Genomic DNA, 72,089 nt, shown 5'->3' with positions numbered 1-72,089 from the left:
GGCTATGGACCCAGCATGCTTCCATTACAGTACTCTGCTGCACATGTAATTTCAAGAGATCCTGAAGTACTCACTCATCATGGGAAAGTACCAATGTGTTTCTTCATTGGTTGATGGAAGAAACATCTTACAAAAACTCTCCAGATTATTGACTACTTAAAGTTTTTCTAGGAAACGTTCTAGATGAATGCTTATTAGCCTTTGTCAGTATGTACTTTTGCAAAGTGTCGCTGTGGCGCAATCAGTTAGTGTGTACGGCTATTAACCAAAAGGTTGGTGGTTCAATCCCACCCAGGGATGTAATTGACCTTGTTATCAGATTTTGGTGATCTTTAAGTAGACAAGTCAAAATTTCAAAAACCCCTGTTATGGTGTAGGGTACCTGGCCTTCTCTGATGTAATCAGAGTTAGATTATATTCAGTGATTTTATAAAAACAGCTAGGAAGCACAATTTAGCAGTGGTTTGCAGAGAAAAAGAAATATGCTGGCAAAAAAATCCAATTGAGTGATTAAACAGCTCTTCATTTTCTGGCTTTATTTTTATGCTAACAAATTTGTTCTCTGAAAAGTGTCCACAAAGCCAAGTATCTGATTAACATCTTTGTAGGGATGGTTTTTCACCTATTACTAAATTAAACTTGCTTCATTGGAAAGGCAGCAAGATGCATCCTCATTTCAATATCTACTGAAATAATACAGGTTGACACCAGGAAACATTAACGCCACTGCATCCTTGCTGCTTTCTCATGTGGAAGTCTGTTTAATGTGAAAACAAGGTGATATCTAATTAGCACACAGGTAAGGAATTAAGAAAATCTTTATTTAAGGGTGAAGATGTTTCTCACAAAATCGTTGCCCCAATGCATCATTGAAATTCAAGCTGGAAAGATGATTTTAATATATCACTTGTACATTTTGTATTGCTCTTCTGGTGACAATGTAGTTTGTTTTTGTCAATTACCATTTTAATAATAGGGTAAAGAAAATTAAGTGGATTTTTGAAAGAAAACAATACTGTCAATATACTATTAAAACAAATTAAAATGGTAAAAGTTATTGTACTTTAAGTAAAAATAAAAGAGCAAAAATATCAATACCAGTTTTGGATTACTTTAATTAACAAAAAAAAAATGCATATAGCAGAGGATAGTTTCAATCTGCCTACCTCTGGGTTATGGACCCAGCATGCTTCCATTACAGTCCTCTGCTGCACATGTAAGTGCAAGAGATCCTGAAGCACTCACTCATCATGGGAAAGTACCAATGTGTTTCTTCATTGGTTGATGGAAGAAACATCTTACAAAAACTCTCCACATTATTGACTTTTTAAAATGTTTCTAGGAATCGTTCTAGATGAATGCTTATTAGCCTTTGTCAGTATGGACTTTTGCAAAGTGTTGCTGTGGCGCAATCAGTTACTGTGTAAGGCTATTAACCAAAAGGTTGGTGGTTCAATCCCACCCAGGGATGTAATTGACCTTGTTATCAGATTTTGGTGATCTTTATGTAGACAAGTCAAAATTTCGAAAACCCCTGTTATGGTGTAGGGTACCTGGCCTTCTCTGATGTAATCAGAGTTAGATTTGATTCAGTGATTTTATAAAAACAGCTAGGAAGCACAATTTAGCAGTGGGTTGCAGAGAAAAAGAAATATGCTGGCAAAAAAATCCAATTGAGTGATTAAATAGCTCTTCATTTTCTGGCTTTATTTTTATGCTAACAAATTTGTTCTCTGAAAAGTGTCCACAAAGCCAAGTATCTGATTAACATCTTTGTAGGGATGGTTTTTCACCTATTACTAAATTAAACTTGCTTCATTGGAAAGGCAGCAAGATGCATCCTCATTTCAATATCTACTGAAATAATACAGGTTGACACCAGGAAACATTAACGCCACTGCATCCTTGCTGCTTTCTCATGTGGAAGTCTGTTTAATGTGAAAACAAGGTGATATCTAATTAGCACACAGGTAAGGAATTAAGAAAATCTTTATTTAAGGGTGAAGATGTTTCTCACAAAATCGTTGCCCCAATGCATCATTGAAATTCAAGCTGGAAAGATGATTTTAATATATCATTTGTACATTTTGTATTGCTCTTCTGGTGACAATGTAGTTTGTTTTTGTCAATTACCATTTTAATAATCGGGTAAAGAAAATTAATTGGATTTTTGAAAGAAAACAATACTGTCAATATACTATTAAAACAAATTAAAATGGTAAAAGTTATTGTACTTTAAGTAAAAATAAAAGAGAAAAAATATCAATCCCAGTTTTGGATTACTTTAATTAACAAAAAAAATGCATATAGCAGAGGATAGTTTCAATCTGCCTACCTCTGGGTTATGGACCCAGCATGCTTCCATTACAGTACTCTGCTGCACATGTAAGTGCAAGAGATCCTGAAGCACTCACTCATCATGGGAAAGTACCAATGTGTTTCTTCATTGGTTGATGGAAGAAACATCTTACAAAAACTCTCCACATTATTGACTTTTTAAAATGTTTCTAGGAATCGTTCTAGATGAATGCTTATTAGCCTTTGTCAGTATGGACTTTCGCAAAGTGTTGCTGTGGCGCAATCAGTTACTGTGTAAGACTATTAACCAAAAGGTTGGTGGTTCAATCCCACCCAGGGACGTAATTGACCTTGTTATCAGATTTTGGTGATCTTTATGTAGACAAGTCAAAATTTCAAACCCCCTCTTATGGTGTAGGGTACCTGGCCTTCTCTGATGTAATCAGAGTTAGATTTGATTCAGTGATTTTATAAAAACAGCTAGGAAGCACAATTTAGCAGTGGGTTGCAGAGAAAAAGAAATATGCTGGCAAAAAAATCCAATTGAGTGATTAAACAGCTCTTCATTTTCTGGCTTTATTTTTATGCTAACAAATTTGTTCTCTGAAAAGTGTCCACAAAGCCAAGTTTCTGAGTAACACCTTTGTAGGGATGGTTTTTCACCTATTACTAAATTAAACTTGCTTCATTGGAAAGGCAGCAAGATGCATCCTCATTTGAATATCTACTGAAATAATACAGGTTGACACCAGGAAACATTAACGCCACTGCATCCTTGCTGCTTTCTCATGTGGAAGTCTGTTTAATGTGAAAACAAGGTGATATCTAATTAGCACACAGGTAAGGAATTAAGAAAATCTTTATTTAAGGGTGAAGATGTTTCTCACAAAATCGTTGCCCCAATGCATCATTGAAATTCAAGCTGGAAAGATGATTTTAATATAACACTTGTACATTTTGTATTGCTCTTCTGGTGACAATGTAGTTTGTTTTTGTCAATTACCATTTTAATAATCGGGTAAAGAAAATTAAGTGGATTTTTGAAAGAAAACAATACTGTCAATATACTATTAAAACAAATGAAAATGGTAAAAGTTATTGTACTTTAAGTAAAAATAAAAGAGCAAAAATATCAATCCCAGTTTTGGATTACTTTAATTAACAAAAAAAAACGCATATAGCAGAGGATAGTTTCAATCTGCCTACCTCTGGGCTATGGACCCAGCATGCTTCCATTACAGTACTCTGCTGCACATGTAATTGCAAGAGATCCTGAAGTACTTACTCATCATGGGAAAGTACCAATGTGTTTCTTCATTGGTTGATGGAAGAAACATCTTACAAAAACTCTCCAGATTATTGACTATTTAAAGTTTTTCTAGGAAACGTTCTAGATGAATGCTTATTAGCCTTTGTCAGTATGTACTTTTGCAAAGTGTCGCTGTGGCGCAATCAGTTAGTGTGTACGGCTATTAACCAAAAGGTTGGTGGTTCAATCCCACCCAGGGATGTAATTGACCTTGTTATCAGATTTTGGTGATCTTTAAGTAGACAAGTCAAAATTTCAAAAACCCCTGTTATGGTGTAGGGTACCTGGCCTTCTCTGATGTAATCAGAGTTAGATTTGATTCAGTGATTTTATAAAAACAGCTAGGAAGCACAATTTAGCAGTGGTTTGCAGAGAAAAAGAAATATGCTGGCAAAAAAATCCAATTGAGTGATTAAACAGCTCTTCATTTTCTGGCTTTATTTTTATGCTAACAAATTTGTTCTCTGAAAAGTGTCCACAAAGCCAAGTATCTGATTAACATCTTTGTAGGGATGGTTTTTCACCTATTACTAAATTAAACTTGCTTCATTGGAAAGGCAGCAAGATGCATCCTCATTTCAATATCTACTGAAATAATACAGGTTGACACCAGGAAACATTAACGCCACTGCATCCTTGCTGCTTTCTCATGTGGAAGTCTGTTTAATGTGAAAACAAGGTGATATCTAATTAGCACACAGGTAAGGAATTAAGAAAATCTTTATTTAAGGGTGAAGATGTTTCTCACAAAATCGTTGCCCCAATGCATCATTGAAATTCAAGCTGGAAAGATGATTTTAATATATCATTTGTACATTTTGTATTGCTCTTCTGGTGACAATGTAGTTTGTTTTTGTCAATTACCATTTTAATAATCGGGTAAAGAAAATTAATTGGATTTTTGAAAGAAAACAATACTGTCAATATACTATTAAAACAAATTAAAATGGTAAAAGTTATTGTACTTTAAGTAAAAATAAAAGAGCAAAAATATCAATCCCAGTTTTGGATTACTTTAATTAACAAAAAAAATGCATATAGCAGAGGATAGTTTCAATCTGCCTACCTCTGGGTTATGGACCCAGCATGCTTCCATTACAGTACTCTGCTGCACATGTAAGTGCAAGAGATCCTGAAGCACTCACTCATCATGGGAAAGTACCAATGTGTTTCTTCATTGGTTGATGGAAGAAACATCTTACAAAAACTCTCCACATTATTGACTTTTTAAAATGTTTCTAGGAATCGTTCTAGATGAATGCTTATTAGCCTTTGTTAGTATGGACTTTCGCAAAGTGTTGCTGTGGCGCAATCAGTTACTGTGTAAGACTATTAACCAAAATGTTGGTGGTTCAATCCCACCCAGGGACGTAATTGACCTTGTTATCAGATTTTGGTGATCTTTATGTAGACAAGTCAAAATTTCAAACCCCCTCTTATGGTGTAGGGTACCTGGCCTTCTCTGATGTAATCAGAGTTAGATTTGATTCAGTGATTTTATAAAAACAGCTAGGAAGCACAATTTAGCAGTGGGTTGCAGAGAAAAAGAAATATGCTGGCAAAAAAATCCAATTGAGTGATTAAATAGCTCTTCATTTTCTGGCTTTATTTTTATGCTAACAAATTTGTTCTCTGAAAAGTGTCCACAAAGCCAAGTATCTGATTAACATCTTTGTAGGGATGGTTTTTCACCTATTACTAAATTAAACTTGCTTCATTGGAAAGGCAGCAAGATGCATCCTCATTTCAATATCTACTGAAATAATACAGGTTGACACCAGGAAACATTAACGCCACTGCATCCTTGCTGCTTTCTCATGTGGAAGTCTGTTTAATGTGAAAACAAGGTGATATCTAATTAGCACACAGGTAAGGAATTAAGAAAATCTTTATTTAAGGGTGAAGATGTTTCTCACAAAATCGTTGCCCCAATGCATCATTGAAATTCAAGCTGGAAAGATGATTTTAATATATCATTTGTACATTTTGTATTGCTCTTCTGGTGACAATGTAGTTTGTTTTTGTCAATTACCATTTTAATAATCGGGTAAAGAAAATTAATTGGATTTTTGAAAGAAAACAATACTGTCAATATACTATTAAAACAAATTAAAATGGTAAAAGTTATTGTACTTTAAGTAAAAATAAAAGAGCAAAAATATCAATCCCAGTTTTGGATTACTTTAATTAACAAAAAAAAATGCATATAGCAGAGGATAGTTTCAATCTGCCTACCTCTGGGTTATGGACCCAGCATGCTTCCATTACAGTACTCTGCTGCACATGTAAGTGCAAGAGATCCTGAAGCACTCACTCATCATGGGAAAGTACCAATGTGTTTCTTCATTGGTTGATGGAAGAAACATCTTACAAAAACTCTCCACATTATTGACTTTTTAAAATGTTTCTAGGAATCGTTCTAGATGAATGCTTATTAGCCTTTGTCAGTAAGGACTTTTGCAAAGTGTTGCTGTGGCGCAATCAGTTACTGTGTAAGGCTATTAACCAAAAGGTTGGTGGTTCAATCCCACCCAGGGACGTAATTGACCTTGTTATCAGATTTTGGTGATCTTTATGTAGACAAGTCAAAATTTCAAACCCCCTCTTATGGTGTAGGGTACCTGACCTTCTCTGATGTAATCAGAGTTAGATTTGATTCAGTGATTTTATAAAAACAGCTAGGAAGCACAATTTAGCAGTGGGTTGCAGAGAAAAAGAAATATGCTGGCAAAAAAATCCAATTGAGTGATTAAACAGCTCTTCATTTTCTGGCTTTATTTTTATGCTAACAAATTTGTTCTCTGAAAAGTGTCCACAAAGCCAAGTTTCTGATTAACACCTTTGTAGGGATGGTTTTTCACCTATTACTAAATTAAACTTGCTTCATTGGAAAGGCAGCAAGATGCATCCTCATTTGAATATCTACTGAAATAATACAGGTTGACACCAGGAAACATTAACGCCACTGCATCCTTGCTGCTTTCTCATGTGGAAGTCTGTTTAATGTGAAAACAAGGTGATATCTAATTAGCACACAGGTAAGGAATTAAGAAAATCTTTATTTAAGGGTGAAGATGTTTCTCACAAAATCGTTGCCCCAATGCATCATTGAAATTCAAGCTGGAAAGATGATTTTAATATATCACTTGTACATTTTGTATTGCTCTTCTGGTGACAATGTAGTTTGTTTTTGTCAATTACCATTTTAATAATCGGGTAAAGAAAATTAATTGGATTTTTGAAAGAAAACAATACTGTCAATATACTATTAAAACAAATGAAAATGGTAAAAGTTATTGTACTTTAAGTAAAAATAAAAGAGCAAAAATATCAATCCCAGTTTTGGATTACTTTAATTAACAAAAAAAAACGCATATAGCAGAGGATAGTTTCAATCTGCCTACCTCTGGGCTATGGACCCAGCATGCTTCCATTACAGTACTCTGCTGCACATGTAATTGCAAGAGATCCTGAAGTACTCACTCATCATGGGAAAGTACCAATGTGTTTCTTCATTGGTTGATGGAAGAAACATCTTACAAAAACTCTCCAGATTATTGACTATTTAAAGTTTTTCTAGGAAACGTTCTAGATGAATGCTTATTAGCCTTTGTCAGTATGTACTTTTGCAAAGTGTCGCTGTGGCGCAATCAGTTAGTGTGTACGGCTATTAACCAAAAGGTTGGTGGTTCAATCCCACCCAGGGATGTAATTGACCTTGTTATCAGATTTTGGTGATCTTTAAGTAGACAAGTCAAAATTTCAAAAACCCCTGTTATGGTGTAGGGTACCTGGCCTTCTCTGATGTAATCAGAGTTAGATTTGATTCAGTGATTTTATAAAAACAGCTAGGAAGCACAATTTAGCAGTGGTTTGCAGAGAAAAAGAAATATGCTGGCAAAAAAATCCAATTGAGTGATTAAACAGCTCTTCATTTTCTGGCTTTATTTTTATGCTAACAAATTTGTTCTCTGAAAAGTGTCCACAAAGCCAAGTATCTGATTAACATCTTTGTAGGGATGGTTTTTCACCTATTACTAAATTAAACTTGCTTCATTGGAAAGGCAGCAAGATGCATCCTCATTTCAATATCTACTGAAATAATACAGGTTGACACCAGGAAACATTAACGCCACTGCATCCTTGCTGCTTTCTCATGTGGAAGTCTGTTTAATGTGAAAACAAGGTGATATCTAATTAGCACACAGGTAAGGAATTAAGAAAATCTTTATTTAAGGGTGAAGATGTTTCTCACAAAATCGTTGCCCCAATGCATCATTGAAATTCAAGCTGGAAAGATGATTTTAATATATCACTTGTACATTTTGTATTGCTCTTCTGGTGACAATGTAGTTTGTTTTTGTCAATTACCATTTTAATAATAGGGTAAAGAAAATTAAGTGGATTTTTGAAAGAAAACAATACTGTCAATATACTATTAAAACAAATTAAAATGGTAAAAGTTATTGTACTTTAAGTAAAAATAAAAGAGCAAAAATATCAATCCCAGTTTTGGATTACTTTAATTAACAAAAAAAAATGCATATAGCAGAGGATAGTTTCAATCTGCCTACCTCTGGGTTAAGGGGCCCAGCATGCTTCCATTGCAGTACTCTGCTGCACATGTAAGTGCAAGAGATCCTGAAGCACTCACTCATCATGGGAAAGTACCAATGCGTTTCTTCATTGGTTGATGGAAGAAACATCTTACAAAAACTCTCCAGATTATTGACTTTTTAAAGTTTTCTAGGAAACGTTCTAGATGAATGCTTATTAGCCTTTGTCAGTATGTACTTTTGCAAAGTGTCTCTGTGGTGTAATCGGTTAGTGTGTTTGGTTATTAACCAAAGGGTTGGTGGTTCAATCCCACCCAGGGATGTTATTGACCTTGTCATCAGATTTTGGTGATCTTTAAGTAGACAAGTCAAAATTTCAAACCCCCTCTTATGGTGTAGGGTACCTGGCCTACTCTGATGTAATCAGAGTTAGATTTGATTAAGTGATTTTATCAAAAAACAGCTAGGAAGCACAATTTAGCAGTGGTTTGCAGAGAAAATGAAATATGCTGGCAGAAAAATCCAATTGAGTGATTAAACAGCTCTTCATTTTCTGGCTTTATTTTTATGCTAACTAATTTGTTCTCTGAAAAGTGTCCACAAAGCCAAGTATCGGATTAACATCTTTGTAGGGATGGTTTTTCACCTATTACTAAATTAAACTTGCTTCATTGGAAAGGCAGCAAGATGCATCCTCATTTCAATATCTACTGAAATAATACAGGTTGACACCAGGAAACATTAACGCCACTGCATCCTTGCTGCTTTCTCATGTGGAAGTCTGTTTAATGTGAAAACAAGGTGATATCTAATTAGCACACAGGTAAGGAATTAAGAAAATCTTTATTTAAGGGTAAGATGTTTCTCACAAAATCGTTGCCCCAATGCATCATTGAAATTCAAGCTGGAAAGATGATTTTAATATATCACTTGTACATTTTGTATTGCTCTTCTGGTGACAATGTAGTTTGTTTTTGTCAATTACCATTTTAATAATCGGGTAAAGAAAATTAAGTGGATTTTTGAAAGAAAACAATACTGTCTATATACTATTAAAACAAATTAAAAAGGTAAAAGTTATTGTACTTTAAGTAAAATAAAAAGAGCAAAAATATCAATCCCAGTTTTGGATTACTTTAATTAACAAAAAAAATGCATATAGCAGAGGATAATTTCAATCTGCCTACCTCTGGGTTATGGACCCAGCATGCTTCCATTACAGTACTCTGCTGCACATGTAAGTGCAAGAGATCCTGAAGCACTCACTCATCATGGGAAAGTACCAATGTGTTTCTTCATTGGTTGATGGAAGAAACATCTTACAAAAACTCTCCAGATTATTGACTATTTAAAGTTTTTCTAGGAAACGTTCTAGATGAATGCTTATTAGCCTTTGTCAGTATGTACTTTCACAAAGTGTCGCTGTAGCGCAATCAGTTAGTGTGTACGGCTATTAACCAAAAAGTTGGTGGTTCAATCCCACCCAGGGACGTAATTGACCTTGTGATCAGATTTTGGTGATATTTAAGTAGACAAGTCAAAATTTCAAACCCTCTCTTATGGTGTAGGGTACCTGGCCTACTCTGATGTAATCAGTTAGATTTGATTAAGTGATTTTATGAAAAAAAACAGCTAGGAAACACAATTTAGCAGTGGGTTGCAGAGAAAAAGAAATATGCTGGCAGAAAAATCCAATTGAGTGATTAAACAGCTCTTCATTTTCTGGCTTTATTTTTATGCTAACAAATTTGTTCTCTGAAAAGAGTCCACAAAGCCAAGTATCTGATTAACACCTTTGTAGGGATGGTTTTTCACCTATTACTAAATTAAACATGCTTCATTGGAAAGGCAGCAATATGCATCCTCATTTCAATATCTACTGAAATAATACAGGTTGACACCAGGAAACATTAACGCCACTGCATCCTTGCTGCTTTCTCATGTGGAAGTCTGTTTAATGTGAAAACAAGGTGATATCTAATTAGCACACAGGTAAGGAATTAAGAAAATCTTTATTTAAGGGTGAAGAGGTTTCTCACAAAATCGTTGCCCCAATGCATCATTGAAATTCAAGCTGGAAAGATGATTTTAATATATCACTTGTACATTTTGTATTGCTCTTCTGGTGACAATGTAGTTTGTTTTTGTCAATTACCATTTGAATAATAGGGTAAAGAAAATTAAGTGGATTTTTGAAAGAAAACAATACTGTCAATATACTATTAAAACAAATTAAAATGGTAAAAGTTATTGTACTTTAAGTAAAAATAAAAGAGCAAAAATATCAATCCCAGTTTTGGATTACTTTAATTAACAAAAAAAAAATGCATATAGCAGAGGATAGTTTCAATCTGCCTACCTCTGGGTTAAGGGGCCCAGCATGCTTCCATTGCAGTACTCTGCTGCACATGTAAGTGCAAGAGATCCTGAAGCACTCACTCATCATGGGAAAGTACCAATGCGTTTCTTCATTGGTTGATGGAAGAAACATCTTACAAAAACTCTCCAGATTATTGACTTTTTAAAGTTTTCTAGGAAACGTTCTATCGGATTAACAAAGATGTTAATCCGATACTTGGCTTTGTGGACACTTTTCAGAGAACAAATTAGTTAGCATAAAAATAAAGCCAGAAAATGAAGAGCTGTTTAATCACTCAATTGGATTTTTCTGCCAGCATATTTCATTTTCTCTGCAAACCACTGCTAAATTGTGCTTCCTAGCTGTTTTTTGATAAAATCACTTAATCAAATCTAACTCTGATTACATCAGAGTAGGCCAGGTACCCTACACCATAAGAGGGGGTTTGAAATTTTGACTTTTTTTTGTTAATTAAAGTAATCCAAAACTGGGATTGATATTTTTGCTCTTTTATTTTTACTTAAAGTACAATAACTTTTACCATTTTCATTTGTTTTAATAGTATATTGACAGTATTGTTTTCTTTCAAAAATCCACTTAATTTTCTTTACCCGATTATTAAAATGGTAATTGACAAAAACAAACTACATTGTCACCAGAAGAGCAATACAAAATGTACAAGTGATATATTAAAATCATCTTTCCAGCTTGAATTTCAATGATGCATTGGGGCAACGATTTTGTGAGAAACATCTTCACCCTTAAATAAAGATTTTCTTAATTCCTTACCTGTGTGCTAATTAGATATCACCTTGTTTTCACATTAAACAGACTTCCACATGAGAAAGCAGCAAGGATGCAGTGGCGTTAATGTTTCCTGGTGTCAACCTGTATTATTTCAGTAGATATTCAAATGAGGATGCATCTTGCTGCCTTTCCAATGAAGCAAGTTTAATTTAGTAATAGGTGAAAAACCATCCCTACAAAGGTGTTAATCAGAAACTTGGCTTTGTGGACACTTTTCAGAGAACAAATTTGTTAGCATAAAAATAAAGCCAGAAAATGAAGAGCTGTTTAATCACTCAATTGGATTTTTTTGCCAGCATATTTCTTTTTCTCTGCAACCCACTGCTAAATTGTGCTTCCTAGCTGTTTTTATAAAATCACTGAATCAAATCTAACTCTGATTACATCAGAGAAGGTCAGGTACCCTACACCATAAGAGGGGGTTTGAAATTTTGACTTGTCTACATAAAGATCACCAAAATCTGATAACAAGGTCAATTACGTCCCTGGGTGGGATTGAACCACCAACCTTTTGGTTAATAGCCTTACACAGTAACTGATTGCGCCACAGCAACACTTTGCAAAAGTCCTTACTGACAAAGGCTAATAAGCATTCATCTAGAACGATTCCTAGAAACATTTTAAAAAGTCAATAATGTGGAGAGTTTTTGTAAGATGTTTCTTCCATCAACCAATGAAGAAACACATTGGTACTTTCCCATGATGAGTGAGTGCTTCAGGATCTCTTGCACTTACATGTGCAGCAGAGTACTGTAATGGAAGCATGCTGGGTCCATAACCCAGAGGTAGGCAGATTGAAACTATCCTCTGCTATATGCATTTTTTTTTGTTAATTAAAGTAATCCAAAACTGGGATTGATATTTTTGCTCTTTTATTTTTACTTAAAGTACAATAACTTTTACCATTTTAATTTGTTTTAATAGTATATTGACAGTATTGTTTTCTTTCAAAAATCCAATTAATTTTCTTTACCCGATTATTAAAATGGTAATTGACAAAAACAAACTACATTGTCACCAGAAGAGCAATACAAAATGTACAAATGATATATTAAAATCATCTTTCCAGCTTGAATTTCAATGATGCATTGGGGCAACGATTTTGTGAGAAACATCTTCACCCTTAAATAAAGATTTTCTTAATTCCTTACCTGTGTGCTAATTAGATATCACCTTGTTTTCACATTAAACAGACTTCCACATGAGAAAGCAGCAAGGATGCAGTGGCGTTAATGTTTCCTGGTGTCAACCTGTATTATTTCAGTAGATATTGAAATGAGGATGCATCTTGCTGCCTTTCCAATGAAGCAAGTTTAATTTAGTAATAGGTGAAAAACCATCCCTACAAAGATGTTAATCAGATACTTGGCTTTGTGGACACTTTTCAGAGAACAAATTTGTTAGCATAAAAATAAAGCCAGAAAATGAAGAGCTATTTAATCACTCAATTGGATTTTTTTGCCAGCATATTTCTTTTTCTCTGCAACCCACTGCTAAATTGTGCTTCCTAGCTGTTTTTATAAAATCACTGAATCAAATCTAACTCTGATTACATCAGAGAAGGCCAGGTACCCTACACCATAACAGGGGTTTTCGAAATTTTGACTTGTCTACATAAAGATCACCAAAATCGGATAACAAGGTCAATTACATCCCTGGGTGGGATTGAACCACCAACCTTTTGGTTAATAGCCTTACACAGTAACTGATTGCGCCACAGCAACACTGCAAAAGTCCATACTGACAAAGGCTAATAAGCATTCATCTAGAACGATTCCTAGAAACATTTTAAAAAGTCAATAATGTGGAGAGTTTTTGTAAGATGTTTCTTCCATCAACCAATGAAGAAACACATTGGTACTTTCCCATGATGAGTGAGTGCTTCAGGATCTCTTGCACTTACATGTGCAGCAGAGGACTGTAATGGAAGCATGCTGGGTCCATAACCCAGAGGTAGGCAGATTGAAACTATCCTCTGCTATATGCATTTTTTTTTTGTTAATTAAAGTAATCCAAAACTGGTATTGATATTTTTGCTCTTTTATTTTTACTTAAAGTACAATAACTTTTACCATTTTAATTTGTTTTAATAGTATATTGACAGTATTGTTTTCTTTCAAAAATCCACTTAATTTTCTTTACCCGATTATTAAAATGGTAATTGACAAAAACAAACTACATTGTCACCAGAAGAGCAATACAAAATGTACAAGTGATATATTAAAATCATCTTTCCAGCTTGAATTTCAATGATGCATTGGGGCAACGATTTTGTGAGAAACATCTTACCCTTAAATAAAGATTTTCTTAATTCCTTACCTGTGTGCTAATTAGATATCACCTTGTTTTCACATTAAACAGACTTCCACATGAGAAAGCAGCAAGGATGCAGTGGCGTTAATGTTTCCTGGTGTCAACCTGTATTATTTCAGTAGATATTGAAATGAGGATGCATCTTGCTGCCTTTCCAATGAAGCAAGTTTAATTTAGTAATAGGTGAAAAACCATCCCTACAAAGATGTTAATCAGATACTTGGCTTTGTGGACACTTTTCAGAGAACAAATTTGTTAGCATAAAAATAAAGCCAGAAAATGAAGAGCTGTTTAATCACTCAATTGGATTTTTTTGCCAGCATATTTCTTTTTCTCTGCAAACCACTGCTAAATTGTGCTTCCTAGCTGTTTTTATAAAATCACTGAATCAAATCTAACTCTGATTACATCAGAGAAGGCCAGGTACCCTACACCATAACAGGGGTTTTTGAAATTTTGACTTGTCTACTTAAAGATCACCAAAATCTGATAACAAGGTCAATTACATCCCTGGGTGGGATTGAACCACCAACCTTTTGGTTAATAGCCGTACACACTAACTGATTGCGCCACAGCGACACTTTGCAAAAGTACATACTGACAAAGGCTAATAAGCATTCATCTAGAACGTTTCCTAGAAAAACTTTAAATAGTCAATAATCTGGAGAGTTTTTGTAAGATGTTTCTTCCATCAACCAATGAAGAAACACATTGGTACTTTCCCATGATGAGTAAGTACTTCAGGATCTCTTGCAATTACATGTGCAGCAGAGTACTGTAATGGAAGCATGCTGGGTCCATAGCCCAGAGGTAGGCAGATTGAAACTATCCTCTGCTATATGCGTTTTTTTTTGTTAATTAAAGTAATCCAAAACTGGGATTGATATTTTTGCTCTTTTATTTTTACTTAAAGTACAATAACTTTTACCATTTTCATTTGTTTTAATAGTATATTGACAGTATTGTTTTCTTTCAAAAATCCACTTAATTTTCTTTACCCGATTATTAAAATGGTAATTGACAAAAACAAACTACATTGTCACCAGAAGAGCAATACAAAATGTACAAGTGTTATATTAAAATCATCTTTCCAGCTTGAATTTCAATGATGCATTGGGGCAACGATTTTGTGAGAAACATCTTCACCCTTAAATAAAGATTTTCTTAATTCCTTACCTGTGTGCTAATTAGATATCACCTTGTTTTCACATTAAACAGACTTCCACATGAGAAAGCAGCAAGGATGCAGTGGCGTTAATGTTTCCTGGTGTCAACCTGTATTATTTCAGTAGATATTGAAATGAGGATGCATCTTGCTGCCTTTCCAATGAAGCAAGTTTAATTTAGTAATAGGTGAAAAACCATCCCTACAAAGATGTTAATCAGATACTTGGCTTTGTGGACACTTTTCAGAGAACAAATTTGTTAGCATAAAAATAAAGCCAGAAAATGAAGAGCTGTTTAATCACTCAATTGGATTTTTTTGCCAGCATATTTCTTTTTCTCTGCAAACCACTGCTAAATTGTGCTTCCTAGCTGTTTTTATAAAATCACTGAATCAAATCTAACTCTGATTACATCAGAGAAGGCCAGGTACCCAACACCATAACAGGGGTTTTTGAAATTTTGACTTGTCTACTTAAAGATTTCCAGCAAATGCACACCACCAGCTGCTGGTCTGGACACAAAACAATGCCCACAATTGAAGGCTCAAAATGCCCAACTACAGGATTAATGTAAGTAGTGAATTTAGGAATGAGTTTAGAAGTAGGAAATTAAGTTAGTTCACAAGTACATTCAAATTCAGATCTAAAGACTAGGTAGGCCTCACGTCCTGGCAGCACCCAGCATTTAAAAATGCCTTGATTATAGGTAGGGAATTAAATGTAGATAAGAAGTAGACACAAAAGAAGACTCCACAGAGCAATTATCAGGTGTCTTTATCAATTTTTGCATTTAAAAAATCAAGCAATTAGGGAACACAATGTTGCGACAATGTAACCCTATTTGCAAAATAGTACTAAATAAGTTTGTCGATGTAAGACATTTGCAAAGGCGCAAACAAAACACGCTGGAAAATGCAACTGAATCTGTTTTTGGAGTTTAGAATAGATGCAGGATCAAGTAGCTCAATGGGTAGGGTGTTTGATTAGAATTTAACAGGTTATAGGTTTGAATCCTGGGTATGATAGTTTGAGGTGTTATTTAATAAAGTATGTTTATATATTAGTCACACATGGCTTACTTGTACAAATGGCATGTCACCAGTTAGTGCTGACTGCTGATATGCCATTTACACAAACATGCCATGTGTGACTGTATATGCATTTAAGGAGGGCACCCCTGCAATACCACAAACCATTGAGTGTCAAGTATACTAGATATATCTTCATATCTCATGTGCTTTCTCTGAGACCAATCTTGTTATGCCCCTTCCCCACAAGGCATGCGCCTTTTGTCCATATTGCAAAAATGGGGGGGAGGGCATATAATTCTCTGTCACAGGGCACCAAAAAGTCTAGTTATGGCTCTGGTATGCATTATGTAATCTGGCAGACCATCTCTCCAACACTGGCTGGTTGGAATAGAAATCCGGTTATCTATGTGAGCAAATGACCATCAACGATTTACTCTCAAACACTAAAAAATGGACAAAAATGGTCCCCTAAACAAATTGGTTAAATTTTGGGTTTAACCAATTTGTGTAATGACCATTTTTGACCACTTTTCTAGTGTTTGGGAGCAAATGGTTAATTGACATTTGCTCCTATACATTACCAGATTTTCATTCCATCCATCCAGACTGGATAGATAGCCTGACAGATAATTGTGTAGTGTACGCCCAGGATAACTGTTAGTCATGCTTTATTTTATGGCGGCACATAAATGGGTGGACAGATCCAGGGCAAGCACTGCCCACTCATGCATAGTTGTCAACTGATGTGAAGTTCCAGGGGGCAATCTCAGTTATAAAGAGAAGTATCTGGAAATTGTCCCTAGTTAAAAAAAAAAAAAAAATTTTTATCAACTCCATTTATTTAGTATGATATCCCAGGTGATAGGATGCCGGCAGTCAGAACAACATACTTTATTAAATAACACATCTCAAACTACCATACCCAGGATTCAAACCTATAACCTGTTGAATTCTAATCAAACACCCTACCTATTGAGCTATTTGATCCTGCATAAAAATTGTGAACATTATATGAAGCTATTGGTACTTTGCAAAAAAAAAGAATCAGCATTACAACGCAGCAGATCCATGCAGTTTGCAGCCACACACTACATGTATCTGCTCAGCCACAATGCTGATTATTTCTTCACAAAGTACAAGGTGAGCTCCAAACAGAATTCTCTAGCTTAGAATTATACCTTTCTTTGCCAAACCTAGAAGTCGGGCCCCCCACCCTGGGATCCCCCAGAGGGAGGCCTGCACCGTCATGCGGCAGGCTTGTCCGTTTTGGAAGCAGGCTGATGGGCAGCCCAGGATTGCTTCAGTCTGGGCTTGGCAGGTCTGGAAACATGAGCTTGCTTTGGGTATGCCTGACCTTGGGTACGCTTTACCTGGAGGATGAAAGGGCCAAGAAAAGTACTTTTAGCCTTCTGCGTGGTAGGAGTCATACTAGGTAGGCAAGCTGTTTTAGCAGTAGCCAGATCAGCTACAATCTTATTGAGGTCTTCTCCAAAAGGAGATTCAACTGAGGCAGCACAAGGGAACTCTCATCTGGGGACAACAACTGCAGGGAGAACACATATTTTCAGATGAACATGGTAGGGCAGAAGGCTGCCTAATACTGAAGCACCCCCAAACAACAAATCAAATGCAACTTACTTGACAGAGATGTGCCTGAGCAACGGCCCTCCCCAGCCCTATCCCAAATCATACTTATTTTGCATAGGAGATACCATGGTCATGAAGATTGTTCTCCCAGGGTTAGGTTCATTCATTGCATTCTGGGTATGCTGACCCCTGTGATTTCCCCAAATGTGGGAAACTCGACTGCATTATTTGTGGTAGTGGGGGACTGTGTTTGTGCTTTCCTCTGGTCAGCTCTGGTAAAAGTCAGATTTCTTTGTCTCAGATCTTCCTCTAGCCTTTGTCTTCTTTCGAGAGTTCCCTTGTGCTGCCTCAGTTGGATCTCCTTCACTTGACAGGGGGGTGCCCGAGCAGCGACCCTCCCCAGCTCTAGCCCAACTCCTACTTACCTGCCAGGTGAGATACTATGATCATGAAGTTGCTTCTCCCAGGGCAAGGCTCACCCATTGCACTCTGGGTGTGCTGCCCCTGCGATTTCCCCAAATGTGGGAAACTTGACTGCATAATTTGAGTTTTCCCTGGTCGGCTCTCATGTAATTCAGATCTCTTTGTCTCAGGTCTCTCTCCAGCCTAGTTTGCTGTCTGGTTCCACTTCTTTTTTCTTGAGCCCCTCCCTTCTATACCCTTGTGCACTATCCTGACTTCTCCTCCCGTCTGCTTACTTTGTGCCTCCCAATGCACAATGCAAACTACGGGTAGTGCTGCAGGGCCCACACCCTTTTACTTGCTTTACAGAGCAGCTCTGGAGCTGTTACAGTGCCCAGCTGCTGCAAGAAATCAGCTTGAATGCTTCAGGGGCTGGGGAATGGCCAACATGAGCCCCACACCGAAGGAGGGTGGGGGTGCTTAATGCGAACTAGGGGTCATCCAAGCACCACAAAAGGCCTCCATGCCCTGCACGCTCCTTTTCTCTTTTCATATGCAGACGAGGGTTGAAGCCAACTTTGACCCACTGCTTGGATGACATCACCATATTCAAATCCATCTGCTGCAGGCCATCCCCCAGGAATGCTTGCACTAGTTGTTGCATTTGGTTTGTTGTTTGGGGGTGCTTCAGTATTAGGCAGCCTTCTGCCACCCCATGTTCATCTGAAAATATGTGTTCTCCCTGCAGTTGTTGTCCCCAGATGAGAGTTCCCTTGTGCTGCCTCAGTTGAATCTCCTTTACTTGACAGAGATGTGCCTGAGCAACGGCCCTCCCCAGCCCTATCCCAAATCATACTTATTTTGCATAGGAGATACTATTGTCATGAAGATTGTTCTCCCAGGGTGAGGTTCATTCATTGCATTCTGGGTATGCTGACCCCTGTGATTTCCCCAAATGTGGGAAACTCGACTGCATTATTTGTGGTAGTGGTGGACTGTGTTTGTGCTTTCCTCTGGTCAGCTCTGGTAAAAGTCAGATTTCTTTGTCTCAGATCTTCCTCTAGCCTTGTTCTTCTTTTGAGAGTTCCCTTGTGCTGCCTCAGTTGGATCTCCTTCACTTGAAAGGTAGTGCCCGAGCAGCGACCCTCCCCAGCTCTAGCCCAACTCCTACTAACCTGCCAGGTGAGATACTATGATCATGAAGGTGCTTCTCCCAGGGCAAGGCTCACCCATTGCACTCTGGGTGTGCTGCCCCTTGCGATTTCCCCAAATGTGGGAAACTTGACTGCATAATTTGTGTTTCCCCTGGACGGCTCTCGTATAATTCAGATCTCTTTGTCTCAGGTCTCTCTCCAGCCTAGTATGCTGTCTGTTTCCACTTCTCTTTTCTTGAGCCCATCCCTTCTATAACCTTGTGCACTATCCTGACTTCTCCTCCCGTCTGCTTACTTTGTGCCTTCCAATGCACAATGCAAACTACAGGTAGTGCTGCAGGGCCCACACCCTTTTACTTGCCTTACAGAGCAGCTCTGGAGCTGTTACAGTACCCAGCTGCTGCAAGAAATCAGCTTGAATGCTTTAGGGGCTGGGGCATGGCCAACATAAGCCCCACACCGAAGGAGGGTGGGGGTGTTTAATGCGAACTAGGGGTCATCCAAGCGTCGCAAAAGGCCGCCATGCCCTGCATATCCCTTTTCTCTTTTCATAAGCAGACGAGGGATGAAGCCAACTTTGACCCACTGCTTGGATGACATCACTTGCTGCCTTTCCAGGTTGACACCAGGAAACATTAACGCCACTGCATCCTTGCTGCTTTCTCATGTGGAAGTCTGTTTAATGTGAAAACAAGGTGATATCTAATTAGCACACAGGTAAGGAATTAAGAAAATCTTTATTTAAGGGTAAGATGTTTCTCACAAAATCGTTGCCCCAATGCATCATTGAAATTCAAGCTGGAAAGATGATTTTAATATATCACTTGTACATTTTGTATTGCTCTTCTGGTGACAATGTAGTTTGTTTTTGTCAATTACCATTTTAATAATCGGGTAAAGAAAATTAAGTGGATTTTTGAAAGAAAACAATACTGTCTATATACTATTAAAACAAATTAAAAAGGTAAAAGTTATTGTACTTTAAGTAAAATAAAAAGAGCAAAAATATCAATCCCAGTTTTGGATTACTTTAATTAACAAAAAAAATGCATATAGCAGAGGATAATTTCAATCTGCCTACCTCTGGGTTATGGACCCAGCATGCTTCCATTACAGTACTCTGCTGCACATGTAAGTGCAAGAGATCCTGAAGCACTCACTCATCATGGGAAAGTACCAATGTGTTTCTTCATTGGTTGATGGAAGAAACATCTTACAAAAACTCTCCAGATTATTGACTATTTAAAGTTTTTCTAGGAAACGTTCTAGATGAATGCTTATTAGCCTTTGTCAGTATGTACTTTCACAAAGTGTCGCTGTAGCGCAATCAGTTAGTGTGTACGGCTATTAACCAAAAAGTTGGTGGTTCAATCCCACCCAGGGATGTAATTGACCTTGTGATCAGATTTTGGTGATATTTAAGTAGACAAGTCAAAATTTCAAACCCTCTCTTATGGTGTAGGGTACCTGGCCTACTCTGATGTAATCAGTTAGATTTGATTAAGTGATTTTATGAAAAAAAACAGCTAGGAAACACAATTTAGCAGTGGGTTGCAGAGAAAAAGAAATATGCTGGCAGAAAAATCCAATTGAGTGATTAAACAGCTCTTCATTTTCTGGCTTTATTTTTATGCTAACAAATTTGTTCTCTGAAAAGAGTCCACAAAGCCAAGTATCTGATTAACACCTTTGTAGGGATGGTTTTTCACCTATTACTAAATTAAACATGCTTCATTGGAAAGGCAGCAATATGCATCCTCATTTCAATATCTACTGAAATAATACAGGTTGACACCAGGAAACATTAACGCCACTGCATCCTTGCTGCTTTCTCATGTGGAAGTCTGTTTAATGTGAAAGCAAGGTGATATCTAATTAGCACACAGGTAAGGAATTAAGAAAATCTTTATTTAAGGGTGAAGAGGTTTCTCACAAAATCGTTGCCCCAATGCATCATTGAAATTCAAGCTGGAAAGATGATTTTAATATATCACTTGTACATTTTGTATTGCTCTTCTGGTGACAATGTAGTTTGTTTTTGTCAATTACCATTTGAATAATAGGGTAAAGAAAATTAAGTGGATTTTTGAAAGAAAACAATACTGTCAATATACTATTAAAACAAATTAAAATAATAAAAGTTATTGTACTTTAAGTAAAAATAAAAGAGCAAAAATATCAATCCCAGTTTTGGATTACTTTAATTAACAAAAAAAAATGCATATAGCAGAGGATAGTTTCAATCTGCCTGCCTCTGGGTTATGGGCCCAGCATGCTTCCATTGCAGTACTCTGCTGCACATGTAAGTGCAAGAGATCCTGAAGCACTCACTCATCATGGGAAAGTACCAATGTGTTTCTTCATTGGTTGATGGAAGAAACATCTTACAAAAACTCTCCAGATTATTGACTTTTTAAAGTTTTTCTAGGAAACGTTCTAGATGAATGCTTATTAGCCTTTGTCAGTATATAATTTTGCAATGTGTCTCTGTGGCGCAATCAGTTAGCGTGTTCGGTTATTAACCAAAAGGTTGGTGGTTCAATCCTACCCAGGGACGTAATTTACCTTGTTATCAGATTTTGGTGATCTTTAAGTAGACAAGTCAAAATTTCAAACCCCCTCTTATGGTGTAGGGTACCTGGCCTTCTCTGATGTAATCAGAGTTAGATTTGATTAAGTGATTTTATAAAAGAACAGCTAGGAAGCACAACTTAGCAGTGGGTTGCAGAGAAAAAGAAATACGCTTGCAGAAAAATCCAATTGAGTGATTAAACAGCTCTTCATTTTCTGGCTTTATTTTTATGCTAACAAATTTGTTCTCTGAAAAGTGTCCACAAAGCCAAGTATCTGATTAACACCTTTGTAGGGATGGTTTTTCACCTATTACTAAATTAAACTTGCTTCATTGGAAAGGCAGCAAGTGATGTCATCCAAGCAGTGGGTCAAATTTGGCTTCATCCCTCGTCTGCTTATGAAAAGAGAAAAGGGATATGCAGGGCATGGCGGCCTTTTGCGACGCTTGGATGACCCCTAGTTCGCATTAAACACCCCCACCCTCCTTCGGTGTGGGGCTTATGTTGGCCATGCCCCAGCCCCTAAAGCATTCAAGCTGATTTCTTGCAGCAGCTGGGTACTGTAACAGCTCCAGAGCTGCTCTGTAAGGCAAGTAAAAGGGTGTGGGCCCTGCAGCACTACCTGTAGTTTGCATTGTGCATTGGAAGGCACAAAGTAAGCAGACGGGAGGAGAAGTCAGGATAGTGCACAAGGTTATAGAAGGGATGGGCTCAAGAAAAGAGAAGTGGAAACAGACAGCATACTAGGCTGGAGAGAGACCTGAGACAAAGAGATCTGAATTATACGAGAGCCGTCCAGGGGAAACACAAATTATGCAGTCAAGTTTCCCACATTTGGGGAAATCGCAAGGGGCAGCACACCCAGAGTGCAATGGGTGAGCCTTGCCCTGGGAGAAGCACCTTCATGATCATAGTATCTCACCTGGCAGGTTAGTAGGAGTTGGGCTAGAGCTGGGGAGGGTCGCTGCTCGGGCACTACCTTTCAAGTGAAGGAGATCCAACTGAGGCAGCACAAGGGAACTCTCAAAAGAAGAACAAGGCTAGAGGAAGATCTGAGACAAAGAAATCTGACTTCTACCAGAGCTGACCAGAGGAAAGCACAAACACAGTCCACCACTACCACAAATAATGCAGTCGAGTTTCCCACATTTGGGGAAATCACAGGGGTCAGCATACCCAGAATGCAATGAATGAACCTCACCCTGGGAGAACAATCTTCATGACAATAGTATCTCCTATGCAAAATAAGTATGATTTGGGATAGGGCTGGGGAGGGCCGTTGCTCAGGCACATCTCTGTCAAGTAAAGGAGATTCAACTGAGGCAGCACAAGGGAACTCTCATCTGGGGACAACAACTGCAGGGAGAACACATATTTTCAGATGAACATGGGGTGGCAGAAGGCTGCCTAATACTGAAGCACCCCCAAACAACAAACCAAACGCAACAACTAGTGCAAGCATTCCTGGGGGATGGCCTGCAGCAGATGGATTTGAATATGGTGATGTCATCCAAGCAGTGGGTCAAAGTTGGCTTCAACCCTCGTCTGCATATGAAAAGAGAAAAGGAGCGTGCAGGGCATGGAGGCCTTTTGTGGTGCTTGGATGACCCCTAGTTCGCATTAAGCACCCCCACCCTCCTTCGGTGTGGGGCTCATGTTGGCCATTCCCCAGCCCCTGAAGCATTCAAGCTGATTTCTTGCAGCAGCTGGGCACTGTAACAGCTCCAGAGCTGCTCTGTAAAGCAAGTAAAAGGGTGTGGGCCCTGCAGCACTACCCGTAGTTTGCATTGTGCATTGGGAGGCACAAAGTAAGCAGACGGGAGGAGAAGTCAGGATAGTGCACAAGGGTATAGAAGGGAGGGGCTCAAGAAAAAAGAAGTGGAACCAGACAGCAAACTAGGCTGGAGAGAGACCTGAGACAAAGAGATCTGAATTACATGAGAGCCGACCAGGGAAAACTCAAATTATGCAGTCAAGTTTCCCACATTTGGGGAAATCGCAGGGGCAGCACACCCAGAGTGCAATGGGTGAGCCTTGCCCTGGGAGAAGCAACTTCATGATCATAGTATCTCACCTGGCAGGTAAGTAGGAGTTGGGCTAGAGCTGGGGAGGGTCGCTGCTCGGGCACCCCCCTGTCAAGTGAAGGAGATCCAACTGAGGCAGCACAAGGGAACTCTCGAAAGAAGACAAAGGCTAGAGGAAGATCTGAGACAAAGAAATCTGACTTTTACCAGAGCTGACCAGAGGAAAGCACAAACACAGTCCCCCACTACCACAAATAATGCAGTCGAGTTTCCCACATTTGGGGAAATCACAGGGGTCAGCATACCCAGAATGCAATGAATGAACCTAACCCTGGGAGAACAATCTTCATGACCATGGTATCTCCTATGCAAAATAAGTATGATTTGGGATAGGGCTGGGGAGGGCCGTTGCTCAGGCACATCTCTGTCAAGTAAGTTGCATTTGATTTGTTGTTTGGGGGTGCTTCAGTATTAGGCAGCCTTCTGCCCTACCATGTTCATCTGAAAATATGTGTTCTCCCTGCAGTTGTTGTCCCCAGATGAGAGTTCCCTTGTGCTGCCTCAGTTGAATCTCCTTTTGGAGAAGACCTCAATAAGATTGTAGCTGATCTGGCTACTGCTAAAACAGCTTGCCTACCTAGTATGACTCCTACCACGCAGAAGGCTAAAAGTACTTTTCTTGGCCCTTTCATCCTCCAGGTAAAGCGTACCCAAGGTCAGGCATACCCAAAGCAAGCTCATGTTTCCAGACCTGCCAAGCCCAGACTGAAGCAATCCTGGGCTGCCCATCAGCCTGCTTCCAAAACGGACAAGCCTGCCGCATGACGGTGCAGGCCTCCCTCTGGGGGATCCCAGGGTGGGGGGCCCGACTTCTAGGTTTGGCAAAGAAAGGTATAATTCTAAGCTAGAGAATTCTGTTTGGAGCTCACCTTGTACTTTGTGAAGAAATAATCAGCATTGTGGCTGAGCAGATACATGTAGTGTGTGGCTGCAAACTGCATGGATCTGCTGCGTTGTAATGCTGATTCTTTTTTTTTGCAAAGTACCAATAGCTTCATATAATGTTCACAATTTTTATGCAGGATCAAATAGCTCAATAGGTAGGGTGTTTGATTAGAATTCAACAGGTTATAGGTTTGAATCCTGGGTATGGTAGTTTGAGATGTGTTATTTAATAAAGTATGTTGTTCTGACTGCCGGCATCCTATCACCTGGGATATCATACTAAATAAATGGAGTTGATAAAAAATTTTTTTTTTTTTTTAACTAGGGACAATTTCCAGATACTTCTCTTTATAACTGAGATTGCCCCCTGGAACTTCACATCAGTTGACAACTATGCATGAGTGGGCAGTGCTTGCCCTGGATCTGTCCACCCATTTATGTGCCGCCATAAAATAAAGCATGACTAACAGTTATCCTGGGCGTACACTACACAATTATCTGTCAGGCTATCTATCCAGTCTGGATGGATGGAATGAAAATCTGGTAATGTATAGGAGCAAATGTCAATTAACCATTTGCTCCCAAACACTAGAAAAGTGGTCAAAAATGGTCATTACACAAATTGGTTAAACCCAAAATTTAACCAATTTGTTTAGGGGACCATTTTTGTCCATTTTTTAGTGTTTGAGAGTAAATCGTTGATGGTCATTTGCTCACATAGATAACCGGATTTCTATTCCAACCAGCCAGTGTTGGAGAGATGGTCTGCCAGATTACATAATGCATACCAGAGCCATAACTAGACTTTTTGGTGCCCTGTGACAGAGAATTATATGCCCTCCCCCCCATTTTTGCAATATGGACAAAAGGCGCATGCCTTGTGGGGAAGGGGCATAACAAGATTGGTCTCAGAGAAAGCACATGAGATATGAAGATATATCTAGTATACTTGACACTCAATGGTTTGTGGTATTGCAGGGGTGCCCTCCTTAAATGCATATACAGTCACACATGGCATGTTTGTGTAAATGGCATATCAGCAGTCAGCACTAACTGGTGACATGCCATTTGTACAAGTAAGCCATGTGTGACTAATATATAAACATACTTTATTAAATAACACCTCAAACTATCATACCCAGGATTCAAACCTATAACCTGTTAAATTCTAATCAAACACCCTACCCATTGAGCTACTTGATCCTGCATCTATTCTAAACTCCAAAAACAGATTCAGTTGCATTTTCCAGCGTGTTTTGTTTGCGCCTTTGCAAATGTCTTACATCGACAAACTTATTTAGTACTATTTTGCAAATAGGGTTACATTGTCGCAACATTGTGTTCCCTAATTGCTTGATTTTTTAAATGCAAAAATTGATAAAGACACCTGATAATTGCTCTGTGGAGTCTTCTTTTGTGTCTACTTCTTATCTACATTTAATTCCCTACCTATAATCAAGGCATTTTTAAATGCTGGGTGCTGCCAGGACGTGAGGCCTACCTAGTCTTTAGATCTGAATTTGAATGTACTTGTGAACTAACTTAATTTCCTACTTCTAAACTCATTCCTAAATTCACTACTTACATTAATCCTGTAGTTGGGCATTTTGAGCCTTCAATTGTGGGCATTGTTTTGTGTCCAGACCAGCAGCTGGTGGTGTGCATTTGCTGGAAAGGCATCGAAGACCTCCGATATGCTGCATCTCCTGATGTGTGTCTGCCTCAAGTGGCTGTCAGCAAATGCATGCTAGACACCCCATTCCAAGCTGATTGTGACATCACGGAACATGCATCATAGAACAGGCATGCTAGAACATGGGTCTTCAACCTGCGACCCTCCAGCTGCTGTGGAACTACATATCCCAGCATGCCCTGCCTCAGTTTTAGCATACCTTAATAGCAAAACTGTGGCAGGGCATGCTGGGATGTGTAGTTTCACAGCAGCTGGAGGGCCACAGGATGAAGACCCATGTGCTAGAACCAAACCGCAGGTACATTGAATGCTAGCAAGCTGAATGTTTAAATCCTTTTTGTTCCGCAGCATTCCAATGCGGAAGATTCCATGGAACCAGAGATTATTCCATTGAGAAGGACATGCTGCCTGGATGACTGCACTGTGCAAATTAAATCACGGAGCCAGTTGGCTTGTGGGTGGCTCTGGTGACTGGGTGGTTGGGTGGGCGGTGTGTCGGAGGTGGAGCACATGCAAATGAATGTGTATCATCCAGCTAGTGAGAGAGAAAACTCATGCAGGAGTGTGCCTGCTTGTCAGTGAGTTATGCACCTTGCCAGACGTCAAATCTACATGGAGCAACTGGAGGGGACAAGAGCAGGTTTGGAAAATATACACAGAAGAGCATATATGCTGGCGCATTCTCCATGATTGTGTCAGCTTATGTTTTGGTGCACTGCACTTTCCTCCACTAAGTTTTAGCCATTTTGTTTAAACGCAAGTGTAGTTGCTTCTCGCTCTTTTGGCTGTGATATTGTATTGTGGTTGAAGAGTCTGCTGGAGGGATTGTTTTCTTCATTGGCGAGAGACTGAAGATATTCCAGGATGGAAGGCTTGGGAACACTATCCGTTTTTCAGTTGTGGAAGAGTTGAAAGACCGGATTGGACTACATTCTATAGTAAAGGGTATCTTTGTATTTATTAATCCTCCCTTTATATGTGTCTGTCTTTCAATAAAGCTTTGGGCTTGTGATTCCGTCACCCTCTTACACTCCACACCCATAGCCTTATTAACTATTGTATTGTTTAAATGTATAGTGCAGTTCATGATTTATAGTGTAGGCTGACCTGTACTGTAGTTCTTGAACTGTACTATACCGACAGCATTTGTATTGTGTTTTGGCTGTGCTGCAACACAGTACTTATGTGTGTAATGTTTATGTATGTTTTTTTGCTTCTTTATGTCAATAAAGACTGCTTTTTCAATCCAATATCTGAAAACAATCAATGTTTATCTTTGATGGCAATAGAAGTGGTATGATATTTGCTGCTTTTGAAAGGCAATATCTGATATGTCCCCTATCTGGGAACCATATATTAAATGGCTTTTCAGAAAAGGGAGATGGGAGAAGAGCTTTCAGTACTTGTAGGACCGATGCACATTTCCTATTCTAGCCTCCAAAAACAGATTCAGTTGCATTTTCCAGCGTGTTTTGGATGCGCCTTTGCAAATGTCTTACATCGACAAACTTATTTAGTACTATTTTGCAAATAGGGTTACATTGTTGCAACATTGTGTTCCCTAATTGCTTGATTTTTTAAATGCAACAATTGATAAAAACACCTGATAACTGCTCTGCAGAGTCTTATTTTGTGTCTACTTCTTATCTACATTTAATTCCGTACCTCTAATCAAGGCATTTTTAAATGCTGGCGGCTGCCAGGACGTGAGGCCTACCTAGACTTTAGATCTGAATTTGAATGTACTTGTGAACTAACTTAATTTCCTACTTCTAAATTCATTCCTAAATTCACTACTTACATGAATCCTGTAGTTGGGCATTTTGGGACTTCGATTGTGGGCATTGTTTTGTGTCCAGACCAGCAGCAGGTGGTGTGCATTTGCTGGAAAGGCATCAAAGACCTCCGATATGCTGCATCTCCTGATGTGTGTCTCCCTCAAGTGGCTGTCAGCAAATGCCTGCTAGACACCCCATTCCAAGCTGATTGTGACATCACGGAACATGCATCATAGAACAGGCATGCTAAAACATGGGTCTTCAACCTGCGACCCTCCAGCTGCTGTGGAACTACACATCCAAGCATGCCCTGCCTCAGTTTTAGCATACCTTATAGCAAAACTGTGGCAGGGCGTGCTGGGATGTGTAGTTTCACAGCAGCTGGAGGGCCACAGGATGAAGACCCATGTGCTAGAGCCAAGCCGCAGGTACATTGAATGCTAGCAAGCTGAATATTTAAATCCTTTTTGTTCCGCAGCATTCCAATGCGGAAGATTCCATGGAACCAGAGATCCTTCCATTGAGAAGGACATGCTGCCTGGATGACTACACTGTGCAAATTAAATCACGGAGCCAGTTGGTTTGTGGGTGGCTCTGGTGACTGGGTGGTTGGGTGGGTGGTGTGTCGGAGGTGGAGCACATGCAAATGATTGTGTATCATCCAGCTAGTGAGAGTGAAAACTCATGCAGGAGTGTGCCTGCTTGTCAGTGGGTTATGCACCTTGCCAGACGTTAAATCTACATAGAGCAGCTGGAGGGGACAAGAGCATGTTTGCAAAATATAGATAGAAGAGCATATATGCTGGCGCATTCTCCATGATTGTGTCAGCTTATGTTTTGGTGCACTGCACTTTCCTCCACTAAGTTTTAGCCATTTTTGTTAAGCTCAAGTGTAGTTGCTTCTCGGCCTTTTGGCTGTGATCTTGTATTGCGGTTGAAGGGTCTGCTGGAGGGAGGGATTGCTTTCTTCATTGGCGAAAGACCAAAGATATTCCAGGATGGAAGGCTTGGGAACACTATCTGTTTTTCAGTTGTGGAAGAGCACAGAGGTCGGATTGGACTACATTCTATAGTAAAGGATGTCTTTCTATTTATTAAACCTCCCCTTATATGTGTCAGTCTTTCAATAAAGCTTCGGGCTTGTGATTCCCTCACCCTCTTACACTCCACACCCATAGCCTTATTAACTGTTGTATTATTGTACAGTTTAAATGTATAGTGCAGTTCATGATTTATAGTGTAGGCTGGCCTGTGCTGTAGTTCTTGAACTGTACTATACCATCAGCATTTCTATTGTGTTTTGGCTGTGCCGCAACGCGGTACTTATGTGTGTAATGTTTATGTATGTTTTTTTGCTTCTTTATGTGCATCGGTCCTACAAGTAATGAAAGCTCTTCTCCCATCTCCCTTTTCTGAAAAGCCATTTAATATATGGTTCCCAGATAGGGGACATATCAGATATTGGATTTCAAAAGCATCAAATATCATACCACTTTTATTGCCATCAAAGATAAACATTGATTGTTTTCAGATATTGGCTTGAAAAAGCAGTCTTTATTGACATAAAAAAAAAACATACATAAACATTGCACACATAAATACAGTGTTGCAGCACAGCCAAAACACAATACAAATGCTGACGGTATAGTACAGTTCAAGAACTACAGCACAGGCCAGTCTACACTATAAATCATGAACTGCACTATACATTTAAAGTATACAATAATACAACAGTTAATAAGGCTATGGGTGTGGAGTGTAAGAGGGTGAGGGATTCACAAAACCGAAGCTTTATTGTAACACAGACACATATAAGGGGAGGGTCAATAAATAGAAAGATATCCTTTACTATAGAATGTAGTCCAATCCGACCTCTGTGCTCTTCCACAACTGAAAAACAGATAGTGTTCCCAAGCCTTCCATCCTGGAATATCTTTGGTCTTTCGCCAATGAAGAAAACAATCCCTCCCTCCAGCAGACCCTTCAACCACGATACAAGATCACAGCCAAAAGGCCGAGAAGCAACTACACTTGAGCTTAACAAAAATGGCTAAAACTTAGTGGAGGAAAGTGCAGTGCACCAAAACATAAGCTGACACAATCATGGAGAATGCGCCAGCATATATGCTCTTCTATCTATATTTTGCAAACCTGCTCTTGTCCCCTCCAGCTGCTCTATGTAGATTTAACGTCTGGCAAGGTGCATAACCCACTGACAAGCAGGAACACTCCTGCGTGAGTTTTCTCTCTCACTAGCTGGATGATACACAATCATTTGCATGCGCTCCACTTCCGACACACCACCCACCCAACCACCCAGTCACCAGAGCCACCCACAAGCCAACTGGCTCCGTGATTTAATTTGCACAGTGTAGTCATCCAGGCAGCATGTCCTTCTCAATGGAAGGATCTCTGGTTCCATGGAATCTTCCGCATTGGAATGCTGCGGAACAAAAAGGATTTAAATATTCAGCTTGCTAGCATTCAATGTACCTGCGGCTTGGCTCTAGCACATGGGTCTTCATCCTGTGGCCCTCCAGCTGCTGTGAAACTACGCATCCCAGCATGCCCTGCCACAGTTTTGCTATTAAGGTATGCTAAAACTGAGGCAGGGCATGCTGGGATGTGTAGTTCCACAGCAGCTGGAGGGTCGCAGGTTGAAGACCCATGTTTTAGCATGCCTGTTCTATGATGCATGTTCCATGATGTCACAATCAGCTTGGAATGGGGTGTCTAGCAGGCATTTGCTGACAGCCACTTGAGGGAGACACACATCAGGAGATGCAGCATATCGGAGGTCTTCGATGCCTTTCCAGCAAATGCACACCACCTGCTGCTGGTCTGGACACAAAACAATGCCCACAATCGAAGTCCCAAAATGCCCAACTACAGGATTCATGTAAGTAGTGAATTTAGGAATGAATTTAGAAGTAGGAAATTAAGTTAGTTCACAAGTACATTCAAATTCAGATCTAAAGACTAAACACAAAACACAAAATAAGACTCCACAGAGCAATTATCAGGTGTCTTTATCAATTGTTGCATTTAAAAAATCAAGCAATTAGGGAACACAATGTTGCGACAATGTAACCCTATTTGCAAAATAGTACTAAATAAGTTTGTCGATGTAAGACATTTGCAAAGGCGCAAACAAAACACGCTGGAAAATGCAACTGAATCTGTTTTTGGAGGTTAGAAAAGATGCAGGATCAAGTAGCTCCATGGGTAGGGTGTTTGATTAGAATTCAACAGGTTATAGGTTTGAATCCTGGGTATGATAGTTTGAGGTGTTATTTAATAAAGCATGTTTATATATTAGTCACACATGGCTTACTTGTACAAATGGCATGTCACCAGTTAGTGCTGACTGCTGATATGCCATTTGCACTAAAACAAATTAAAATGGTAAAAGTTATTGTACTTTAAGTAAAAATAAAAGCTAAAATATCAATCCCAGTTTTGGATTACTTTAATGAACAAAAAAAAAATGCATATAGCAAAGGATAGTTTCAATCTGCCTACCTCTGGGTTATGGACCCAGCATGCTTCCATTACAGTACTCTGCTGCACATGTAAGTGCAAGAGATCCTGAAGCACTCACTCATCATGGGAAAGTACCAATGTGTTTCTTCATTGGTTGATGGAAGAAACATCTTACAAAAACTCTCCACATTATTGACTTTTTAAAATGTTTCTAGGAATCGTTCTAGATGAATGCTTATTAGCCTTTGTCAGTATGGACTTTTACAAAGTGTTGCTGTGGCGCAATCAGTTACTGTGTAAGGCTATTAACCAAAAGGTTGGTGGTTCAATCCCACCCAGGGACGTAATTGACCTTGTTATCAGATTTTGGTGATCTTTATGTAGACAAGTGAAAATTTCAAACCCCCTCTTATGGTGTAGGGTACCTGGCCTTCTCTGATGTAATCAGAGTTAGATTTGATTCAGTGATTTTATAAAAACAGCTAGGAAGCACAATAAGGCAGTGGGTTGCAGAGAAAAAGAAATATGCTGGCAAAAAAATCCAATTGAGTGATTAAACAGCTTTTCATTTTCTGGCTTTATTTTTATGCTAACAAATTTGTTCTCTGAAAAGTGTCCACAAAGCCAAGTTTCTGATTAACACATTTGTAGGGATGGTTTTTAACCTATTACTAAATTAAACTTGCTTCATTGGAAAGGCAGCAAGATGCATCCTCATTTCAATATCTACTGAAATAATACAGGTTGACACCAGGAAACATTAACGCCACTGCATCCTTTGTGCTTTCTCATGTGGAAGTCTGTTTAATGTGAAAACAAGGTGATATCTAATTAGCACACAGGTAAGGAATTAAGAAAATCTTTATTTAAGGGTGAAGATGTTTCTCACAAAATCGTTGCCCCAATGCATCATTGAAATTCAAGCTGGAAAGATGATTTTAATATATCACTTGTACATTTTGTATTGCTCTTCTGGTGACAATGTAGTTTGTTTTTGTCAATTACCATTTTAATAATCGGGTAAAGAAAATTAAGTGGATTTTTGAAAGAAAACAATACTGTCAATATACTATTAAAACAAATGAAAATGGTAAAAGTTATTGTACTTTAAGTAAAAATAAAAGAGCAAAAATATCAATCCCAGTTTTGGATTACTTTAATTAACAAAAAAAAAACGCATATAGCAGAGGATAGTTTCAATCTGCCTACCTCTGGGCTATGGACCCAGCATGCTTCCATTGCAGTACTCTGCTGCACATGTAAGTGCAAGAGATCCTGAAGCACTCACTCATCATGGGAAAGTACCAATGCGTTTCTTCATTGGTTGATGGAAGAAACATCTTACAAAAACTCTCCAGATTATTGACTTTTTAAAGTTTTCTAGGAAACGTTCTAGATGAATGCTTATTAACCTTTGTCAGTATGTACTTTTGCAAAGTGTCTCGGTGGTGCAATCGGTTAGTGTGTTTGGTTATTAACCAAAGGGTTGGTGGTTCAATCCCACCCAGGGATGTTATTGACCTTGTCATCAGATTTTGGTGATCTTTAAGTAGACAAGTCAAAATTTCAAACCCCCTCTTATGGTGTAGGGTACCTGGCCTTCTCTGATGTAATCAGAGTTAGATTTGATTAAGTGATTTTATAAAAGAACAGCTAGGAAGCACAACTTAGCAGTGGGTTGCAGAGAAAAAGAAATACGCTTGCAGAAAAATCCAATTGAGTGATTAAACAGCTCTTCATTTTCTGGCTTTATTTTTATGCTAACTAATTTGTTCTCTGAAAAGTGTCCACAAAGCCAAGTATCTGATTAACACCTTTGTAGGGATGGTTTTTCACCTATTACTAAATTAAACTTGCTTCATTGGAAAGGCAGCAAGTGATGTCATCCAAGCAGTGGGTCAAAGTTGGCTTCAACCCTCGTCTGCTTATGAAAAGAGAAAAGGGATATGCAGGGCATGGCGGCCTTTTGCGACGCTTGGATGACCCCTAGTTCGCATTAAACACCCCCACCCTCCTTCGGTGTGGGGCTCATGTTGGCCATGCCCCAGCCCCTGAAGCATTCAAGCTGATTTCTTGCAGCAGCTGGGTACTGTAACAGCTCCAGAGCTGCTCTGTAAGGCAAGTAAAAGGGTGTGGGCCCTGCAGCACTACCTGTAGTTTGCATTGTGCATTGGAAGGCACAAAGTAAGCAGACGGGAGGAGAAGTCAGGATAGTGCACAAGGTTATAGAAGGGAGGGGCTCAAGAAAAGAGAAGTGGAAACAGACAGCATACTAGGCTGGAGAGAGACCTGAGACAAAGAGATCTGAATTATACGAGAGCCGTCCAGGGGAAACACAAATTATGCAGTCAAGTTTCCCACATTTGGGGAAATCGCAAGGGGCAGCACACCCAGAGTGCAATGGGTGAGCCTTGCCCTGGGAGAAGCACCTTCATGATCATAGTATCTCACCTGGCAGGTTAGTAGGACAACGGCTAGAGCTGGGGAGGGTCGCTGCTCGGGCACTACCTTTCAAGTGAAGGAGATCCAACTGAGGCAGCACAAGGGAACTCTCAAAAGAAGAACAAGGCTAGAGGAAGATCTGAGACAAAGAAATCTGACTTTTACCAGAGCTGACCAGAGGAAAGCACAAACACAGTCCACCACTACCACAAATAATGCAGTCGAGTTTCCCACATTTGGGGAAATCACAGGGGTCAGCATACCCAGAATGCAATGAATGAACCTCACCCTGGGAGAACAATCTTCATGACAATAGTATCTCCTATGCAAAATAAGTATGATTTGGGATAGGGCTGGGGAGGGCCGTTGCTCAGGCACATCTCTGTCAAGTAAAGGAGATTCAACTGAGGCAGCACAAGGGAACTCTCATCTGGGGACAACAACTGCAGGGAGAACACATATTTTCAGATGAACATGGGGTGGCAGAAGGCTGCCTAATACTGAAGCACCCCCAAACAACAAACCAAATGCAACAACTAGTGCAAGCATTCCTGGGGGATGGCCTGCAGCAGATGGATTTGAATATGGTGATGTCATCCAAGCAGTGGGTCAAAGTTGGCTTCAACCCTCGTCTGCATATGAAAAGAGAAAAGGAGCGTGCAGGGCATGGAGGCCTTTTGTGGTGCTTGGATGACCCCTAGTTCGCATTAAGCACCCCCACCCTCCTTCGGTGTGGGGCTCATGTTGGCCATTCCCCAGCCCCTGAAGCATTCAAGCTGATTTCTTGCAGCAGCTGGGCACTGTAACAGCTCCAGAGCTGCTCTGTAAAGCAAGTAAAAGGGTGTGGGCCCTGCAGCACTACCCGTAGTTTGCATTGTGCATTGGGAGGCACAAAGTAAGCAGACGGGAGGAGAAGTCAGGATAGTGCACAAGGGTATAGAAGGGAGGGGCTCAAGAAAAAAGAAGTGGAACCAGACAGCAAACTAGGCTGGAGAGAGACCTGAGACAAAGAGATCTGAATTACATGAGAGCCGACCAGGGAAAACTCAAATTATGCAGTCAAGTTTCCCACATTTGGGGAAATCGCAGGGGCAGCACACCCAGAGTGCAATGGGTGAGCCTTGCCCTGGGAGAAGCAACTTCATGATCATAGTATCTCACCTGGCAGGTAAGTAGGAGTTGGGCTAGAGCTGGGGAGGGTCGCTGCTCGGGCACCCCCCTGTCAAGTGAAGGAGATCCAACTGAGGCAGCACAAGGGAACTCTCGAAAGAAGACAAAGGCTAGAGGAAGATCTGAGACAAAGAAATCTGACTTTTACCAGAGCTGACCAGAGGAAAGCACAAACACAGTCCCCCACTACCACAAATAATGCAGTCGAGTTTCCCACATTTGGGGAAATCACAGGGGTCAGCATACCCAGAATGCAATGAATGAACCTAACCCTGGGAGAACAATCTTCATGACCATGGTATCTCCTATGCAAAATAAGTATGATTTGGGATAGGGCTGGGGAGGGCCGTTGCTCAGGCACATCTCTGTCAAGTAAGTTGCATTTGATTTGTTGTTTGGGGGTGCTTCAGTATTAGGCAGCCTTCTGCCCTACCATGTTCATCTGAAAATATGTGTTCTCCCTGCAGTTGTTGTCCCCAGATGAGAGTTCCCTTGTGCTGCCTCAGTTGAATCTCCTTTTGGAGAAGACCTCAATAAGATTGTAGCTGATCTGGCTACTGCTAAAACAGCTTGCCTACCTAGTATGACTCCTACCACGCAGAAGGCTAAAAGTACTTTTCTTGGCCCTTTCATCCTCCAGGTAAAGCGTACCCAAGGTCAGGCATACCCAAAGCAAGCTCATGTTTCCAGACCTGCCAAGCCCAGACTGAAGCAATCCTGGGCTGCCCATCAGCCTGCTTCCAAAACGGACAAGCCTGCCGCATGACGGTGCAGGCCTCCCTCTGGGGGATCCCAGGGTGGGGGGCCCGACTTCTAGGTTTGGCAAAGAAAGGTATAATTCTAAGCTAGAGAATTCTGTTTGGAGCTCACCTTGTACTTTGTGAAGAAATAATCAGCATTGTGGCTGAGCAGATACATGTAGTGTGTGGCTGCAAACTGCATGGATCTGCTGCGTTGTAATGCTGATTCTTTTTTTTTGCAAAGTACCAATAGCTTCATATAATGTTCACAATTTTTATGCAGGATCAAATAGCTCAATAGGTAGGGTGTTTGATTAGAATTCAACAGGTTATAGGTTTGAATCCTGGGTATGGTAGTTTGAGATGTGTTATTTAATAAAGTATGTTGTTCTGACTGCCGGCATCCTATCACCTGGGATATCATACTAAATAAATGGAGTTGATCAAATTTTTTTTTTTTTTTTAACTAGGGACAATTTCCAGATACTTCCCTTTATAACTGAGATTGCCCCCTGGAACTTCACATCAGTTGACAACTATGCATGAGTGGGCAGTGCTTGCCCTGGATCTGTCCACCCATTTATGTGCCGCCATAAAATAAAGCATGACTAACAGTTATCCTGGGCGTACACTACACAATTATCTGTCAGGCTATCTATCCAGTCTGGATGGTTGGAATGAAAATCTGGTAATGTATAGGAGCAAATGTCAATTAACCATTTGCTCCCAAACACTAGAAAAGTGGTCAAAAATGGTCATTACACAAATTGGTTAAACCCAAAATTTAACCAATTTGTTTAGGGGACCATTTTTGTCCATTTTTTAGTGTTTGAGAGTAAATCGTTGATGGTCATTTGCTCACATAGATAACCGGATTTCTATTCCAACCAGCCAGTGTTGGAGAGATGGTCTGCCAGATTACATAATGCATACCAGAGCCATAACTAGACTTTTTGGTGCCCTGTGACAGAGAATTATATGCCCTCCCCCCCATTTTTGCAATATGGACAAAAGGCGCATGCCTTGTGGGGAAGGGGCATAACAAGATTGGTCTCAGAGAAAGCACATGAGATATGAAGATATATCTAGTATACTTGACACTCAATGGTTTGTGGTATTGCAGGGGTGCCCTCCTTAAATGCATATACAGTCACACATGGCATGTTTGTGTAAATGGCATATCAGCAGTCAGCACTAACTGGTGACATGCCATTTGTACAAGTAAGCCATGTGTGACTAATATATAAACATACTTTATTAAATAACACCTCAAACTATCATACCCAGGATTCAAACCTAAAACCTGTTAAATTCTAATCAAACACCCTACCCATTGAGCTACTTGATCCTGCATCTATTCTAACCTCCAAAAACAGATTCAGTTGCATTTTCCAGCGTGTTTTGTTTGCGCCTTTGCAAATGTCTTACATCGACAAACTTATTTAGTACTATTTTGCAAATAGGGTTACATTGTCGCAACATTGTGTTCCCTAATTGCTTGATTTTTTAAATGCAAAAATTGATAAAGACACCTGATAATTGCTCTGTGGAGTCTTCTTTTGTGTCTACTTCTTATCTACATTTAATTCCCTACCTATAATCAAGGCATTTTTAAATGCTGGGTGCTGCCAGGACGTGAGGCCTACCTAGTCTTTAGATCTGAATTTGAATGTACTTGTGAACTAACTTAATTTCCTACTTCTAAATTCATTCCTAAATTCACTACTTACATTAATCCTGTAGTTGGGCATTTTGAGCCTTCAATTGTGGGCATTGTTTTGTGTCCAGACCAGCAGCTGGTGGTGTGCATTTGCTGGAAAGGCATCGAAGACCTCCGATATGCTGCATCTCCTGATGTGTGTCTGCCTCAAGTGGCTGTCAGCAAATGCATGCTAGACACCCCATTCCAAGCTGATTGTGACATCACGGAACATGCATCATAGAACAGGCATGCTAGAACATGGGTCTTCAACCTGCGACCCTCCAGCTGCTGTGGAACTACATATCCCAGCATGCCCTGCCTCAGTTTTAGCATACCTTAAAAGCAAAACTGTGGCAGGGCATGCTGGGATGTGTAGTTTCACAGCAGCTGGAGGGCCACAGGATGAAGACCCATGTGCTAGAACCAAACCGCAGGTACATTGAATGCTAGCAAGCTGAATGTTTAAATCCTTTTTGTTCCGCAGCATTCCAATGCGGAAGATTCCATGGAACCAGAGATTATTCCATTGAGAAGGACATGCTGCCTGGATGACTGCACTGTGCAAATTAAATCACGGAGCCAGTTGGCTTGTGGGTGGCTCTGGTGACTGGGTGGTTGGGTGGGCGGTGTGTCGGAGGTGGAGCACATGCAAATGAATGTGTATCATCCAGCTAGTGAGAGAGAAAACTCATGTAGGAGTGTGCCTGCTTGTCAGTGAGTTATGCACCTTGCCAGACGTCAAATCTACATGGAGCAACTGGAGGGGACAAGAGCAGGTTTGGAAAATATAGACAGAAGAGCATATATGCTGGCGCATTCTCCATGATTGTGTCAGCTTATGTTTTGGTGCACTGCACTTTCCTCCACTAAGTTTTAGCCATTTTGTTTAAACGCAAGTGTAGTTGCTTCTCGCTCTTTTGGCTGTGATATTGTATTGTGGTTGAAGAGTCTGCTGGAGGGATTGTTTTCTTCATTGGCGAGAGACTGAAGATATTCCAGGATGGAAGGCTTGGGAACACTATCCGTTTTTCAGTTGTGGAAGAGTTGAAAGACCGGATTGGACTACATTCTATAGTAAAGGGTATCTTTGTATTTATTAATCCTCCCTTTATATGTGTCTGTCTTTCAATAAAGCTTTGGGCTTGTGATTCCGTCACCCTCTTACACTCCACACCCATAGCCTTATTAACTATTGTATTGTTTAAATGTATAGTGCAGTTCATGATTTATAGTGTAGGCTGACCTGTGCTGTAGTTCTTGAACTGTACTATACCGACAGCATTTGTATTGTGTTTTGGCTGTGCTGCAACACAGTACTTATGTGTGTAATGTTTATGTATGTTTTTTTGCTTCTTTATGTCAATAAAGACTGCTTTTTTAATCCAATATCTGAAAACAATCAATGTTTATCTTTGATGGCAATAGAAGTGGTATGATATTTGCTGCTTTTGAAAGGCAATATCTGATATGTCCCCTATCTGGGAACCATATATTAAATGGCTTTTCAGAAAAGGGAGATGGGAGAAGAGCTTTCAGTACTTGTAGGACCGATGCACATTTCCTATTCTAGCCTCCAAAAACAGATTCAGTTGCATTTTCCAGCGTGTTTTGGATGCGCCTTTGCAAATGTCTTACATCGACAAACTTATTTAGTACTATTTTGCAAATAGGGTTACATTGTTGCAACATTGTGTTCCCTAATTGCTTGATTTTTTAAATGCAACAATTGATAAAAACACCTGATAACTGCTCTGCGGAGTCTTATTTTGTGTCTACTTCTTATCTACATTTAATTCCGTACCTCTAATCAAGGCATTTTTAAATGCTGGCGGCTGCCAGGACGTGAGGCCTACCTAGACTTTAGATCTGAATTTGAATGTACTTGTGAACTAACTTAATTTCCTACTTCTAAATTCATTCCTAAATTCACTACTTACATGAATCCTGTAGTTGGGCATTTTGGGACTTCGATTGTGGGCATTGTTTTGTGTCCAGACCAGCAGCAGGTGGTGTGCATTTGCTGGAAAGGCATCGAAGACCTCCGATATGCTGCATCTCCTGATGTGTGTCTCCCTCAAGTGGCTGTCAGCAAATGCCTGCTAGACACCCCATTCCAAGCTGATTGTGACATCACGGAACATGCATCATAGAACAGGCATGCTAAAACATGGGTCTTCAACCTGCGACCCTCCAGCTGCTGTGGAACTACACATCCCAGCATGCCCTGCCTCAGTTTTAGCATACCTTATAGCAAAACTGTGGCAGGGCATGCTGGGATGTGTAGTTTCACAGCAGCTGGAGGGCCACAGGATGAAGACCCATGTGCTAGAGCCAAGCCGCAGGTACATTGAATGCTAGCAAGCTGAATATTTAAATCCTTTTTGTTCCGCAGCATTCCAATGCGGAAGATTCCATGGAACCAGAGATCCTTCCATTGAGAAGGACATGCTGCCTGGATGACTACACTGTGCAAATTAAATCACGGAGCCAGTTGGTTTGTGGGTGGCTCTGGTGACTGGGTGGTTGGGTGGGTGGTGTGTCGGAGGTGGAGCACATGCAAATGATTGTGTATCATCCAGCTAGTGAGAGTGAAAACTCATGCAGGAGTGTGCCTGCTTGTCAGTGGGTTATGCACCTTGCCAGACGTTAAATCTACATAGAGCAGCTGGAGGGGACAAGAGCAGGTTTGCAAAATATAGATAGAAGAGCATATATGCTGGCGCATTCTCCATGATTGTGTCAGCTTATGTTTTGGTGCACTGCACTTTCCTCCACTAAGTTTTAGCCATTTTTGTTAAGCTCAAGTGTAGTTGCTTCTCGGCCTTTTGGCTGTGATCTTGTATTGTGGTTGAAGGGTCTGCTGGAGGGAGGGATTGCTTTCTTCATTGGCGAAAGACCAAAGATATTCCAGGATGGAAGGCTTGGGAACACTATCCGTTTTTCAATTGTGGAAGAGTTGAAAGACCGGATTGGACTACATTCTATAGTAAAGGATGTCTTTCTATTTATTAATCCTCCCCTTATATGTGTCAGTCTTTCAATAAAGCTTCGGGCTTGTGATTCCGTCACCCTCTTACACTCCACACCCATAGCCTTATTAACTGTTGTATTATTGTACAGTTTAAATGTATAGTGCAGTTCATGATTTATAGTGTAGGCTGGCCTGTGCTGTAGTTCTTGAACTGTACTATACCGTCAGCATTTCTATTGTGTTTTGGCATTGCCGCAACGCGGTACTTATGTGTGTAATGTTTATGTATGTTTTTTTGCTTCTTTATGTGCATCGGTCCTACAAGTACTGAAAGCTCTTCTCCCATCTCCCTTTTCTGAAAAGCCATTTAATATATGGTTCCCAGATAGGGGACATATCAGATATTGCCTTTCAAAAGCATCAAATATCATACCACTTTTATTGCCATCAAAGATAAACATTGATTGTTTTCAGATATTGGCTTGAAAAAGCAGTTTTTATTGACATTAAAAAAACATACATAAACATTACACACATAAGTACAGTGTTGCAGCACAGCCAAAACACAATACAAATGCTGACGGTATAGTACAGTTCCAGAACTACAGCACAGGCCAGCCTACACTATAAATCATGAACTGCACTATACATTTAAACTATACAATAATACAACAGTTAATAAGGCTATGGGTGTGGAGTGTAAGAGGGTGAGGGATTCACAAAACCGAAGCTTTATTGTAACACAGACACATATAAGGGGAGGGTCAATAAATAGAAAGATATCCTTTACTATAGAATGTAGTCCAATCCGACCTCTGTGCTCTTCCACAACTGAAAAACAGATAGTGTTCCCAAGCCTTCCATCCTGGAATATCTTTGGTCTTTCGCCAATGAAGAAAACAATCCCTCCCTCCAGCAGACCCTTCAACCACGATACAAGATCACAGCCAAAAGGCCGAGAAGCAACTACACTTGAGCTTAACAAAAATGGCTAAAACTTAGTGGAGGAAAGTGCAGTGCACCAAAACATAAGCTGACACAATCATGGAGAATGCGCCAGCATATATGCTCTTCTATCTATATTTTGCAAACCTGCTCTTGTCCCCTCCAGCTGCTCTATGTAGATTTAACGTCTGGCAAGGTGCATAACCCACTGACAAGCAGGCACACTCCTGCATGAGTTTTCTCTCTCACTAGCTGGATGATACACAATCATTTGCATGCGCTCCACTTCCGACACACCACCCACCCAACCACCCAGTCACCAGAGCCACCCACAAGCCAACTGGCTCCGTGATTTAATTTGCACAGTGTAGTCATCCAGGCAGCATGTCCTTCTCAATGGAAGGATCTCTGGTTCCATGGAATCTTCCGCATTGGAATGCTGCGGAACAAAAAGGATTTAAATATTCAGCTTGCTAGCATTCAATGTACCTGCGGCTTGGCTCTAGCACATGGGTCTTCATCCTGTGGCCCTCCAGCTGCTGTGAAACTACACATCCCAGCATGCCCTGCCACAGTTTTGCTATTAAGGTATGCTAAAACTGAGGCAGGGCATGCTGGGATGTGTAGTTCCACAGCAGCTGGAGGGTCGCAGGTTGAAGACCCATGTTTTAGCATGCCTGTTCTATGATGCATGTTCCATGATGTCACAATCAGCTTGGAATGGGGTGTCTAGCAGGCATTTGCTGACAGCCACTTGAGGGAGACACACATCAGGAGATGCAGCATATCGGAGGTCTTCGATGCCTTTCCAGCAAATGCACACCACCTGCTGCTGGTCTGGACACAAAACAATGCCCACAATCGAAGTCCCAAAATGCCCAACTACAGGATTCATGTAAGTAGTGAATTTAGGAATGAATTTAGAAGTAGGAAATTAAGTTAGTTCACAAGTACATTCAAATTCAGATCTAAAGACTAAACACAAAACACAAAATAAGACTCCACAGAGCAATTATCAGGTGTCTTTATCAATTGTTGCATTTAAAAAATCAAGCAATTAGGGAACACAATGTTGCGACAATGTAACCCTATTTGCAAAATAGTACTAAATAAGTTTGTCGATGTAAGACATTTGCAAAGGCGCAAACAAAACACGCTGGAAAATGCAACTGAATCTGTTTTTGGAGGTTAGAAAAGATGCAGGATCAAGTAGCTCCATGGTTAGGGTGTTTGATTAGAATTCAACAGGTTATAGGTTTGAATCCAGGGTATGATAGTTTGAGGTGTTATTTAATAAAGTATGTTTATATATTAGTCACACATGGCTTACTTGTACAAATGGCATGTCACCAGTTAGTGCTGACTGCTGATATGCCTTTTGCACTAAAACAAATTAAAATGGTAAAAGTTATTGTACTTTAAGTAAAAATAAAAGCTAAAATATCAATCCCAGTTTTGGATTACTTTAATGAACAAAAAAAAAATGCATATAGCAAAGGATAGTTTCAATCTGCCTACCTCTGGGTTATGGGCCCAGCATGCTTCCATTGCAGTACTCTGCTGCACATGTAAGTGCAAGAGATCCTGAAGCACTCACTCATCATGCGAAAGTACCAATGTGTTTCTTCATTGGTAGCTGGAAGAAACATCTTACAAAAACTCTCCAGATTATTGACTTTTTAAAGTTTTTCTAGGAAACGTTCTAGATGAATGCTTATTAATCTTTGTCAGTATGTACTTTTTGCAAAGTGTCTCTGTGGCGCAATCGGTTAGTGTGTTCAGCTATTAATCAAAAGGTTGGTGGTTCAATCCCACCCAGGGACGTAATTGACCTTGTAATCAGATTTTGGTGATATTTAAGTAGACAAGTCAAAATTGCAAACCCCCTCTTATGGTGTAGGGTACCTGGCCTTCTCTGATGTAATCAGAGTTAGATTTGATTAAGTGATTTTATAAAAAAAACAGATAGGAAGCACAATTTAGCAGTGGGTTGCAGAGAAAAAGAAAAATGCTGGCAGAAAAATCCAATTGAGTGATTAAACAGCTCTTCATTTTCTGGGTTTATTTTTATGATAACAAATTTGTTCTCTGAAAAGTGTCCACAAAGCCAAGTATCTGATTAACATCTTTGTAGGGATGTTTTTTCACCTATTACTAAATTAAACTTGCTTCATTGGAAAGGCAGCAAGATGCATCCTCATTTCAATATCTACGGAAATAATACAGGTTGACACCAGGAAACATTAACGCCACTGCATCTTTGTTGTTTTCTCATGTGGAAGTCTGTTTAATGTGAAAACAAGGTGATATCTAATTAGCACACAGGTAAGGAATTAAGAAAATCTTTATTTAAGGGTGAAGATGTTTCTCACAAAATCGTTGCCCCAATGCATCATTGAAATTCAAGCTGGAAAGATGATTTTAATATATCACTTGTACATTTTGTATTGCTCTTCTGGTGACAATGTAGTTTGTTTTTGTCAATTACCATTTTAATAATCGGGTAAAGAAAATTAATTGGATTTTTGAAAGAAAACAATACTGTCAATATACTATTAAAACAAATTAAAATGGTAAAAGTTATTGTACTTTAAGTAAAAATAAAAGAGCAAAAATATCAATCCCAGTTTTGGATTAATTTAATTAACAAAAAAAAATGCATATAGCAGAGGATAGTTTCAATCTGCCTACCTCTGGGTTATGGACCCAGCATGCTTCCATTACAGTACTCTGCTGCACATGTAAGTGCAAGAGATCCTGAAGCACTCACTCATCATGGGAAAGTACCAATGTGTTTCTTCATTGGTTGATGGAAGAAACATCTTACAAAAACTCTCCACATTATTGACTTTTTAAAATGTTTCTAGGAATCGTTCTAGATGAATGCTTATTAGCCTTTGTCAGTACGTACTTTTGCAAAGTGTCGCTGTGGCGCAATCAGTTAGTGTGTAAGGCTATTAACCAAAAGGTTGGTGGTTCAATCCCACCCAGGGACTTAATTGACCTTGTTATCAGATTTTGGTGATCTTTAAGTAGACAAGTCAAAATTTCAAACCCCCTGTTATGGTGTAGGGTACCTGGCCTTCTCTGATGTAATCAGAGTTAGATTTGATTCAGTGATTTTATAAAAACAGCTAGGAAGCACAATTTAGCAGTGGGTTGCAGAGAAAAAGAAATATGCTGGCAGAAAAATCCAATTGAGTGATTAAACAGCTCTTCATTTTCTGGCTTTATTTTTATGCTAACTAATTTGTTCTCTGAAAAGTGTCCACAAAGCAAAGTATCTGATTAACATATTTGTAGGGATGGTTTTTCACCTATTACTAAATTAAACTTGCTTCATTGGAAAGGCAGCAAGATGCATCCTCATTTCAATATCTACTGAAATAATACAGGTTGACACCAGGAAACATTAACGCCACTGCATCCTTGCTGCTTTCTCATGTGGAAGTCTGTTTAATGTGAAAACAAGGTGATATCTAATTAGCACACAGGTAAGGAATTAAGAAAATCTTTATTTAAGGGTGAAGATGTTTCTCACAAAATCGTTGCCCCAATGCATCATTGAAATTCAAGCTGGAAAGATGATTTTAATATATCACTTGTACATTTTGTATTGCTCTTCTGGTGACAATGTAGTTTGTTTTTGTCAATTACCATTTTAATAATAGGGTAAAGAAAATTAAGTGGATTTTTGAAAGAAAACAATACTGTCAATATACTATTAAAACAAATTAAAATGGTAAAAGTTATTGTACTTTAAGTAAAAATAAAAGCTAAAATATCAATCCCAGTTTTGGATTACTTTAATGAACAAAAAAAAAATGCATATAGCAAAGGATAGTTTCAATCTGCCTACCTCTGGGTTATGGGCCCAGCATGCTTCCATTGCAGTACTCTGCTGCACATGTAAGTGCAAGAGATCCTGAAGCACTCACTCATCATGCGAAAGTACCAATGTGTTTCTTCATTGGTTGCTGGAAGAAACATCTTACAAAAACTCTCCAGATTATTGACTTTTTAAAGTTTTTCTAGGAAACGTTCTAGATGAATGCTTATTAGTCTTTGTCAGTATGTACTTTTTGCAAAGTGTCTCTGTGGCGCAATCGGTTAGTGTGTTCAGCTATTAGTCAAAAGGTTGGTGGTTCAATCCCACCCAGGGACGTAATTGACCTTGTGATCAGATTTTGGTGATATTTAAGTAGACAAGTCAAAATTGCAAACCCCCTCTTATGGTGTAGGGTACCTGGCCTTCTCTGATGTAATCAGAGTTAGATTTGATTAAGTGATTTTATAAAAAATCAGCTAGGAAGCACAATTTAGCAGTGGGTTGCAGAGAAAAAGAAAAATGCTGGCAGAAAAATCCAATTGAGTGATTAAACAGCTCTTCATTTTCTGGCTTTATTTTTATGATAACAAATTTGTTCTCTGAAAAGTGTCCACAAAGCCAAGTATCTGATTAACATCTTTGTAGGGATGGTTTTTCACCTATTACTAAATTAAACTTGCTTCATTGGAAAGGCAGCAAGATGCATCCTCATTTCAATATCTATGGAAATAATACAGGTTGACACCAGGAAACATTAACGCCACTGCATCTTTGCTGTTTTCTCATGTGGAAGTCTGTTTAATGTGAAAACAAGGTGATATCTAATTAGCACACAGGTAAGGAATTAAGAAAATCTTTATTTAAGGGTGAAGATGTTTCTCACAAAATCGTTGCCCCAATGCATCATTGAAATTCAAGCTGGAAAGATGATTTTAATATATCACTTGTACATTTTGTATTGCTCTTCTGGTGACAATGTAGTTTGTTTTTGTCAATTACCATTTTAATAATCGGGTAAAGAAAATTAATTGGATTTTTGAAAGAAAACAATACTGTCAATATACTATTAAAACAAATTAAAATGGTAAAAGTTATTGTACTTTAAGTAAAAATAAAAGAGCAAAAATATCAATCCCAGTTTTGGATTACTTTAATTAACAAAAAAAATGCATATAGCAGAGGATAGTTTCAATCTGCCTACCTCTGGGTTATGGACCCAGCATGCTTCCATTACAGTACTCTGCTGCACATGTAAGTGCAAGAGATCCTGAAGCACTCACTCATCATGGGAAAGTGCCAATGTGTTTCTTCATTGGTTGATGGAAGAAACATCTTACAAAAACTCTCCACATTATTGACTTTTTAAAATGTTTCTAGGAATCGTTCTAGATGAATGCTTATTAGCCTTTGTCAGTATATAGTTTTGCAAAGTGTTGCTGTGGCGCAATCAGTTAGTGTGTAAGGCTATTAACCAAAAGGTTGGTGGTTCAATCCCACCCAGGGACTTAATTGACCTTGTTATCAGATTTTGGTGATCTTTAAGTAGACAAGTCAAAATTTCAAACCCCCTGTTATGGTGTAGGGTACCTGGCCTTCTCTGATGTAATCAGAGTTAGATTTGATTCAGTGATTTTATAAAAACAGCTAGGAAGCACAATTTAGCAGTGGGTTGCAGAGAAAAAGAAATATGCTGGCAGAAAAATCCAATTGAGTGATTAAACAGCTCTTCATTTTCAGGCTTTATTTTTATGCTAACTAATTTGTTCTCTGAAAAGTGTCCACAAAGCCAAGTATCTGATTAACATATTTGTAGTGATGGTTTTTCACCTATTACTAAATTAAACTTGCTTCATTGGAAAGGCAGCAAGATGCATCCTCATTTCAATATCTACTGAAATAATACAGGTTGACACCAGGAAACATTAACGCCACTGCATCCTTGCTGCTTTCTCATGTGGAAGTCTGTTTAATGTGAAAACAAGGTGATATCTAATTAGCACACAGGTAAGGAATTAAGAAAATCTTTATTTAAGGGTGAAGATGTTTCTCACAAAATCGTTGCCCCAATGCATCATTGAAATTCAAGCTGGAAAGATGATTTTAATATATCACTTGTACATTTTGTATTGCTCTTCTGGTGACAATGTAGTTTGTTTTTGTCAATTACCATTTTAATAATCGGGTAAAGAAAATTAATTGGATTTTTGAAAGAAAACAATACTGTCAATATACTATTAAAACAAATTAAAATGGTAAAAGTTATTGTACTTTAAGTAAAAATAAAAGCTAAAATATCAATCCCAGTTTTGGATTACTTTAATGAACAAAAAAAAAATGCATATAGCAAAGGATAGTTTCAATCTGCCTACCTCTGGGTTATGGGCCCAGCATGCTTCCAGTGCAGTACTCTGCTGCACATGTAAGTGCAAGAGATCCTGAAGCACTCACTCATCATGCGAAAGTACCAATGTGTTTCTTCATTGGTTGCTGGAAGAAACATCTTACAAAAACTCTCCAGATTATTGACTTTTTAAAGTTTTTCTAGGAAACGTTCTAGATGAATGCTTATTAGTCTTTGTCAGTATGTACTTTTTGCAAAGTGTCTCTGTGGCGCAATCGGTTAGTGTGTTCAGCTATTAATCAAAAGGTTGGTGGTTCAATCCCACCCAGGGACGTAATTGACCTTGTGATCAGATTTTGGTGATATTTAAGTAGACAAGTCAAAATTTCGAAAACCCCTGTTATGGTGTAGGGTACCTGGCCTTCTCTGATGTAATCAGAGTTAGATTTGATTCAGTGATTTTATAAAAACAGCTAGGAAGCACAATTTAGCAGTGGGTTGCAGAGAAAAAGAAATATGCTGGCAAAAAAATCCAATTGACTGATTAAACAGCTCTTCATTTTCTGGCTTTATTTTTATGCTAACAAATTTGTTCTCTGAAAAGTGTCCACAAAGCCAAGTATCTGATTAACATCTTTGTAGGGATGGTTTTTCACCTATTACTAAATTAAACTTGCTTCATTGGAAAGGCAGCAAGATGCATCCTCATTTCAATATCTACTGAAATAATACAGGTTGACACCAGGAAACATTAACGCCACTGCATCCTTGCTGCTTTCTCATGTGGAAGTCTGTTTAATGTGAAAACAAGGTGATATCTAATTAGCACACAGGTAAGGAATTAAGAAAATCTTTATTTAAGGGTGAAGATGTTTCTCACAAAATCGTTGCCCCAATGCATCATTGAAATTCAAGCTGGAAAGATGATTTTAATATATCACTTGTACATTTTGTATTGCTCTTCTGGTGACAATGTAGTTTGCTTTTGTCAATTACCATTTTAATAATCGGGTAAAGAAAATTAATTGGATTTTTGAAAGAAAACAATACTGTCAATATACTATTAAAACAAATTAAAATGGTAAAAGTTATTGTACTTTAAGTAAAAATAAAAGAGCAAAAATATCAATCCCAGTTTTGGATTACTTTAATTAACAAAAAAAAAATGCATATAGCAGAGGATAGTTTCAATCTGCCTACCTCTGGGTTATGGACCCAGCATGCTTCCATTACAGTACTCTGCTGCACATGTAAGTGCAAGAGATCCTGAAGCACTCACTCATCATGGGAAAGTACCAATGTGTTTCTTCATTGGTTGATGGAAGAAACATCATACAAAAACTCTCCACATTATTGACTTTTTAAAATGTTTCTAGGAATCGTTCTAGATGAATGCTTATTAGCCTTTGTCAGTATGTACTTTTGCAAAGTGTCGCGGTGGCGCAATCAGTTAGTGTGTAAGGCTATTAACCAAAAGGTTGGTGGTTCAATCCCACCCAGGGACTTAATTGACCTTGTTATCAGATTTTGGTGATCTTTAAGTAGACAAGTCAAAATTTCAAACCCCCTGTTATGGTGTAGGATACCTGGCCTTCTCTGATGTAATCAGAGTTAGATTTGATTCAGTGATTTTATAAAAACAGCTAGGAAGCACAATTTAGCAGTGGGTTGCAGAGAAAAAGAAAAATGCTGGCAGAAAAATCCAATTGAGTGATTAAACAGCTCTTCATTTTCTGGCTTTATTTTTATGCTAACTAATTTGTTCTCTGAAAAGTGTCCACAAAGCCAAGTATCTGATTAACATATTTGTAGGGATGGTTTTTCACCTATTACTAAATTAAACTTGCTTCATTGGAAAGGCAGCAAGATGCATCTTCATTTCAATATCTACTGAAATAATACAGGTTGACACCAGGAAACATTAACGCCACTGCATCCTTGCTGCTTTCTCATGTGGAAGTCTGTTTAATGTGAAAACAAGGTGATATCTAATTAGCACACAGGTAAGGAATTAAGAAAATCTTTATTTAAGGGTGAAGATGTTTCTCACAAAATCGTTGCCCCAATGCATCATTGAAATTCAAGCTGGAAAGATGATTTTAATATATCACTTGTACATTTTGTATTGCTCTTCTGGTGACAATGTAGTTTGTTTTTGTCAATTACCATTTTAATAATAGGGTAAAGAAAATTAAGTGGGTTTTTGAAAGAAAACAATACTGTCAATATACTATTAAAACAAATTAAAATGGTAAAAGTTATTGTACTTTAAGTAAAAATAAAAGCTAAAATATCAATCCCAGTTTTGGATTACTTTAATGAACAAAAAAAAATGCATATAGCAAAGGATAGTTTCAATCTGCCTACCTCTGGGTTATGGGCCCAGCATGCTTCCAGTGCAGTACTCTGCTGCACATGTAAGTGCAAGAGATCCTGAAGCACTCACTCATCATGCGAAAGTACCAATGTGTTTCTTCATTGGTTGCTGGAAGAAACATCTTACAAAAACTCTCCAGATTATTGACTTTTTAAAGTTTTTCTAGGAAACGTTCTAGATGAATGCTTATTAGTCTTTGTCAGTATTTACTTTTTGCAAAGTGTCTCTGTGGCGCAATCGGTTAGTGTGTTCAGCTATTAATCAAAAGGTTGGTGGTTCAATCCCACCCAGGGACGTAATTGACCTTGTGATCAGATTTTGGTGATATTTAAGTAGACAAGTCAAAATTGCAAACCCCCTCTTATGGTGTAGGGTACCTGGCCTTCTCTGATGTAATCAGAGTTAGATTTGATTCAGTGATTTTATAAAAACAGCTAGGAAGCACAATTTAGCAGTGGGTTGCAGAGAAAAAGAAATATGCTGGCAGAAAAATCCAATTGAGTGATTAAACAGCTCTTCATTTTCTGGCTTTATTTTTATGCTAACTAATTTGTTCTCTGAAAAGTGTCCACAAAGCCAAGTATCTGATTAACATATTTGTAGTGATGGTTTTTCACCTATTACTAAATTAAACTTGCTTCATTGGAAAGGCAGCAAGATGCATCCTCATTTCAATATCTACTGAAATAATACAGGTTGACACCAGGAAACATTAACGCCACTGCATCCTTGCTGCTTTCTCATGTGGAAGTCTGTTTAATGTGAAAACAAGGTGATATCTAATTAGCACACAGGTAAGGAATTAAGAAAATCTTTATTTAAGGGTGAAGATGTTTCTCACAAAATCGTTGCCCCAATGCATCATTGAAATTCAAGCTGGAAAGATGATTTTAATATATCACTTGTACATTTTGTATTGCTCTTCTGGTGACAATGTAGTTTGTTTTTGTCAATTACCATTTTAATAATCGGGTAAAGAAAATTAATTGGATTTTTGAAAGAAAACAATACTGTCAATATACTATTAAAAAAAATTAAAATGGTAAAAGTTATTGTACTTTAAGTAAAAATAAAAGCTAAAATATCAATCCCAGTTTTGGATTACTTTAATGAACAAAAAAAAATGCATATAGCAAAGGATAGTTTCAATCTGCCTACCTCTGGGTTATGGGCCCAGCATGGTTCCAGTGCAGTACTCTGCTGCACATGTAAGTGCAAGAGGTCCTGAAGCACTCACTCATCATGCGAAAGTACCAATGTGTTTCTTCATTGGTTGCTGGAAGAAACATCTTACAAAAACTCTCCAGATTATTGACTTTTTAAAGTTTTTCTAGGAAACGTTCTAGATGAATGCTAATTAGTCTTTGTCAGTATGTACTTTTTGCAAAGTGTCTCTGTGGCGCAATCGGTTAGTGTGTTCAGCTATTAATCAAAAGGTTGGTGGTTCAATCCCACCCAGGGACGTAATTGACCTTGTGATCAGATTTTGGTGATATTTAAGTAGACAAGTCAAAATTTCGAAAACCCCTGTTATGGTGTAGGGTACCTGGCCTTCTCTGATGTAATCAGAGTTAGATTTGATTAAGTGATTTTATAAAAAATCAGCTAGGAAGCACAATTTAGCAGTGGGTTGCAGAGAAAAAGAAAAATGCTGGCAGAAAAATCCAATTGAGTGATTAAACAGCTCTTCATTTTCTGGCTTTATTTTTATGATAACAAATTTGTTCTCTGAAAAGTGTCCACAAAGCCAAGTATCTGATTAACATCTTTGTAGGGATGGTTTTTCACCTATTACTAAATTAAACTTGCTTCATTGGAAAGGCAGCAAGATGCATCCTCATTTCAATATCTACTGAAATAATACAGGTTGACACCAGGAAACATTAACGCCACTGCATCTTTGCTGTTTTCTCATGTGGAAGTCTGTTTAATGTGAAAACAAGGTGATATCTAATTAGCACACAGGTAAGGAATTAAGAAAATCTTTATTTAAGGGTGAAGATGTTTCTCACAAAATCGTTGCCCCAATGCATCATTGAAATTCAAGCTGGAAAGATGATTTTAATATATCACTTGTACATTTTGTATTGCTCTTCTGGTGACAATGTAGTTTGTTTTTGTCAATTACCATTTTAATAATCGGGTAAAGAAAATTAATTGGATTTTTGAAAGAAAACAATACTGTCAATATACTATTAAAACAAATTAAAATGGTAAAAGTTATTGTACTTTAAGTAAAAATAAAAGAGCAAAAATATCAATCCCAGTTTTGGATTACTTTAATTAACAAAAAAAATGCATATAGCAGAGGATAGTTTCAATCTGCCTACCTCTGGGTTATGGACCCAGCATGCTTCCATTACAGTACTCTGCTGCACATGTAAGTGCAAGAGATCCTGAAGCACTCACTCATCATGGGAAAGTACCAATGTGTTTCTTCATTGGTTGATGGAAGAAACATCTTACAAAAACTCTCCACATTATTGACTTTTTAAAATGTTTCTAGGAATCGTTCTAGATGAATGCTTATTAGCCTTTGTCAGTATATAGTTTTGCAAAGTGTCGCTGTGGCGCAATCAGTTAGTGTGTAAGGCTATTAACCAAAAGGTTGGTGGTTCAATCCCACCCAGGGACTTAATTGACCTTGTTATCAGATTTTGGTGATCTTTAAGTAGACAAGTCAAAATTTCAAACCCCCTGTTATGGTGTAGGGTACCTGGCCTTCTCTGATGTAATCAGAGTTAGATTTGATTCAGTGATTTTATAAAAACAGCTAGGAAGCACAATTTAGCAGTGGGTTGCAGAGAAAAAGAAATATGCTGGCAGAAAAATCCAATTGAGTGATTAAACAGCTCTTCATTTTCTGGCTTTATTTTTATGCTAACTAATTTGTTCTCTGAAAAGTGTCCACAAAGCCAAGTATCTGATTAACATATTTGTAGTGATGGTTTTTCACCTATTACTAAATTAAACTTGCTTCATTGGAAAGGCAGCAAGATGCATCCTCATTTCAATATCTACTGAAATAATACAGGTTGACACCAGGAAACATTAACGCCACTGCATCCTTGCTGCTTTCTCATGTGGAAGTCTGTTTAATGTGAAAACAAGGTGATATCTAATTAGCACACAGGTAAGGAATTAAGAAAATCTTTATTTAAGGGTGAAGATGTTTCTCACAAAATCGTTGCCCCAATGCATCATTGAAATTCAAGCTGGAAAGATGATTTTAATATATCACTTGTACATTTTGTATTGCTCTTCTGGTGACAATGTAGTTTGTTTTTGTCAATTACCATTTTAATAATCGGGTAAAGAAAATTAATTGGATTTTTGAAAGAAAACAATACTGTCAATATACTATTAAAACAAATTAAAATGGTAAAAGTTATTGTACTTTAAGTAAAAATAAAAGCTAAAATATCAATCCCAGTTTTGGATTACTTTAATGAACAAAAAAAAAATGCATATAGCAAAGGATAGTTTCAATCTGCCTACCTCTGGGTTATGGGCCCAGCATGCTTCCAGTGCAGTACTCTGCTGCACATGTAAGTGCAAGAGATCCTGAAGCACTCACTCATCATGCGAAAGTACCAATGTGTTTCTTCATTGGTTGCTGGAAGAAACATCTTACAAAAACTCTCCAGATTATTGACTTTTTAAAGTTTTTCTAGGAAACGTTCTAGATGAATGCTTATTAGTCTTTGTCAGTATGTACTTTTTGCAAAGTGTCTCTGTGGCGCAATCGGTTAGTGTGTTCAGCTATTAATCAAAAGGTTGGTGGTTCAATCCCACCCAGGGACGTAATTGACCTTGTGATCAGATTTTGGTGATATTTAAGTAGACAAGTCAAAATTTCGAAAACCCCTGTTATGGTGTAGGGTACCTGGCCTTCTCTGATGTAATCAGAGTTAGATTTGATTCAGTGATTTTATAAAAACAGCTAGGAAGCACAATTTAGCAGTGGGTTGCAGAGAAAAAGAAATATGCTGGCAAAAAAATCCAATTGACTGATTAAACAGCTCTTCATTTTCTGGCTTTATTTTTATGCTAACAAATTTGTTCTCTGAAAAGTGTCCACAAAGCCAAGTATCTGATTAACATCTTTGTAGGGATGGTTTTTCACCTATTACTAAATTAAACTTGCTTCATTGGAAAGGCAGCAAGATGCATCCTCATTTCAATATCTACTGAAATAATACAGGTTGACACCAGGAAACATTAACGCCACTGCATCCTTGCTGCTTTCTCATGTGGAAGTCTGTTTAATGTGAAAACAAGGTGATATCTAATTAGCACACAGGTAAGGAATTAAGAAAATCTTTATTTAAGGGTGAAGATGTTTCTCACAAAATCGTTGCCCCAATGCATCATTGAAATTCAAGCTGGAAAGATGATTTTAATATATCACTTGTACATTTTGTATTGCTCTTCTGGTGACAATGTAGTTTGTTTTTGTCAATTACCATTTTAATACTCGGGTAAAGAAAATTAATTGGATTTTTGAAAGAAAACAATACTGTCAATATACTATTAAAACAAATTAAAATGGTAAAAGTTATTGTTCTTTAAGTAAAAATAAAAGCTAAAATATCAATCCCAGTTTTGGATTACTTTAATGAACAAAAAAAAAATGCATATAGCAAAGGATAGTTTCAATCTGCCTACCTCTGGGTTATGGGCCCAGCATGCTTCCAGTGCAGTACTCTGCTGCACATGTAAGTGCAAGAGATCCTGAAGCACTCACTCATCATGCGAAAGTACCAATGTGTTTCTTCATTGGTTGCTGGAAGAAACATCTTACAAAAACTCTCCAGATTATTGACTTTTTAAAGTTTTTCTAGGAAACGTTCTAGATGAATGCTTATTAGTCTTTGTCAGTATGCACTTTTTGCAAAGTGTCTCTGTGGCGCAATCGGTTAGTGCGTTCAGCTATTAATCAAAAGGTTGGTGGTTCAATCCCACCCAGGGACGTAATTGACCTTGTGATCAGATTTTGGTGATATTTAAGTAGACAAGTCAAAATTTCGAAAACCCCTGTTATGGTGTAGGGTACCTGGCCTTCTCTGATGTAATCAGAGTTAGATTTGATTCAGTGATTTTATAAAAACAGCTAGGAAGCACAATTTAGCAGTGGGTTGCAGAGAAAAAGAAATATGCTGGCAAAAAAATCCAATTGACTGATTAAACAGCTCTTCATTTTCTGGCTTTATTTTTATGCTAACAAATTTGTTCTCTGAAAAGTGTCCACAAAGCCAAGTATCTGATTAACATCTTTGTAGGGATGGTTTTTCACCTATTACTAAATTAAACTTGCTTCATTGGAAAGGCAGCAAGATGCATCCTCATTTCAATATCTACTGAAATAATACAGGTTGACACCAGGAAACATTAACGCCACTGCATCCTTGCTGCTTTCTCATGTGGAAGTCTGTTTAATGTGAAAACAAGGTGATATCTAATTAGCACACAGGTAAGGAATTAAGAAAATCTTTATTTAAGGGTGAAGATGTTTCTCACAAAATCGTTGCCCCAATGCATCATTGAAATTCAAGCTGGAAAGATGATTTTAATATATCACTTGTACATTTTGTATTGCTCTTCTGGTGACAATGTAGTTTGTTTTTGTCAATTACCATTTTAATAATCGGGTAAAGAAAATTAATTGGATTTTTGAAAGAAAACAATACTGTCAATATACTATTAAAACAAATTAAAATGGTAAAAGTTATTGTACTTTAAGTAAAAATAAAAGAGCAAAAATATCAATCCCAGTTTTGGATTACTTTAATTAACAAAAAAAATGCATATAGCAGAGGATAGTTTCAATCTGCCTACCTCTGGGTTATGGACCCAGCATGCTTCCATTACAGTACTCTGCTGCACATGTAAGTGCAAGAGATCCTGAAGCACTCACTCATCATGGGAAAGTACCAATGTGTTTCTTCATTGGTTGATGGAAGAAACATCTTACAAAAACTCTCCACATTATTGACTTTTTAAAATGTTTCTAGGAATCGTTCTAGATGAATGCTTATTAGCCTTTGTCAGTATATAGTTTTGCAAAGTGTCGCTGTGGCGCAATCAGTTAGTGTGTAAGGCTATTAACCAAAAGGTTGGTGGTTCAATCCCACCCAGGGACTTAATTGACCTTGTTATCAGATTTTGGTGATCTTTAAGTAGACAAGTCAAAATTTCAAACCCCCTGTTATGGTGTAGGGTACCTGGCCTTCTCTGATGTAATCAGAGTTAGATTTGATTCAGTGATTTTATAAAAACAGCTAGGAAGCACAATTTAGCAGTGGGTTGCAGAGAAAAAGAAATATGCTGGCAGAAAAATCCAATTGAGTGATTAAACAGCTCTTCATTTTCTGGCTTTATTTTTATGCTAACTAATTTGTTCTCTGAAAAGTGTCCACAAAGCCAAGTATCTGATTAACATATTTGTAGTGATGGTTTTTCACCTATTACTAAATTAAACTTGCTTCATTGGAAAGGCAGCAAGATGCATCCTCATTTCAATATCTACTGAAATAATACAGGTTGACACCAGGAAACATTAACGCCACTGCATCCTTGCTGCTTTCTCATGTGGAAGTCTGTTTAATGTGAAAACAAGGTGATATCTAATTAGCACACAGGTAAGGAATTAAGAAAATCTTTATTTAAGGGTGAAGATGTTTCTCACATAATCGTTGCCCCAATGCATCATTGAAATTCAAGCTGGAAAGATGATTTTAATATATCACTTGTACATTTTGTATTGCTCTTCTGGTGACAATGTAGTTTGTTTTTGTCAATTACCATTTTAATAATCGGGTAAAGAAAATTAATTGGATTTTTGAAAGAAAACAATACTGTCAATATACTATTAAAACAAATTAAAATGGTAAAAGTTATTGTACTTTAAGTAAAAATAAAAGCTAAAATATCAATCCCAGTTTTGGATTACTTTAATGAACAAAAAAAAATGCATATAGCAAAGGATAGTTTCAATCTGCCTACCTCTGGGTTATGGACCCAGCATGCTTCCAGTGCAGTACTCTGCTGCACATGTAAGTGCAAGAGATCCTGAAGCACTCACTCATCATGCGAAAGTACCAATGTGTTTCTTCATTGGTTGCTGGAAGAAACATCTTACAAAAACTCTCCAGATTATTGACTTTTTAAAGTTTTTCTAGGAAACGTTCTAGATGAATGCTAATTAGTCTTTGTCAGTATGTACTTTTTGCAAAGTGTCTCTGTGGCGCAATCGGTTAGTGTGTTCAGCTATTAATCAAAAGGTTGGTGGTTCAATCCCACCCAGGGACGTAATTGACCTTGTGATCAGATTTTGGTGATATTTAAGTAGACAAGTCAAAATTTCGAAAACCCCTGTTATGGTGTAGGGTACCTGGCCTTCTCTGATGTAATCAGAGTTAGATTTGATTCAGTGATTTTATAAAAACAGCTAGGAAGCACAATTTAGCAGTGGGTTGCAGAGAAAAAGAAATATGCTGGCAAAAAAATCCAATTGACTGATTAAACAGCTCTTCATTTTCTGGCTTTATTTTTATGCTAACAAATTTGTTCTCTGAAAAGTGTCCACAAAGCCAAGTATCTGATTAACATCTTTGTAGGGATGGTTTTTCACCTATTACTAAATTAAACTTGCTTCATTGGAAAGGCAGCAAGATGCATCCTCATTTCAATATCTACTGAAATAATACAGGTTGACACCAGGAAACATTAACGCCACTGCATCCTTGCTGCTTTCTCATGTGGAAGTCTGTTTAATGTGAAAACAAGGTGATATCTAATTAGCACACAGGTAAGGAATTAAGAAAATCTTTATTTAAGGGTGAAGATGTTTCTCACAAAATCGTTGCCCCAATGCATCATTGAAATTCAAGCTGGAAAGATGATTTTAATATATCACTTGTACATTTTGTATTGCTCTTCTGGTGACAATGTAGTTTGTTTTTGTCAATTACCATTTTAATAATCGGGTAAAGAAAATTAATTGGATTTTTGAAAGAAAACAATACTGTCAATATACTATTAAAACAAATTAAAATGGTAAAAGTTATTGTACTTTAAGTAAAAATAAAAGAGCAAAAATATCAATCCCAGTTTTGGATTACTTTAATTAACAAAAAAAATGCATATAGCAGAGGATAGTTTCAATCTGCCTACCTCTGGGTTATGGACCCAGCATGCTTCCATTACAGTACTCTGCTGCACATGTAAGTGCAAGAGATCCTGAAGCACTCACTCATCATGGGAAAGTACCAATGTGTTTCTTCATTGGTTGATGGAAGAAACATCATACAAAAACTCTCCACATTATTGACTTTTTAAAATGTTTCTAGGAATCGTTCTAGATGAATGCTTATTAGCCTTTGTCAGTATGTACTTTTGCAAAGTGTCGCTGTGGCGCAATCAGTTAGTGTGTAAGGCTATTAACCAAAAGGTTGGTGGTTCAATCCCACCCAGGGACTTAATTGACCTTGTTATCAGATTTTGGTGATCTTTAAGTAGACAAGTCAAAATTTCAAACCCCCTGTTATGGTGTAGGGTACCTGGCCTTCTCTGATGTAATCAGAGTTAGATTTGATTCAGTGATTTTATAAAAACAGCTAGGAAGCACAATTTAGCAGTGGGTTGCAGAGAAAAAGAAATATGCTGGCAGAAAAATCCAATTGAGTGATTAAACAGCTCTTCATTTTCTGGCTTTATTTTTATGCTAACTAATTTGTTCTCTGAAAAGTGTCCACAAAGCCAAGTATCTGATTAACATATTTGTAGTGATGGTTTTTCACCTATTACTAAATTAAACTTGCTTCATTGGAAAGGCAGCAAGATGCATCCTCATTTCAATATCTACTGAAATAATACAGGTTGACACCAGGAAACATTAACGCCACTGCATCCTTGCTGCTTTCTCATGTGGAAGTCTGTTTAATGTGAAAACAAGGTGATATCTAATTAGCACACAGGTAAGGAATTAAGAAAATCTTTATTTAAGGGTGAAGATGTTTCTCACATAATCGTTGCCCCAATGCATCATTGAAATTCAAGCTGGAAAGATGATTTTAATATATCACTTGTACATTTTGTATTGCTCTTCTGGTGACAATGTAGTTTGTTTTTGTCAATTACCATTTTAATAATCGGGTAAAGAAAATTAATTGGATTTTTGAAAGAAAACAATACTGTCAATATACTATTAAAACAAATTAAAATGGTAAAAGTTATTGTACTTTAAGTAAAAATAAAAGCTAAAATATCAATCCCAGTTTTGGATTACTTTAATGAACAAAAAAAAATGCATATAGCAAAGGATAGTTTCAATCTGCCTACCTCTGGGTTATGGACCCAGCATGCTTCCAGTGCAGTACTCTGCTGCACATGTAAGTGCAAGAGATCCTGAAGCACTCACTCATCATGCGAAAGTACCAATGTGTTTCTTCATTGGTTGCTGGAAGAAACATCTTACAAAAACTCTCCAGATTATTGACTTTTTAAAGTTTTTCTAGGAAACGTTCTAGATGAATGCTTATTAGTCTTTGTCAGTATGTACTTTTTGCAAAGTGTCTCTGTGGCGCAATCGGTTAGTGTGTTCAGCTATTAATCAAAAGGTTGGTGGTTCAATCCCACCCAGGGACGTAATTGACCTTGTGATCAGATTTTGGTGATATTTAAGTAGACAAGTCAAAATTTCGAAAACCCCTGTTATGGTGTAGGGTACCTGGCCTTCTCTGATGTAATCAGAGTTAGATTTGATTCAGTGATTTTATAAAAACAGCTAGGAAGCACAATTTAGCAGTGGGTTGCAGAGAAAAAGAAATATGCTGGCAAAAAAATCCAATTGACTGATTAAACAGCTCTTCATTTTCTGGCTTTATTTTTATGCTAACAAATTTGTTCTCTGAAAAGTGTCCACAAAGCCAAGTATCTGATTAACATCTTTGTAGGGATGGTTTTTCACCTATTACTAAATTAAACTTGCTTCATTGGAAAGGCAGCAAGATGCATCCTCATTTCAATATCTACTGAAATAATACAGGTTGACACCAGGAAACATTAACGCCACTGCATCCTTGCTGCTTTCTCATGTGGAAGTCTGTTTAATGTGAAAACAAGGTGATATCTAATTAGCACACAGGTAAGGAATTAAGAAAATCTTTATTTAAGGGTGAAGATGTTTCTCACAAAATCGTTGCCCCAATGCATCATTGAAATTCAAGCTGGAAAGATGATTTTAATATATCACTTGTACATTTTGTATTGCTCTTCTGGTGACAATGTAGTTTGTTTTTGTCAATTACCATTTTAATACTCGGGTAAAGAAAATTAATTGGATTTTTGAAAGAAAACAATACTGTCAATATACTATTAAAACAAATTAAAATGGTAAAAGTTATTGTACTTTAAGTAAAAATAAAAGCTAAAATATCAATCCCAGTTTTGGATTACTTTAATGAACAAAAAAAAATGCATATAGCAAAGGATAGTTTCAATCTGCCTACCTCTGGGTTATGGGCCCAGCATGCTTCCATTACAGTACTCTGCTGCACATGTAAGTGCAAGAGATCCTGAAGCACTCACTCATCATGGGAAAGTACCAATGTGTTTCTTCATTGGTTGATGGAAGAAACATCTTACAAAAACTCTCCACATTATTGACTTTTTAAAATGTTTCTAGGAATCGTTCTAGATGAATGCTTATTAGCCTTTGTCAGTATATAGTTTTGCAAAGTGTCGCTGTGGCGCAATCAGTTAGTGTGTAAGGCTATTAACCAAAAGGTTGGTGGTTCAATCCCACCCAGGGACTTAATTGACCTTGTTATCAGATTTTGGTGATCTTTAAGTAGACAAGTCAAAATTTCAAACCCCCTGTTATGGTGTAGGGTACCTGGCCTTCTCTGATGTAATCAGAGTTAGATTTGATTCAGTGATTTTATAAAAACAGCTAGGAAGCACAATTTAGCAGTGGGTTGCAGAGAAAAAGAAATATGCTGGCAGAAAAATCCAATTGAGTGATTAAACAGCTCTTCATTTTCTGGCTTTATTTTTATGCTAACTAATTTGTTCTCTGAAAAGTGTCCACAAAGCCAAGTATCTGATTAACATATTTGTAGTGATGGTTTTTCACCTATTACTAAATTAAACTTGCTTCATTGGAAAGGCAGCAAGATGCATCCTCATTTCAATATCTACTGAAATAATACAGGTTGACACCAGGAAACATTAACGCCACTGCATCCTTGCTGCTTTCTCATGTGGAAGTCTGTTTAATGTGAAAACAAGGTGATATCTAATTAGCACACAGGTAAGGAATTAAGAAAATCTTTATTTAAGGGTGAAGATGTTTCTCACATAATCGTTGCCCCAATGCATCATTGAAATTCAAGCTGGAAAGATGATTTTAATATATCACTTGTACATTTTGTATTGCTCTTCTGGTGACAATGTAGTTTGTTTTTGTCAATTACCATTTTAATAATCGGGTAAAGAATATTATTTGGATTTTTGAAAGAAAACAATACTGTCAATATACTATTAAAACAAATTAAAATGGTAAAAGTTATTGTACTTTAAGTAAAAATAAAAGCTAAAATATCAATCCCAGTTTTGGATTACTTTAATGAACAAAAAAAAATGCATATAGCAAAGGATAGTTTCAATCTGCCTACCTCTGGGTTATGGACCCAGCATGCTTCCAGTGCAGTACTCTGCTGCACATGTAAGTGCAAGAGATCCTGAAGCACTCACTCATCATGCGAAAGTACCAATGTGTTTCTTCATTGGTTGCTGGAAGAAACATCTTACAAAAACTCTCCAGATTATTGACTTTTTAAAGTTTTTCTAGGAAACGTTCTAGATGAATGCTTATTAGTCTTTGTCAGTATGTACTTTTTGCAAAGTGTCTCTGTGGCGCAATCGGTTAGTGTGTTCAGGGACGTAATTGACCTTGTGATCAGATTTTGGTGATATTTAAGTAGACAAGTCAAAATTTCGAAAACCCCTGTTATGGTGTAGGGTACCTGGCCTTCTCTGATGTAATCAGAGTTAGATTTGATTCAGTGATTTTATAAAAACAGCTAGGAAGCACAATTTAGCAGTGGGTTGCAGAGAAAAAGAAATATGCTGGCAAAAAAATCCAATTGACTGATTAAACAGCTCTTCATTTTCTGGCTTTATTTTTATGCTAACAAATTTGTTCTCTGAAAAGTGTCCACAAAGCCAAGTATCTGATTAACATCTTTGTAGGGATGGTTTTTCACCTATTACTAAATTAAACTTGCTTCATTGGAAAGGCAGCAAGATGCATCCTCATTTCAATATCTACTGAAATAATACAGGTTGACACCAGGAAACATTAACGCCACTGCATCCTTGCTGCTTTCTCATGTGGAAGTCTGTTTAATGTGAAAACAAGGTGATATCTAATTAGCACACAGGTAAGGAATTAAGAAAATCTTTATTTAAGGGTGAAGATGTTTCTCACAAAATCGTTGCCCCAATGCATCATTGAAATTCAAGCTGGAAAGATGATTTTAATATATCACTTGTACATTTTGTATTGCTCTTCTGGTGACAATGTAGTTTGTTTTTGTCAATTACCATTTTAATAATCGGGTAAAGAAAATTAATTGGATTTTTGAAAGAAAACAATACTGTCAATATACTATTAAAACAAATTAAAATGGTAAAAGTTATTGTACTTTAAGTAAAAATAAAAGAGCAAAAATATCAATCCCAGTTTTGGATTACTTTAATTAACAAAAAAAATGCATATAGCAGAGGATAGTTTCAATCTGCCTACCTCTGGGTTATGGACCCAGCATGCTTCCATTACAGTACTCTGCTGCACATGTAAGTGCAAGAGATCCTGAAGCACTCACTCATCATGGGAAAGTACCAATGTGTTTCTTCATTGGTTGATGGAAGAAACATCTTACAAAAACTCTCCACATTATTGACTTTTTAAAATGTTTCTAGGAATCGTTCTAGATGAATGCTTATTAGCCTTTGTCAGTATATAGTTTTGCAAAGTGTCGCTGTGGCGTAATCAGTTAGTGTGTAAGGCTATTAATCAAAAGGTTGGTGGTTCAATCCCACCCAGGGACTTAATTGACCTTGTTATCAGATTTTGGTGATCTTTAAGTAGACAAGTCAAAATTTCAAACCCCCTGTTATGGTGTAGGGTACCTGGCCTTCTCTGATGTAATCAGAGTTAGATTTGATTCAGTGATTTTATAAAAACAGCTAGGAAGCACAATTTAGCAGTGGGTTGCAGAGAAAAAGAAATATGCTGGCAGAAAAATCCAATTGAGTGATTAAACAGCTCTTCATTTTCTGGCTTTATTTTTATGCTAACTAATTTGTTCTCTGAAAAGTGTCCACAAAGCCAAGTATCTGATTAACATATTTGTAGTGATGGTTTTTCACCTATTACTAAATTAAACTTGCTTCATTGGAAAGGCAGCAAGATGCATCCTCATTTCAATATCTACTGAAATAATACAGGTTGACACCAGGAAACATTAACGCCACTGCATCCTTGCTGCTTTCTCATGTGGAAGTCTGTTTAATGTGAAAACAAGGTGATATCTAATTAGCACACAGGTAAGGAATTAAGAAAATCTTTATTTAAGGGTGAAGATGTTTCTCACATAATCGTTGCCCCAATGCATCATTGAAATTCAAGCTGGAAAGATGATTTTAATATATCACTTGTACATTTTGTATTGCTCTTCTGGTGACAATGTAGTTTGTTTTTGTCAATTACCATTTTAATAATCGGGTAAAGAAAATTAATTGGATTTTTGAAAGAAAACAATACTGTCAATATACTATTAAAACAAATTAAAATGGTAAAAGTTATTGTACTTTAAGTAAAAATAAAAGCTAAAATATCAATCCCAGTTTTGGATTACTTTAATGAACAAAAAAAAATGCATATAGCAAAGGATAGTTTCAATCTGCCTACCTCTGGGTTATGGACCCAGCATGCTTCCAGTGCAGTACTCTGCTGCACATGTAAGTGCAAGAGATCCTGAAGCACTCACTCATCATGCGAAAGTACCAATGTGTTTCTTCATTGGTTGCTGGAAGAAACATCTTACAAAAACTCTCCAGATTATTGACTTTTTAAAGTTTTTCTAGGAAACGTTCTAGATGAATGCTTATTAGTCTTTGTCAGTATGTACTTTTTGCAAAGTGTCTCTGTGGCGCAATCGGTTAGTGTGTTCAGCTATTAATCAAAAGGTTGGTGGTTCAATCCCACCCAGGGACGTAATTGACCTTGTGATCAGATTTTGGTGATATTTAAGTAGACAAGTCAAAATTTCGAAAACCCCTGTTATGGTGTAGGGTACCTGGCCTTCTCTGATGTAATCAGAGTTAGATTTGATTCAGTGATTTTATAAAAACAGCTAGGAAGCACAATTTAGCAGTGGGTTGCAGAGAAAAAGAAATATGCTGGCAAAAAAATCCAATTGACTGATTAAACAGCTCTTCATTTTCTGGCTTTATTTTTATGCTAACAAATTTGTTCTCTGAAAAGTGTCCACAAAGCCAAGTATCTGATTAACATCTTTGTAGGGATGGTTTTTCACCTATTACTAAATTAAACTTGCTTCATTGGAAAGGCAGCAAGATGCATCCTCATTTCAATATCTACTGAAATAATACAGGTTGACACCAGGAAACATTAACGCCACTGCATCCTTGCTGCTTTCTCATGTGGAAGTCTGTTTAATGTGAAAACAAGGTGATATCTAATTAGCACACAGGTAAGGAATTAAGAAAATCTTTATTTAAGGGTGAAGATGTTTCTCACAAAATCGTTGCCCCAATGCATCATTGAAATTCAAGCTGGAAAGATGATTTTAATATATCACTTGTACATTTTGTATTGCTCTTCTGGTGACAATGTAGTTTGTTTTTGTCAATTACCATTTTAATACTCGGGTAAAGAAAATTAATTGGATTTTTGAAAGAAAACAATACTGTCAATATACTATTAAAACAAATTAAAATGGTAAAAGTTATTGTACTTTAAGTAAAAATAAAAGCTAAAATATCAATCCCAGTTTTGGATTACTTTAATGAACAAAAAAAAAATGCATATAGCAAAGGATAGTTTCAATCTGCCTACCTCTGGGTTATGGGCCCAGCATGCTTCCAGTGCAGTACTCTGCTGCACATGTAAGTGCAAGAGATCCTGAAGCACTCACTCATCATGCGAAAGTACCAATGTGTTTCTTCATTGGTTGCTGGAAGAAACATCTTACAAAAACTCTCCAGATTATTGACTTTTTAAAGTTTTTCTAGGAAACGTTCTAGATGAATGCTTATTAGTCTTTGTCAGTATGTACTTTTTGCAAAGTGTCTCTGTGGCGCAATCGGTTAGTGTGTTCAGCTATTAATCAAAAGGTTGGTGGTTCAATCCCACCCCGGGACGTAATTGACCTTGTGATCAGATTTTGGTGATATTTAAGTAGACAAGTCAAAATTTCGAAAACCCCTGTTATGGTGTAGGGTACCTGGCCTTCTCTGATGTAATCAGAGTTAGATTTGATTCAGTGATTTTATAAAAACAGCTAGGAAGCACAATTTAGCAGTGGGTTGCAGAGAAAAAGAAATATGCTGGCAAAAAAATCCAATTGACTGATTAAACAGCTCTTCATTTTCTGGCTTTATTTTTATGCTAACAAATTTGTTCTCTGAAAAGTGTCCACAAAGCCAAGTATCTGATTAACATCTTTGTAGGGATGGTTTTTCACCTATTACTAAATTAAACTTGCTTCATTGGAAAGGCAGCAAGATGCATCCTCATTTCAATATCTACTGAAATAATACAGGTTGACACCAGGAAACATTAACGCCACTGCATCCTTGCTGCTTTCTCATGTGGAAGTCTGTTTAATGTGAAAACAAGGTGATATCTAATTAGCACACAGGTAAGGAATTAAGAAAATCTTTATTTAAGGGTGAAGATGTTTCTCACAAAATCGTTGCCCCAATGCATCATTGAAATTCAAGCTGGAAAGATGATTTTAATATATCACTTGTACATTTTGTATTGCTCTTCTGGTGACAATGTAGTTTGCTTTTGTCAATTACCATTTTAATAATCGGGTAAAGAAAATTAATTGGATTTTTGAAAGAAAACAATACTGTCAATATACTATTAAAAAAAATTAAAATGGTAAAAGTTATTGTACTTTAAGTAAAAATAAAAGCTAAAATATCAATCCCAGTTTTGGATTACTTTAATGAACAAAAAAAAAATGCATATAGCAAAGGATAGTTTCAATCTGCCTACCTCTGGGTTATGGGCCCAGCATGCTTCCAGTGCAGTACTCTGCTGCACATTTAAGTGCAAGAGATCCTGAAGCACTCACTCATCATGCGAAAGTACCAATGTGTTTCTTCATTGGTTGCTGGAAGAAACATCTTACAAAAACTCTCCAGATTATTGACTTTTTAAAGTTTTTCTAGGAAACGTTCTAGATGAATGCTTATTAGTCTTTGTCAGTATGTACTTTTTGCAAAGTGTCTCTGTGGCGCAATCGGTTAGTGTGTTCAGCTATTAATCAAAAGGTTGGTGCTTCAATCCCACCCAGGGATGTAATTGACCTTGTGATCAGATTTTGGTGATATTTAAGTAGACAAGTCAAAATTTCGAAAACCCCTGTTATGGTGTAGGGTACCTGGCCTTCTCTGATGTAATCAGAGTTAGATTTGATTCAGTGATTTTATAAAAACAGCTAGGAAGCACAATTTAGCAGTGGGTTGCAGAGAAAAAGAAATATGCTGGCAAAAAAATCCATATGACTGATTAAACAGCTCTTCATTTTCTGGCTTTATTTTTATGCTAACAAATTTGTTCTCTGAAAAGTGTCCACAAAGCCAAGTATCTGATTAACATCTTTGTAGGGATGGTTTTTCACCTATTACTAAATTAAACTTGCTTCATTGGAAAGGCAGCAAGATGCATCCTCATTTCAATATCTACTGAAATAATACAGGTTGACACCAGGAAATATTAACGCCACTGCATCCTTGCTGCTTTCTCATGTGGAAGTCTGTTTAATGTGAAAACAAGGTGATATCTAATTAGCACACAGGTAAGGAATTAAGAAAATCTTTATTTAAGGGTGAAGATGTTTCTCACAAAATCGTTGCCCCAATGCATCATTGAAATTCAAGCTGGAAAGATGATTTTAATATATCACTTGTACATTTTGTATTGCTCTTCTGGTGACAATGTAGTTTGCTTTTGTCAATTACCATTTTAATAATCGGGTAAAGAAAATTAATTGGATTTTTGAAAGAAAACAATACTGTCAATATACTATTAAAACAAATTAAAATGGTAAAAGTTATTGTACTTTAAGTAAAAATAAAAGAGCAAAAATATCAATCCCAGTTTTGGATTACTTTAATTAACAAAAAAAAAATGCATATAGCAGAGGATAGTTTCAATCTGCCTACCTCTGGGTTATGGACCCAGCATGCTTCCATTACAGTACTCTGCTGCACATGTAAGTGCAAGAGATCCTGAAGCACTCACTTATCATGGGAAAGTACCAATGTGTTTCTTCATTGGTTGATGGAAGAAACATCATACAAAAACTCTCCACATTATTGACTTTTTAAAATGTTTCTAGGAATCGTTCTAGATGAATGCTTATTAGCCTTTGTCAGTATGTACTTTTGCAAAGTGTCGCGGTGGCGCAATCAGTTAGTGTGTAAGGCTATTAACCAAAAGGTTGGTGGTTCAATCCCACCCAGGGACTTAATTGACCTTGTTATCAGATTTTGGTGATCTTTAAGTAGACAAGTCAAAATTTCGAAAACCCCTGTTATGGTGTAGGGTACCTGGCCTTCTCTGATGTAATCAGAGTTAGATTTGATTCAGTGATTTTATAAAAACAGCTAGGAAGCACAATTTAGCAGTGGGTTGCAGAGAAAAAGAAATATGCTGGCAAAAAAATCCAATTGACTGATTAAACAGCTCTTCATTTTCTGGCTTTATTTTTATGCTAACAAATTTGTTCTCTGAAAAGTGTCCACAAAGCCAAGTATCTGATTAACATCTTTGTAGGGATGGTTTTTCACCTATTACTAAATTAAACTTGCTTCATTGGAAAGGCAGCAAGATGCATCCTCATTTCAATATCTACTGAAATAATACAGGTTGACACCAGGAAACATTAACGCCACTGCATCCTTGCTGCTTTCTCATGTGGAAGTCTGTTTAATGTGAAAACAAGGTGATATCTAATTAGCACACAGGTAAGGAATTAAGAAAATCTTTATTTAAGGGTGAAGATGTTTCTCACAAAATCGTTGCCCCAATGCATCATTGAAATTCAAGCTGGAAAGATGATTTTAATATATCACTTGTACATTTTGTATTGCTCTTCTGGTGACAATGTAGTTTGCTTTTGTCAATTACCATTTTAATAATCGGGTAAAGAAAATTAATTGGATTTTTGAAAGAAAACAATACTGTCAATATACTATTAAAACAAATTAAAATGGTAAAAGTTATTGTACTTTAAGTAAAAATAAAAGAGCAAAAATATCAATCCCAGTTTTGGATTACTTTAATTAACAAAAAAAAAATGCATATAGCAGAGGATAGTTTCAATCTGCCTACCTCTGGGTTATGGACCCAGCATGCTTCCATTACAGTACTCTGCTGCACATGTAAGTGCAAGAGATCCTGAAGCACTCACTCATCATGGGAAAGTACCAATGTGTTTCTTCATTGGTTGATGGAAGAAACATCATACAAAAACTCTCCACATTATTGACTTTTTAAAATGTTTCTAGGAATCGTTCTAGATGAATGCTTATTAGCCTTTGTCAGTATGTACTTTTGCAAAGTGTCGCGGTGGCGCAATCAGTTAGTGTGTAAGGCTATTAACCAAAAGGTTGGTGGTTCAATCCCACCCAGGGACTTAATTGACCTTGTTATCAGATTTTGGTGATCTTTAAGTAGACAAGTCAAAATTTCAAACCCCCTGTTATGGTGTAGGGTACCTGGCCTTCTCTGATGTAATCAGAGTTAGATTTGATTCAGTGATTTTATAAAAACAGCTAGGAAGCACAATTTAGCAGTGGGTTGCAGAGAAAAAGAAAAATGCTGGCAGAAAAATCCAATTGAGTGATTAAACAGCTCTTCATTTTCTGGCTTTATTTTTATGCTAACTAATTTGTTCTCTGAAAAGTGTCCACAAAGCCAAGTATCTGATTAACATATTTGTAGGGATGGTTTTTCACCTATTACTAAATTAAACTTGCTTCATTGGAAAGGCAGCAAGATGCATCCTCATTTCAATATCTACTGAAATAATACAGGTTGACACCAGGAAACATTAACGCCACTGCATCCTTGCTGCTTTCTCATGTGGAAGTCTGTTTAATGTGAAAACAAGGTGATATCTAATTAGCACACAGGTAAGGAATTAAGAAAATCTTTATTTAAGGGTGAAGATGTTTCTCACAAAATCGTTGCCCCAATGCATCATTGAAATTCAAGCTGGAAAGATGATTTTAATATATCACTTGTACATTTTGTATTGCCCTTCTGGTGACAATGTAGTTTGTTTTTGTCAATTACCATTTTAATAATAGGGTAAAGAAAATTAAGTGGATTTTTGAAAGAAAACAATACTGTCAATATACTATTAAAACAAATTAAAATGGTAAAAGTTATTGTACTTTAAGTAAAAATAAAAGCTAAAATATCAATCCCAGTTTTGGATTACTTTAATGAACAACAAAAAAATGCATATAGCAAAGGATAGTTTCAATCTGCCTACCTCTGGGTTATGGACCCAGCATGCTTCCATTGCAGTACTCTGCTGCACATGTAAGTGCAAGAGATCCTGAAGCACTCACTCATCATGCGAAAGTACCAATGTGTTTCTTCATTGGTTGCTGGAAGAAACATCTTACAAACACTCTCCAGATTATTGACTTTTTAAAGTTTTTCTAGGAAACGTTCTAGATGAATGCTTATTAGTCTTTGTCAGTATATACTTTTTGCAAAGTGTCTCTGTGGCGCAATCGGTTAGTGTGTTCAGCTATTAATCAAAAGGTTGGTGGTTCAATCCCACCCAGGGACGTAATTGACCTTGTGATCAGATTTTGGTGATATTTAAGTAGACAAGTCAAAATTGCAAACCCCCTCTTATGGTGTAGGGTACCTGGCCTTCTCTGATGTAATCAGAGTTAGATTTGATTCAGTGATTTTATAAAAAAACAGCTAGGAAGCACAATTTAGCAGTGGGTTGCAGAGAAAAAGAAAAATGCTGGCAGAAAAATCCAATTGAGTGATTAAACAGCTCTTCATTTTCTGGCTTTATTTTTATGCTAACTAATTTGTTCTCTGAAAAGTGTCCACAAAGCCAAGTATCTGATTAACATCTTTGTAGGGATGGTTTTTCACCTATTACTAAATTAAACTTGCTTCATTGGAAAGGCAGCAAGATGCATCCTCATTTCAATGTCTACGGAAATAATACAGGTTGACACCAGGAAACATTAACGCCACTGCATCTTTGCTGTTTTCTCATGTGGAAGTCTGTTTAATGTGAAAACAAGGTGATATCTAATTAGCACACAGGTAAGGAATTAAGAAAATCTTTATTTAAGGGTGAAGATGTTTCTCACAAAATCGTTGCGCCAATGCATCATTGAAATTCAAGCTGGAAAGATGATTTTAATATATCACTAGTACATTTTGTATTGCTCTTCTGGTGACAATGTAGTTTGTTTTTGTCAATTACCATTTTAATAATCGGGTAAAGAAAATTAAGTGGATTTTTGAAAGAAAACAATACTGTCAATTATAAGGGCACGGTCGTGCCCTTATATTAAGGCTGAATCGAACAAACGGAATTCTCCCATAGGGAACTTCTGAGATGGGGGCATGGTGTTTGAGGGGCTACACCTCAAAACTGATAGGACGTACTGAGCTGAAATTTGGCATGGACGCGTAGAATCGTCACCCGCTGCTGCAGGCCAAATTTCAGGGCAAAATAATAAAAAATGAGGAATTGGGAGTAAGCTAAATTCCAACTGTCAGTTTTTTTCTGCCACTCCCTCTGTGGCTTTTTGACAACGTTTTCCTATAGAGTGAATGAAGATTTTTTTGGGAAGGCATAACTCAGGATAGAGGACGAATTAAGACTTGGGGTTTGTTTTACTAGATAGAGTATGCCCCAGTGTAGTGCCTTTTGGGGTTGTGGTTTTTCAGAAAGTTATAGGGGTTTTTTAATTAAGAGAAATATGCCCCATTATAGAGATAGGGCATTTCAATTTGTTGCGCGTGCGCAGTGACCGCCAGCAGGGGGTGTACAGAGAGTAGCTCTGGCAGTTGGGCACGAGGAGACAGAGCGGGAAGGAGTCACGTGGAGCTGCAGGAGGACAGCCAGCGGTTCCCGGCGTGTGAGTTCATTGAGGTCCATGAAGCGGGAGGAGATCGCCGGAGCTGCGTAGCACTGGGTGAGTTCTGTCAGGCAGCCCACCGCTGTGTACCCAGCTTCCACTTCTCCCCCGCGTGTCCGGCCACCCTCCCTTCCCGCCCGCCCGGCCACCCTCCCCTCCCGCCCGCCCGCCCGCCCGCTCGCCCGCCCGCTTGCCCGCTGTGTGCCCGGCCGCCCGCCGGACCTTCCCTGGTGGCTGCCTGCGTCTCCTCCCCGCGTCTGTGGTGCGGCTGGCAGTAGGAGGCGTCTCGGGCAGCTGTGTCCGGCCACTCCTCCCTCCTCCTCCTCCCGCTGTGTCCGGCCCTCCCTACCTGCAGTATGCGGTATTTATCAAGGTCTCTATGGTCACCAGTCACCCCCCCTTCCCCCTCTCGCCCTCCCTGCTGTGTGTCCGTCTCCCCCCCCCTGCTGTGTGTCCGTCGCCCCCCCCCCTTGCCCTCCCTGCTGTGTGTCCCCCCCTCCTCCCTGCAGTGTGTTCCCCCCCGTGCCCTCCCTGCTGTGTGTCCGGCCACCCTCCCCTCCTCCCGCTGTGTCCGGCCACCCCCCCTCCCGCTGTGTCCGGCCACCCCCCCCCCTCTCGCTGTGTCCGTCCACCCC

General features: G+C 38.1%; 12 non-coding genes across 12 annotated transcripts; 4 read left to right on the top strand and 8 right to left on the bottom strand.

Moving 5' to 3' along the window:
- Window positions 1-17,527: 17,527 nt before the first annotated feature.
- LOC135001443 (U1 spliceosomal RNA) lies at window positions 17,528-17,691 on the top strand. The gene has a single exon (XR_010202931.1). It is a non-coding gene; the product is annotated as a U1 spliceosomal RNA (small nuclear RNA).
- Window positions 17,692-17,843: 152 nt separating this feature from the next.
- On the top strand, window positions 17,844-18,006 carry LOC135001439 (U1 spliceosomal RNA). The gene has a single exon (XR_010202928.1). It is a non-coding gene; the product is annotated as a U1 spliceosomal RNA (small nuclear RNA).
- A 674-nt stretch (window positions 18,007-18,680) lies between these two features.
- LOC135001430 (U1 spliceosomal RNA) lies at window positions 18,681-18,844 on the top strand. Its single transcript, XR_010202920.1, has one exon. It is a non-coding gene; the product is annotated as a U1 spliceosomal RNA (small nuclear RNA).
- Window positions 18,845-18,995: 151 nt separating this feature from the next.
- On the top strand, window positions 18,996-19,159 carry LOC135001433 (U1 spliceosomal RNA). Its single transcript, XR_010202923.1, has one exon. It is a non-coding gene; the product is annotated as a U1 spliceosomal RNA (small nuclear RNA).
- Window positions 19,160-22,328: 3,169 nt separating this feature from the next.
- On the bottom strand, window positions 22,329-22,492 carry LOC135001432 (U1 spliceosomal RNA). Its single transcript, XR_010202922.1, has one exon. It is a non-coding gene; the product is annotated as a U1 spliceosomal RNA (small nuclear RNA).
- Window positions 22,493-22,643: 151 nt separating this feature from the next.
- Window positions 22,644-22,807, bottom strand: LOC135001429 (U1 spliceosomal RNA). The gene has a single exon (XR_010202919.1). It is a non-coding gene; the product is annotated as a U1 spliceosomal RNA (small nuclear RNA).
- A 674-nt stretch (window positions 22,808-23,481) lies between these two features.
- LOC135001437 (U1 spliceosomal RNA) lies at window positions 23,482-23,644 on the bottom strand. Its single transcript, XR_010202926.1, has one exon. It is a non-coding gene; the product is annotated as a U1 spliceosomal RNA (small nuclear RNA).
- Window positions 23,645-23,796: 152 nt separating this feature from the next.
- Window positions 23,797-23,960, bottom strand: LOC135001442 (U1 spliceosomal RNA). The gene has a single exon (XR_010202930.1). It is a non-coding gene; the product is annotated as a U1 spliceosomal RNA (small nuclear RNA).
- A 9,820-nt stretch (window positions 23,961-33,780) lies between these two features.
- On the bottom strand, window positions 33,781-33,944 carry LOC135001431 (U1 spliceosomal RNA). Its single transcript, XR_010202921.1, has one exon. It is a non-coding gene; the product is annotated as a U1 spliceosomal RNA (small nuclear RNA).
- A 151-nt stretch (window positions 33,945-34,095) lies between these two features.
- LOC135001427 (U1 spliceosomal RNA) lies at window positions 34,096-34,259 on the bottom strand. The gene has a single exon (XR_010202918.1). It is a non-coding gene; the product is annotated as a U1 spliceosomal RNA (small nuclear RNA).
- Window positions 34,260-34,933: 674 nt separating this feature from the next.
- LOC135001436 (U1 spliceosomal RNA) lies at window positions 34,934-35,096 on the bottom strand. The gene has a single exon (XR_010202925.1). It is a non-coding gene; the product is annotated as a U1 spliceosomal RNA (small nuclear RNA).
- A 152-nt stretch (window positions 35,097-35,248) lies between these two features.
- LOC135001438 (U1 spliceosomal RNA) lies at window positions 35,249-35,412 on the bottom strand. The gene has a single exon (XR_010202927.1). It is a non-coding gene; the product is annotated as a U1 spliceosomal RNA (small nuclear RNA).
- Window positions 35,413-72,089: the final 36,677 nt, after the last annotated feature.

The sequence above is a fragment of the Pseudophryne corroboree genome, unplaced genomic scaffold (assembly GCF_028390025.1).
Source record: "Pseudophryne corroboree isolate aPseCor3 unplaced genomic scaffold, aPseCor3.hap2 scaffold_1647, whole genome shotgun sequence".
NCBI lineage: Eukaryota > Metazoa > Chordata > Amphibia > Anura > Myobatrachidae > Pseudophryne > Pseudophryne corroboree.
This window is presented reverse-complemented; position numbering and strand designations above follow the sequence as displayed.